A 72,089-nucleotide genomic window follows, 5' to 3' on the forward strand; every position below is an offset into this window, starting at 1 on the left:
CAGTGGAGCATTTAGCAGCTAAGGCATCAATTAACACAGGTTTAAAGAATAATTCTGGTTTACTTTGACTTGGGTCTTATTTTCACAGTTTCGACCATCACTCTTGTCAGTAATAAGATTGTACTCACCAACGTAATGACTGAGATCTGTGACATTAAAAATAAGTTCAACAGGGAAAGAAACACAACACAACAGTCAGACAGATTTTAATCACACCCCCAGGAGAGCCAAACTTATTTGGAAGGGGAAATGAAGGCTAACAGGGGAATTATTGTTAACTGTCTGTTATAAACATTTATCACAGTTTAAATTTCAGTTTTACCTCCAAATAAATATGTTTTAACTGTTGACTTGTTAACAAGTCTGATCGTCTCACCACCGTTTTTTGCCCCGTTTGACAGTTGTAGCGATTTCACCATGTTCCTAGATCTCAGCAATTAATTATGTGAGCACAATGTTATAATAACTGACAAAAATTACAGCCAAATCTACAAAAATGAGACCCAAGTTGTAATAAACTAGAATTATCATTTAACACCTAAGCCAGGTGTCTACGTAGGCATTTCACCACAGGGCAGTAGCATCAGATCCTGCCTGTATTTTGGCGGACACATCTCTCTCCCTATCTGTTTCAGCACTTTGTTATCTGTCTCAAAAAACTCCCAGAGGGTGTATAATATCACCTAACAGACTGAAACCAGGAAGAAATGTATCAATCAATATCATTCTGTGGTTTCGGTAATCCCCGCCTAAGTGTAATAGACTGCTGAGATCCACTTTTTTCTACAAGCTGACTCAATCAGATGAACGGACCCACCAGGCCTTTTTGGCTGCTCCTCCCTGGTTGCTCTGCCCTTGATCAGCCCAGGGTGGTGGATGCACATGGGGACCACCCCTGGATTAAAAGAGCCTATTGCTAAACATACACAAACACACAGAGAACTGCATATGTGCATGATTACATGTACACAGAAACAGGAGGGAACATCATATGGCAGAATAATATGAAGCTAATTTGATGATACACAAGAATACACACAAATTGAAATATCTATCCATCACCGAATGTGTGTACACATTTACTGAGGCATGTGTGCGAATACATTGCCAAATAGTTACACGTGCATGCGTATTTCACAGAGAGACGTCATCAAAACATAACATATGAATCCCCATTCATCCCAAACACACACCAGCACACAAATAAACACAGAAAAGGCCAGAAATTAGAGCAGGAATGACAGACACCAACACACACAGACGCAGAGGGGGTACCCCTCATCAAAACACTCCACAGTGTGATGTGCGATGGTTTCTTAGCCCACTGGTGATGATGAGGCGTAAGCCGACACCTTGATGTCGTGATGCTGCTGTCCAACAGTGGGCTGCAATGTGCAGGCCAGATGAGGCCAGCCATTCGCTCAGCATCACTACCACATACAGTACAACTCCCACAAGACCTTCTGAGACACCTCTTGTCAATCTCCCTCTGTCTTTCTCCTTCTCGCTCCCTCTCTCGGCTGTTGCCATGGGGTGCAGGAGGGCGATGGAGGGCGTTTGAAGGCTGGCGCAGAGAGGGAGGGGCTGGAAGATGGAGAGAAAAGAATGTGGCAGTGGAGAAAGATAGGGATGAAGGAGAGTGAGGAGGGCCAAAAAAATAGATGGGGAATGAGAAAGATGAGAAGAAGAGAAATAAGGGGAAGAAAAACCAAAGAAAGGGGATGGTGGGTGTTTCTCCTTTTATTGTTGTTTCTTTAGAAAATAGCTTTAGACTCTGTGCTTCGCTGATAGCACTGTTACTGGCACACAAACACACATTGTACATGCAGATACACACACACACACGCACGCACTGATTTTGCTTGCTCTACATGGCAATCACCATGGTAACAAAATGTACAGAACACAATCGGGGTGGGATATTTTTAAGTTTCAAAGGCATGGAAACAACAATAGGGATGACAAAGGGAGGAAGAGACGAGAACTGGGGAGAGAGAGAGAGGGAAAGAGTGAGTGAGAGAGAGAGAGAGAGAGAGAGAGAGAGAGAGAGAGAACGAGCGTTACGGCAGTCTAAGTGTAAGCAGATGGACGTGTGAGTGTGTGCGTATGAGTGTGCGTGTCCAAGGTCACAGCCCAGCGCCATCTGTATGGGAAAAGGGGAGGATGAGGGATGGAGGGTAAAAGTAGGAGGACAGGACCTAAAACACATTAAACGGTCGTTTCAGAATCCATGCAGATCGTTTTGGTTTTGTTTGTCCAGGTTTTGAGATGTTTGACTTGAGATTAATGCAATTTAGTCTGAGGTGTGAGCATTGAAAATTTACATAAAAAAAAATAATTCCCCTGCAGCTTTTCTTATCAGAAGCAGTGTTCCTGTGACTCACAGACCGGACTGTGAACAGGAACGATGTTTTACTGAAGAAATAGTCTCTATCAAAGCTGTAGACATTGGGTTCTGTGGAAACACAAGCTGCTGTTGTATTTTTAAATGAAAATGTCCAGTGCTGTGAGAACCACAAACGAAATACCATACATCTTTATATTGGATGCATAAATCTCAGCGACAGATGTCTCAAAAGCTGTCCCAATAAAACCAAAACTGTCTCCATGGCTAAATACTACTGGGGTTGGTGAGAAAATAAGTTTTTGTTTTTGTGTAATTTGGTAAGCTAACCTTTGGAAGGCCCCGAAAACCTATTTTCTCAATCAGCGTCTTGCTACGAGCAATGGGATCCTACATGAGCACACGTTGCCAGAGTTAGAATAGTTCTGGTGATTTCACATGACAGGTTTCAGTATTTGTGCTTTTGTCATTGCTTTTCTCACTGAGTTGAAGTGAGCGGGGCTCATTTGGAAAAAGGTGATTCCACATACTTCTGTGCACCAGTCAGAGTTAAGCGAAATTTGAATCAAAATCTGATGACAGTTGGTGGGTTGTTTGCTTATGTTGCTGTCGCTGTCAATCGAATCTGATGAAACCGCACCCACGCAGTCTTGATTAAGTTTTTAAGTTTTCAACTCTTAATAAATAATGACTGAGAATGTTTTGTTCCAAACTTTAACTTCATTTGGCTTATTTAGTCATGAATATTTAACGTTACAGATAAATACTTAAGGTTTGACACGCAGTTTACGATGTCCATGTGTTGCATTCACATGTGTGGGTGGCTGGGTACATGCACACCCTGTACGTGTGTTTGCCGTGGCCTAAACGCAAGCAAATATGTCTTTGAGTGTTTGTCGGTATGTTTGTACGAGTGTGTTCTCCCCAATAACAGCTACTCCCTGCTGTCTGGGTGTAGATTTAGCAAGGACAGCTGAGTTCATTTCAGAAGATGAAGCGGGTCAGAGGTCAGACACTGGTGTAGGTGGCCTCTTGTACTCAGACCACCGTCTAGCAGTTGCCAAATAAATCAGAGTCTTGCTGAGTGGTTTGGCGAGCATGACATACCTCCCTCCCTTACACTCTTTCTTTCTGCTTTCCATCCCTCTCTCTGTCTGTCTGTCTGTCTCTCTTTCATGCTCTTAATGCTCTCACACAAATATGCAAGCCAACAGCATAAAGCCACATCTGGCCCACTTCTCCCCCTCTGAGCATGAACAACACTGCCACCTTGACAATCTGCGGCACTTTGATATGGTTAGGATAAAGTTTGGCATATCATTAGCTTATTTATTTGTGTGTCTTATACATATCAGCCTGCAAATCAAATCCAGATGTTGTGACTTGTGCAGGAGACATTCATCTAACACTAGCGCTTACCTACACGCACACACGTGCATACGTATACGTTGATAAAGTGCAGATAAAGTGCGCATGCATGCATGCAAATGTGCCCGCACATGCTGTACACACCAGAGCCTGGTGGGGGTCTGCGTCCAACAATTTTTGTAACTCTCTGATACCAATAGTACGACAAGCATGGCAGCAACTGGCCAGGTAAGCGTAGGCCAGGTCACTTTTTTCATTCTACACACAACTACTTTTGCCCCTTTCTTTGTGTACAAACAAGTGGCAGCCTTTTAGGTCCGCTTCCGAGTGCGGCTGTTCAACAGCTACGATGATAAATGCCTTTATATGGGAGTGCTTTGCTCATTCACTCACTCGCATACACATTCACACACCGGTGGCAGCAAGGTGACCATCGGGAGCAATTTGGGTTCACTTAAAGGAGAGGTTTCAACACGTGGACAGCTGGGGCTCAAACCACCAACCCTGTGATTAGTTTGACGACCTGCTCCACAATCCTTTGTACAGGAGGCACCATCTCTACCAAAGTCACTTTTGTATTTAGATGTATTTAAATGACATGTCGTACAAACAAGCTCGATTCAAGCATACTCCTACCTTTGCATAGCCATGACCCTAAGTGCCAGTTGTCTGAGAGCCTATGGACAGCACGCAGTGTCCATACAGAAGTGAACATTCCCATTCAATCATGAGGCCTCATGCTGAGCTCAAAGTGTCGAGCAGAAGCCCTCCCTCTGTAGGTCTGGACTGAGGCACAGAGGTCCCCACAGGTCTCCAGCTTGTTCATAACGCCGAACCTGCGACTTCTACCATCCTCATTTTTTGGAGTAATGATCCAAACTGGAGACGACAGACCGGCGTCGTGTGCAGCTGCAGATAGGGCAGGTTGAGCTCCACATGCGTGCGACTTTCACCGTGACGATATGCCTCAAAAGATAATTTGATGATCTGTGTGTTTTGCTGCCAGGTTAGCCCACCACCTCCACCATCTCCTCCCAACCCCTCCTCCTCCAGTTCCTTCATTGCCGCGGTAACTTATTAATTTCTGTCAGCTGGTTTCCCCTGCCATTTAGAGATACTACCAAATCACATTATGTCTGTCATGGATTATGTGTACAGGCAATGCGTCTCCTTGAAGAAGAAAGGAAAAAAAGATCAAAGATGTTCTTACAATCACCTCTAAGTGAATATGGGAGGTGGACGTGTTTGTGTGTGTATGTGTGAGTGTGTGTGTGTGCGTCCCACATATGTTTTATGGGGGATGCAGATAGCCAACAAAAATGCCTTTATTGACATCATACTCAATTTTCATCCCCATGTTATACACTTATCAGGATTATTAATCATTGAATACTTTTTTGGGGACTCTGCTGAGTGCACTTTGGAACATTTAAAAGCCATCTATTCAGTTCTGTTAGCTGTTGATTGAATGAAATGAGAGATGCACGTCTCAGGTTTTACCTAACTGAGCTCACAGAGCCGTATTCCCATATTTACCCATATTCAGCTGCATGTGTGTGCGTGTGTGTGTGTGTGTGTGTGTGTGTGTGTGTGTGTGTGTGTGTGTGTGTGTGTGTGTGTGTCTTTGTGTGTCAGAGGATTTGAAGCTGTCACTTTGTAATTACCTCAGCAAATACAGGCTTGGAGAGAGTTGACTGAAGTCTTCCAGTTGGACAGCCCTGGGAGAAAATTAGACGTGACAGACCACATAACACAGCGTGGGACGTAAATAACTTTTACCCCTTTTTCGCTCTCTCTCTCTCTCCTCTCTCTCTCTCTCTCTCTCTCTCTCTCTCTCTCTCTCTCTCTCTCTCCCTCTCTCTCTCTCTCTCTCTCTCCCTCTCTCTCCCTCTCTCTCTCTCTTTGTCGTAGAAACATGGATGATACTTCAAGGATTTTCAAAGAGAGAGAGGGAGATGAGCCGAAATGAGAGAATATCCCTCGCTTTCATCTTTAGAAAAAATCTCTGACATCCTCTCTCACTTGCTTTGATGAAAGTCTTTGGTTTTTTGGTGTTTTATCCTCTTACACGAGGTGTATGTATTATGGTGTGTGTGTGTGTGTATATGCGCGCACTCACACGTGTTGTGATGAACACTGGCATGCAGTGATATAGTTTTCTCATCACAATGTGTGGAGGTGGCATGAGGAATCTGTGTGTGTGTGTGTGTGTGTGTGTGTGTGTTTGAGGGACTTTTCTCTGCACCAGTTAGCGTTGGAGGGCCTGAATTTTTCATTCTGCATCCTCGTCAAATACAAAAAGTCCAGGGGTTTGTGTTCTACCCACCGGCCGCTCAGCTTCATTTTGTTGTCCAGGACTTACTTCACCAACCTGTTTTCTTTGAGCTCCGGGCCGGTTGTTACTGAGACAACAACAGGGTTGTTACAGCATGTGTTTGTGTCAGTGTGAGTCCCGCATTGATCACCGAAGAAACACTTCCACATCGGTAGGGACTGATGGTAGGTCTTCGAGCTACCTCAAACAGCGGTGGAAGAAGTACTCAGATCTTTTACTTAAGTAAAGGTAGCAATAATACAGTGTAAAAATGCTCCGTTACAAGTAAGAGTATCGCATTCAATATCTTACTTGAGTAAAAGTACAAAAGTATCAAAATATACTTAAAGTACCAATTATATAATTATAAAGTACTCATTATGGCCCATTTCAGAATCATATATATAATCACTGGATTATAATTAGTGATGCATTAATGTGTAAGCATCACTAATGTTGCAGCTGGTAAAGCTGGGGCTCATTTCAACTACTTTATATACTGCAGGGTATCTTATTCCACAACAATACATCATCATTTATTAGTTGATTTAATTTTGTATTAATAATCTGAATCGGCAAAGTAACTAGTAACAAATGATTTCAAATAAATGTTGGAGAGTAAAAAGTACACTATTGTCTTCCAAAATGTTGTGGAGTACAAGTATAAAGTAGCATAAAATAGAAATATTAAAGTACAAGTACCTCAAAACCGTACTTAAGTACAGCACCTGAGTATATGTACTTAGTTACATTCCACCACTGACTTCAACCCCCATATATGTACATTTATACACACACACACACACACACACACACATATATACAGCACATCCTTTCAAGCTGTACCATCCTGCCTCTGGCTCTATACCACCAGTGTCTTTCTTTCTTTCACTTTTTTCTCCTTTTTCTCTCACTACTCCCGCCTTCCATGCACCTCCACCGCTCTGCCTGGCTCCAGTCCAGCTATAGATCGTTAATTATGGTTTGTACGTGATGCGCGGTCTTGCCTCCAAATTCTACAGCAGTGTTCTTTGGCAGACATCAAAGTGTCGGTGTTTCATTCCATGGGGATTAGTGATGGTAGTGTGTGATAATGCCTCTGCCGGCTCGCTGAATTAAACGCCCATGGCTGGGCGCAGGTACTGGGAGTCTAATGAACACACACTCACACAGGCATTCATACACAGTACATACACTTACACAATGAAGAAAAAGGTGCAGAAACATGACACAGGAAAGATACTTACATGTTACAAACAGAGAAAGAACATGACGCAAAGAAAATGCTCACAGCCTAATTACAGAAAAATAATATTCATCCTCATGATTAAACTGTGGACTAAAGATCCAAGCAAACTCTCATCCCTTTCATCTGTCTTCTCTCAGAAAAAAAAGCTGTATGTTGGTCAATATGTCCACAGAGATCCACAGTACACTGACTGTCCTTCACTCATCTCTCATCTTACACCCCCGTGGCAAATTGGATTTTTAAACGGCTCGTTTTTGATCATTCCCCCATACTCATAATTGACTGTGGTTTTCTCTTTCGCTGTCTGTTTTCCTTTCCCTCTTTCTCTCTGTCTCACCAGCAAACTTAATGAAACAAGAATTGTTGGAGGAAAAAAAGTGAAAAAGAGCAGTCTCTATAGCAACTCTCGCCATGATTTGTACAAAGGACAAATGACAAGTGTTTAAAGGGCTGCGGGGCGTTTTAATGTTCAGTTTGTGCTTTCTCTCGTCGACTGAGAAGGTCTCGGGAGACAGCAGGAAAAACAGCCATGAAAGGAAAATTACAGAGAGAGACAGAGGGAGAGGGAGAGGCTGAGGGAGAGACAGCGATAGAAAATCGTCCTTGGTGATCAATGCATGTGCTATTGTCTGTTCTGTTTCTTTGTCCACAAGGACGAAGGCAGAGGAGAGGAGGAAAGTGATGAATATGAACAGTGTTTAGGCCCCTTATACCAAATGCCTGACCACAAGCTGGGTTTAAAAGTAACTGCACTGCTGCTGGCATGTTGGTGTGTCTGTGTATCATACGTATACACGACATGCTATATACTGTATGTATGAATATGCTGGCAGACTTCAAATTTGGGTGCAAGAAAGATGAGCAGTTAGACAATCAGACCAGTTTTAAACAAACCCAGAGGTTATCCATACATATTTGGAAGAAAAAAATGAAGGTAAACGGTTACATTATTACCCAAACTGTGACACGTGACAACACGTTGTAAACACCATCCAGTTTACAGACCGACCCCAACTCTGACCTGCTGTACTTCTTGTAGTTGTGCACAGTTTTCCTGTGCAATTTGGAATTATTGTCGACATTTCAGATGCACTCAATTTTGGTTTTACTTCCAAATAAAGTAGTTTAGATTCAAGGAGAAATTGCTCAGCTAAAATTAGTATATATATATATATATATATATATATATATATATATATATATATCTATATATATAGATATATATATATATGTACATTTGTATTGCCGTATATATGTATATGTCAGCTGATAACAAGAAATTGCAGGGCAGAAACAAGATGTGCTTCCAGTAATGTAAATTGTAAAATGTCCTGTCACAATTCTTTAAAAACCAAATTTAAGGAATCCTTATAATTTCTTTTTTTCCCTCTATATTATGCGGTTGTGTTCAAAAACAAATATCAGCCGTAATATATCATCAGCGCTTGTTTAACTTTCAAATATTGATATCAGTTTTCACCTCAAATATCCAGTATTGGTGGGGTTTTAGTTTAGATAGTCTGGCTACCTAAAATATCGGTTTGTTTACAGTCTCATAGTTTCTTACCCCACCTGTGACGTTGCCGTGTTCCCGGATCTCAGCAATAACTTTGGTAAGTACAATATTATCATATGCAATAGAAATGATGGCCAAAACTACAAAAAAGGAGACAAGTTGTAATGAGCTTGTAATAATGATCCTTTGAGGTATTAGATAAGCTTGGAATTTTGAGGTGTAAATGTGCAGGGACCCTGAATAAAGGGAACCAGAGCACACATACAGATACAGAGAAAATAATACCAAAATTGTAATAAACCAAAACGATCCTTGAAATCCTAGAGTTTATGCTATTCCCCCATGTATAACTTTGTGTTGGCTGGAGGTGATGACAGCCTAAAAGGCAGCCAAAGGTTGTGACTAGAGTAACGCTCTCCACTCCCGTAACAAAAACTACACCAAACAAGTCATTTAACCCTGTTTTGTGATCCTATATAGCCAGTTGTAAAAGAGTATAGTTATGTTGAGCAAATGCGCTTTGACTAGTGATGTGAAGCAGATTTTTATTCTGAAAAAAATAAAAAACATGTACTGTACACGGAGCCAAACTCTTGCCTGAATAAAAAAAAATGAATAAAAGAAAGAGCCTTGAGCCTGTTAGGCCAAGTTAGAGTTACTGTGGAAGTGTAACCTGCATCATTTATGTGATTATTTCTGCTCTTCACGGGCTTTAACATGTGTCTTGCTTACTGACAACACTGTAATCCCCTCTTCTGTTTGTTGTCATGACATCCTCATCATGCTTCTTCAGTATACTGTCATTCACGGTCGCTTCCTGCTTTGGTGACACAGTTAATGTGTGTATGTATATATATACAGTGTGTGTGTGTGTGTGTGTGTGTGTGTGTGGTGAGTGTTCAAGGCTAGAAAGAGAAAGATGCAGACAGACAGATGGACAGAGACAGACCCACCTCAACTGAGACAAAGAAATGACCTTTATTTGTCCTTGTGAACCGCTTTAACAGCACACGGTGGTAACGGAAAGAAAGGCACAGATAAGGATGGCAACAACAAGAAGAGGGAGAGAGGGAGTCTGAGAGAGATAGTGACAGAGGCTAAGATAAAAAAAAAGGGCATACAGGGAAAAAAAAAGACAACGCCAAAAAATGATAGAGAGTCTTAGCAGCCAGACAAATACCTCGCTCCACCTGTAATCACCTCCAGCAGGTCAGCTTCTGCCTCACTTCGCCTCGCCACAATCCTGCAACTAACACTGAGCCAAGCCATCAAATGGCTATCTCTTCTTCTACCTCCTCTTCCCTCTTTTCTCTTCTTTCTCTTTACACAGACAGAAAAGACCTTGATGTTTTTCCAATAATTGGCAGCAGAGGTTGACAACCCCCACCCCCACCCCTTTTTCTGTTTATCTTTTTCTTTTCTTTTTTTTTTTTTTTTTGCTCTTCCTCTTCCTTTAGAGATGAATACTTGGCCCGGGATCAAAGGCAGACCCCAACTGGCCACTCTGGCCACCACAAAGGGGCGTTGGGCGCTGGCGTGGGGCCAGGTGCTGCACATGGCCACATAGCCAGGGACAAGCCATGCAGATGGGGCCTGCAGAGCCCTTGTCGCCTCCACCCTCACTCCTGTGTACGAGAGGTCAGTGGCTAAAGTATCAGAGCGTGTGCTTCCTGTAAGATGATCTGCCCTTGTGCGACTGACTCCCTTTTTTTTCCCCATCTGTCTTTTCCTTACGCCTGTGTTTCTCTCAGTTTGTTTACTTCCTGCAAAAGCCCTGTCTTTGCTTCTTTCTGCACTCTCTTCTTCTCTGACTTTCCGTGTTCTTCTTTGCCGTTCCAGACTGCAGATCCGAGAGCGACTGGAGGCCTGTGCAGCGGGAAAAGAACCAGCTGAGGTAAACATCTTGCCCCCACGGACAGAACCATGTTTAAATGTTTGAGAAGACCCGACTAGAGTTTAGTCGAACACTTCCCTTTACCCTCAGCAGCCCTTCTTTAAATATATGTGCTACAGCCAAGTCTAATGTCTCTGAGGCCAGTACAAATAAACTGAGGTGGAGGACACAAAAAGTGGGATAGATAAAACAAATGAACAAGCCCTCATAGTCCAAATATATATGCAACACCAGGCTTGCTTTTCAACTCCTTCAACTGACACGTTTGCAGAATTTCTCTGAGGACGGCCAAGATGATGTTACTGAGTCAGAACAGGATTGTTGGACTCCTGAATTACAGACCAATTGTGATTCACTTCATTAAATTGTAACAAGTGATGTGAAAAGACCATAGTGAGAACCTTCTTTGCTCACTGTGCACGTAAAAAAACAAGCCTCCGTCAGAACCTTGCTCATAAATTTTCAATACAGTTTTCACCTGTGTTATAGTTGGGGAAGTTGCAGTGTATTGCCATAAGAACACAAAGTGTACACCCATACAGCCTTGTGAGTCCCTGGATCCGTATTGGTTGGACACACCGGTCTTTCTCTTTATGATGCCTTGGGAATCCACCAAACACTCATTTTTCATTCGTTTTGTCACATAAAATGTGCAGTTTACGTATTGAGCACTCTTACTACCCTGAGCAACTTACAGAAAAGTGCAACAGTGAAATAAGTGAGACAAACTAAAATAATTTTAGTAAAAATGACATGGCACAATCTTCAACTTAAGAAAGGTTTTCGTAACGTCCAAATGTCTGAAACCAGCAAACACATCGTAAAGGAGCAGACGTAAAGTTTTGGGAGAGAAAAAAAGACAACAGCAGTATTTTTCCACACTCTGCATGCTGTCAAGCATGAATCTCCGGCTTCAGCCATATGTTTAAGATTAGATGTACTTTTTTGTTAGACGAGAACACAGTCAACAAAGTTCTGCTGCTTCCCCGCTGGTCATGAATCAACTGGGCTCTGTCCACACCCTTTCCTTGTGGTCTTAATTCTATTAAACACTATGATAACAGCCATCACATGTGTGAAGAATAACACATTTACGGTATGAATGATGGTATGAATCCTAATCTTCTTAATGTTAACTGAAATACAGTATGTGTGTTCATTTCTGGACATGTGCATGTATGGGTTTAATCTGTGGATCACCTGAAAAGAACAGGATGAGGTCAAATTTAATGCCAATATGTGTCATGCACATCTCTCGCTCTCGCTCTCTCTTTTCTTGCATTAACCACTTGTTTAATACTAAAGCAGCACAATGCTAGCTGCCAAACCGCAGTGAGGTTTTCGTTTGATATGAAGCCTCTGGGAATAGTAATTATAAATTATTAAAGTGATACTGAATCATCCCAACTTTAATGCCGCATTCATTGATTCTGATGACCACCAGGGGGCAGCAGATCAAGCTGGAAACACATATTGTCATATCACCTTATAAAGTTGATGGCTAACATATTAGCAAACAATTGCCTATTTACATGTAGCCCAGTGGTAAATTCAGGTACATTTTGTCATAATTAGGGACTTTTATATTGTGTTTTAGGGGAAGTTTTATATTTCATTTGCCAAATCCTTTTGATTCATTAAACAAGGGTTTTACCCATTTATTTTCTAAACTAAAAACCATCTCTGGGTCTCATTATTGTTAAATATTCCTGTCAAAAGGTTTTACAATTGAGTAGAAACTCATTAGGTGCACCTTTGTGGTATCCACCTGAACTACAACGAACCCAAGCACCCTCATTCTCACGTATGTAACATACAGAGTGGTTGTATGGGTGCTACATACACATCCAACAGCCACAGAGCAACATTAGCATTCATTTGAAGCCATGTTTCCGTCCACATGACGAATCAAATATTCACTCTCATGTGGTTTCCAGCAATTTATATTAACAGCAAAATACATCTTGCTCTTATGCTGCTAGATGCTCCACTATGTTCACCAGCTAGTTGCTAACTTTGTCTGTCTGCTGAAGGGTGCTGGGCAGGTAGTGTTCAGTCGGTTTATCAAAAGCTTTTTCGCTGCAACCAGCTGCCTGCTGCTGCTGCAAAATATGGGTCAAAAAACCAAAACAATGACCAACTAAAAGATGCTTAAACAGTCTGTAGAGTTGAGGAGAAGACAGGAATTATGGCAATTATCTGTGGGTTTGTAACTATGAGCGATCCTTTCACATTACATTTAGTCACTTGATCCATTGTTTAGATAAAAATGTTCATTAGTGCAGCTTTAATGTCACATGTTGCCTCAAATCTGTCTTTTAAGTATCAAACACTCACCCTCTGCAGACTTGACGTATGGCTGTGAAAGGTTTGTATTAGTTTCCTCCGTCGTGGAGCGTTTAGGCAGTGGTCAGCTTAGCTTTAAGTCACTTACAATAGATTCCAACAGAGACAGGTTTTCACTGCAGAAAAATGATCAAAACGTCCAAGATTTCACCCCAGCAGCATAATCTACTTCTCCACTGTTATTATTTTTTTATATTTAACCATTTTTTAAAATAATCTGCTCATTACTAGGCTACATAACTGCAACAAATATGCCTCATGTCATGAAGCTAATGTGAAAGACAAAGAACCAATAAGTGATCACAGCATTAGGAGATAGCGAAGATTTGGAAAGATGCCATGTTCCCGATCCTTGATCTGGCTCAAATTAAGGACATGGATTTGAAAATCATTCTAGTTGCTTTCATAGGACTAAATCAAAGTATCACTGTGTTAAAAGCATAGGTTTCTGTATCTACTACTGCATGTAGTTCAGGTAATGCTAACCCCCTGCCGTGGAGAGGTAAATAAAGCCAACTAAATAAAACAAGATGACAAACTTAATGTGACCATTATGGAAAAAAGCTGTTAGTTCCAACTCAGATAATGGCCCACTTAACACAGAAAGCTTACTAATTAAAAGAGCAGAAAAATGATAATGCAGTTACCTAAATAGGGTCAACTGGTTGGTTGTTTAGCTTCAGTGGTAACTTCTTGGCTGTTAGAGAATTATGAGAAAAGAAGTCTTATGTTGTTTTTCTGTAATAATGGGCATTATTTTCACTTTTATGTGTTCCTCCTACAGAGAAAATAGGCCTGATCTCTCCCTTTGTGGTTGCTCCAACTGCTCACTTCCACCACCCACACAACACATTTTCCCAGGCAACAATGTTCCTCCAAAGTTTACACACAATAAATAACGATATGCCCAAAGCAGTTAGCAGTGGCCCCGCTCTCCGTTTCCTGGCTGGAGTTGAAATGAAATGGTAATTTTGACTTGAGGAGGATTTCAAAGGGATGGCCTCTACTTTTCATCTTGGTGCATACCACGAGCTCGCCGACACATTCACGCTGGGATTTGTGAAAAAAAAAAAAAAAAAAAAAGGAGAGGAGAGGAGAGAGGAAAAAAAAGCAGAATTTTAAGTTTTTCTATGAACTTCCTTCTTTCTTTTTTTCTGCCATCTCCCCACAGAAAAAGAGATGTAACGTTGCTGAGATCTCTCCCCCAGATGGACAGCGTTTATATAAACAACCATCCCCGGTTCAGGGAGCATTTCATTGATGTGTCATTGTCTAAAGATTGTTTCCAGGCATTTGAATAGATAATTCAGGGTATTTGATGTAGACATTTTTCTTCAAAGGTCAGTTGTGGGGGTAGAGCAGGGGTGTCCTCTAGCTCTCATGCTATTTTTGCATCGAAGGCTCCAACCAGCCTGTCTGCTTTTCACAGGGGAGATTGACACTTGAATCGTCCTTCTGCTCAAGATTACAAGGTGGTTTCCAAAACTCCATCTGAGATCTGCTCGCTAGCTCTGTTATGCAAAATACCTTTGTCTCAAACAAAAGACCATAACACTGTGTGGATGTGTCCTGTGCCTGTTTGCTGTCTAGGTCAGCCTTCAGTCTTGCAGTGAGATTGGAGCGAGACCAAAGATGCAGCGGAAGGATTGGCCAGGAACTCCATTATCTCGGCAACAAGGAATGAGAAATGGAATTAAAACACCCAAAACAAGGTCTGTCACACATCAGCAGCACCGGCTCCTGTCTTCCCATGTGTATAACATCTTAGGCTGCACAAAACCCACTCTGAAAGTCAAAACAGCCTCCCACTTTGTACAGTATCTTATTTCCTACATCACAGCCTTACGGCACTGACCCAGCAGCCGCAGCAATATCGAGGGTCCTCTTTCCCCGAGTCGGCCGATCACATTCCGTTGTCAGTCAGCCATGAGGGAAGCGTCCGGGTGACAAAAGCAGGGTGTGAAAAAAACAACACAGCGGTGTCTTCATTATCTCCCAGCTCCGCGGCCCGTGAACGAGGCCAGGGTTAATTGCTCTTGATTAGACGTCAGTACGCATGGCTGAGTGAGCTCACAGATCTCACTGAGGGGGCCGCAGAGGGAAAAGAGGAAAGGATGAGGTCGCTCACAGACAATGATGTGAAATCAGTGTCAAGTGTTCCTCCTCGGCGGGTTTAGCTGCTTGGGAAGCAGATAAGGAATGTAGATGAAGCAACATCCAGATGTATTTTATCTGCGTAAATGAGGAGTTGCGCTCATCATTTACCACGAAGAAAAGAAGGTAACCACGGTGATACAATAATACTCGAACAGGCTGGATTATTTTTGTTGTGTGCTGTATCTCAGTTAATCATTTATTTATAGACCAATAGCTTTTTAGGGGTGTTGGTCTGCGGCTCTCCCGTGTAGTCCACCACTTTGGTCCACCAGCTCAAAGTTTTCGGTTAACCTGTGAAATATCTTAACATCTACCAAATGGATTGGCACAAAACTGAGCACGGTCATTCATGGTTCCCACGGGATGAATCCCAGACTTTGGTGTTCCCCTGACTTCTCCTCCAGCGCCACCATGATCACATTTGTGGTTTTTAGTGACATGTCTAAACAATTATTGGATGGATTGTCATTGAATGTGGTACAAACATTCACAGTCCTCCTCAAGATGAATTGTAGTTACTTTGGTGATCCCCCGACAATTTTAGTGGCATCATCACGTCACAATTTTAATTAGTATAACTCTTGGGTTTCTGACTAAAAACCTACCTAACTAAAGACATTCCCATCGCCTTCAGATGCACTTTGTGTTTAGTGCTAATTAGCAAATGTATCATTGTGAGCATGTTAATGCATGCATTTTGTTAAAGCACTGCTGTGCCTAAATATAGCCTCCTAAAGCTGCTAGCATGGCTGTTGATTAGTCTTGTTAGATGGTTGTATTGCAAGCACGTATAAGTCCAACCTCACCCACCCAAGAATATATATATAACTATCTTCAGTCAGCTGATGCATTGATGTTGAGAAATGACTTACAGAGCCAAAAGTTCCTCCTGTGAAATGTAAACCACAGACTTTTAGACAGTTGCTGGTATGTCACCATAATGATGTCTGTCTCCATTTGTGGGTAACAGATAAACAAGCCCCTTGGTCAACCCTGGGTTATGTTTGTCTTTAATGCGTGATTTCTATCGCTCTGTTGCTTTTGTAGCCAAAATAATAACGACAATAGAGGTGATTCAGACGGAAGCAGATATGACAGGCAGACAAGGGAGGGCAGGACACTGTAACCTTCACGCTCTTCGCAGGGTGAGGGCTCGCTTTGTTTAAATCTCCCAGATCAAAGGGTGCAATGCAAATTCCTGCAGCTTCCACACCGTCATTTGATGTTTCGGGGGTGGGGTGGGGGGTGGGGGCAAATTATTGTGGTGATTACAGTAGCTGTACACAACCGGTGGAGCAGGCCAAACAAGGGTCCTTGTTGTGACTCTCAATTAGTGGTGTGACATCTCAGCACCCAACGTCTGAGAGGCATCCCACAATAAGAGAGGCTGTTTGGGCTGATAAAGTGATTTGGCTTGGTGGGGTCCTTTCATCTGCACCGACAGTGGGGTATTTGAGGTTTCTGGGTATTCTCTCTGCACAGCCTCACACCTCCCCTTATTGTGACAATAGTGCCACTGTGTTCAGCGTTTCAAGGAGGCTACGGGCCTACTGCGCTGTGAACAACTTCAGCTCAGTCGATTGTCATATTATTGGATGCTTCTGTGAGGTGAAATTAACAAGGATATACTAAAAATACAGGTCTGCAGGGACGCAGAAACACAACCACATACATTATTTTATCGGCTTCTGTTTTTCTTTTCCCTTAACAGCTTTACTCAGAAGAGATATTTGATATCACACCATTAGCAGTGTTCGGATGTTGTCTGAATATTCAAACACCCAGCCATCTCTGAAGTTGACGACGCCGGCGTTATTTTTTTTTTTGTTTGTGTGTTATTGAAAGCCACAGTAAGTTGAAAGGATAACTTTGCCTGTGGGAAGGACAGAGCACCAGAGGATCAGGTTCGGTTGTATTTCTGATAACACTTTGCATTCTGCAGGCACCGGTGACAGCTCTGATGCCTCGCGTTTGATTGTCTCTTTCATGTTTTCCTCCTGCCCTCAGCATAAGCAGCGAGGCTGAGGTGAACCGATGGCGAGCGGGCTACCGCAGCGGAGAGAGATTGAGATGTGATGCGTTTCTGCCAAGGTGATGGTCAGAGGCACTGGAAGGGTGTTGGTTTTCAGACACTTCAGGCTGTCTCTTATATGTAACAGAGAGTTGCAATAGGCCCTGGTGGTAAAACTACATCAAGTACAATTAGCATCATGGCAGGAATCTTTCGCTGTGAAGTGATAGTGTATGTGCTAGAAAAGAGCCGGCTCAATGTGAGTAGCTTTAAACCATTAACCTATTATTAGCCAGTTTCTCATTTTCATGATGTTTCAGACATGAGGTTACTGCTGAAAGAATGGAATAATCAGATGAATTAAAGGATAAGTGTGGTGATAGTCTATATACTAACAAGTATTGTTCCAAAACCAAATATCTACCCAAAGCAGGTGTGTCACAGAGCTCCATTGTTGTCCAAAAACTATTAAAAACATATAAACGAGCCACATTGTTGCGCTGGCTGACATGTTCCCTTCATTAACATGAACTGTAGTTTATTCTGAGTCAGTCTCATATACACTGCTTTGGTGCTTTAAATGCTCATAGTGTACCAAATCCAGCTGAAAATAGTCCCCAACAAATGTTTGAGTAACATTTGCTAAAAACTACAGTGACCAGCTGTTTTAGGAACTTATTTAGCCTTTTTTTTAATGAATTTGTGACCCATTTCTAAAGATTTAAGTCTTCTTACACATTGGTTTAAGTGTTATCGTGGGATTTATTGACAGTAAGAAAGTATATAATATTGTCAGCTTTACAATTTAAGTGCATGTTAATGCTGTGATTGTAAGCTCAGGCAATTGAAGCTCAAAGCCACGGTAAAGTCCTTTTCCTATAGCTTTATTCCTCTCTGAGCAGGGCATTGTGCTGACCTGGAAACAGCTATTCAGTGCTGTGAGAAAGAGGCCCCTGAAACGCTCCTTCTCACTAAGAGAAACATATAACAGTATTAGATCTAGTTTAATTACACAGGGGCTTGCGGATGGGCCCCTCTTTTCTCTCGGCGGTGAAAATGCTTAGTGTTTGTTGTCGGTTCAAGGCTCTCTAAAGGATGTGCTGGCATGTGTAGGGTTCTGGCAGAGAGGAAACTTGCGGTGTGTGTGTGTCTGTGTGTATGTGTGTGTGTGTGTGTGTGGGGGGGTGAACTGTTATTGTTTGAAAAGCGTGTAAGCGGCCTTCACAACACCGCATCCACGGAAATGAAGCAAAGACAGAGAGAGAGAGAGAGAGCCATAGAGAGAGAGAGAGAGAGAGAGAGCAAGAAAGAAAGAAAAAAAAACTCTTGCGCAGCTTTGACTGACGACTTAACAGGCAAAACCGAATTTGTCTTTTGCCGGGAGATGTCAGATGCCTTGCCAGAGAGAGAGAGAGAGATGGAAAGAGGGAGAGAGAGAGACAGAAAGCACACCACAGAATCTCTCCTGCGTCTTTTTCGCCCTCTCTTTTCTCCTCCGGTTTAAGACGGCTCGGTGAATGCAACAACATCAAAGGCCAAGCACTCAGAATGTACATTGTTGTTCCAGTAACCACATGAAACAGAGAGGGAGAGATGGAGAAAGGCTGGGAGAGATGGAGCAAGTTTTTTTTTTTTTCCTTTCTTTCCTTGTACATAAATCGGGAGCTATGGAGGGAATTGGTTTAGAAACGGTAGAAGATTAACTCTTTTATCTCTTCATTTCAAACGTCCTCCATATCCACATCCTCCACATGCTAACCACTGTCAGGATCTTCATGCCTGACCAACACCACTACAAAGCAGAGGTGTCTCCTGTATTAATTTAGGACACATGTAACTCCTCCACAAACGGAGCTGATGAGAGTAGAAATAGAGCTGAGGAGGAGGTTTATATAGCTTCAGTCCTGACTCATTGTCACGAAGAAAGCCCCCCTGTAATCGGAGCTAAACTTAGAAAGGAACGAGCGCTTACTCTGCCACAGACATTCCTCATGTGTATAAAAGAGGAACATAACGAAACAGTCCCAAACTTGTGCCTCAACGTAACCAACAGGCTTTATTCCTGCCCGCGCTTATCTTTACACAGAGACCACCCAGGAGCAACAAGTCAGTCCTCACCTTTAGTCTGACTGTGTGTGCGCGCCAGCTTTGTACTTTATAAGCACCAGTGTACGCCTGTGTCTGTATACAGTCCTGTGTGTGTGTGTGTGTGTGCGTCTGTGAATGAATGTGTTTTCTGTGTTATGTGTGTGCTTCTACCTCCCACCATCTGTGCCCTGTTTGGAGAGATTTTCTGTAAAAATCACAGTCACGCCGTGGCAGGATTACCACTGTGAAAAGCAGCACCTGGAAGAAACTCGGTGCTCCAGCTCCTTTCCCTCAGATGCTCAAAGAAGTTTCTGGCTTCCCAGCTTGAGGCGCAGGATTTGTTTTTGACCTACATGGGCGTCGTAGGCCTCATGTTCCCTTCCAAAAGCAAAAAAGCAAAGAACACATCTCAAATTCACACTAGGGTACATCCAGCAAGGTTACAGTATCACCGCATTACAGTAGATAAACAAAGTGCATGTGTGAGTGTGCATGTGGGGGTGCACACCAGCATGTGTGTTTACACCATACATATCATATTTCCATGTTTTTTAATGGCAAGCCAAGACACTAAAGGCTGATTATCCACACTGAGATATAAGCCTGTGAATGAAAGAGTTCAATAATCCCAGATGGAAATTGAGTCGGAGCATCTCCGCTGAAGATTTCCCATTAGAAATAATCTTAGTCCAGGATTAGCCACAATAAAAATGGTTTTGATGTTCCCACACATACACACAAGTGATGTCTCCATAGCTGCAATACCCTGTGCAGCATAGCAACTATGTCGTATTTTTGCTTTTATATGTATGCAACTTCTTCAGCTGCTAAAGGTGACTAGGAAAGCGCTCATAATCGCTCCTGTAACTTTGAGAAAGACATCCAAAATGTTATTGTTATTGTTAAAATGTTAACGATTTTAGGTCAGTAGCTTCACTGCCCCTCAAAATTACAGCTAAAGTACAGTTAAATGCCACTAGGGAGCCCACATCTGAGGCTAGGCCCCTAATAGACTGATTTAAAATGCTTTTTGTGGCCCTCGCGAGTATCTCACACTTTCATTTTACCCCTGCTCTTGGTTGAAATCTCCAAAACTATGAAATTAAACTCTCAAAATCCCAATTGAATTGTGTTATCTGAGACTGACTGAGCACTGTGCACTGAGAGAATGTGTTCATCAGCCGCATGATCACTGCAGTAGATCAAAAGCTCACCTTTTGTCTCTCTGGTCTGGATCACCTTCATTCCTTCTCTTTCTGTGCATGACTGTATATGTTTTTCTGAGAGTGTTTTTTTCTTTCAGCTGTACCTTGAACACACACACACACACACACACACACACACACACACACACGTCCCCCCGGCCCCGCCACCCTACAGCCCCCGTGTCACTGTTGCCATTTCGCCGTCCGCCCTCACTCTTGACCAGCTGACCCTCTGCTTGGCGCCCGGCAGTGTCAGGTTCTGCTGCTGGTGACATCATCCTTCACAATGAGTCCACTGCCACCTCCAGCTCTACTGTCCATTGTCCGCCCGACAGTGAGCGGCCTTGTTCCCGCAGAGGACGGCGCTGGCGCGGCACGCTCCCTCTGTAAATGATGAAAGAGAGCGAGAGAGTTGTGCTGAAAGCACAGGCCTTGTGTGGCCGACCGCGCTGGACGCTGAGCTGATCGGAAGGCGTCTTTCTCCGCTGACAGTAACTTCTGTGATCTGTGGAGATAAAAAAAAAAGAAGAAAGAATGTGTTTGATGTCTGGATTTGAATAAATACCCTGATGTTAATCGTTTTACAGCGTTAATCACATTTGGTGATAACATAGCTCCTTGTGTGTGTGTGTGTGTGTGTCTGTTTGTGTCTGTCTGTGTGTGTGCCAACAGGAACACATCTCCTCTGTATGTGTAAATATGAGTCAGCCATTGTATACATGAGCATGATTGGTAATACGTGAGGATTTATTAAGGCCCAAGCGCTAACTGGCCCTGTTGAAATGCAAGGAATTATTATTCTTTTTCTTTATGATTCCAACTTTTTACGAATGAATCATATTTTATTGGGCCTAAAGGTGCACGAAAAGTTGTGAAACTTGCACACTCATCAGGACCGGCGAAAAATTTGTTATTTTATGGGGTTTGGAAATGGGTGAGGCAAAATGGCTCTATAGAGCCCCCTTGAAATTTTCAAAAATTCAGCCCCTCCTTGCAGTTTCACCCACATGTACGAGATTTGGGAGGCACACGAAAGATGCCAAGATGAACACAAAAGTGACATGACCTTAACCCCACAGGAAGTCGGCCACTTTGAATTCATTTTCATATTTCTTGCCATTTATAGGGGTCGTTAATCTGATCCACTTGAAATTTGGAACGTATTTAAAAGACCAATGTATAAAAAGAAGTGGTTTGTAACACGACTGTACATGGTCCAATCTCAACCAAACTTCTTATTTATGATAAGGGTCCCGGCCTGAACACATCTATATGACAATATTTTGTTATTGTCATAGCGCCACCTACTGGCAACAGGATGTCAGCCTTCTGTGACAAACATCTTTATCGATTTACATCAAATTAACATGGTGTGGTTTACACGTGATATCCAGCAAGCGTTATTAGTGTGTGTTCTCTAGTGCCACTTAGTGGACACAAACAGTAATTTTTAAACAGGAAGTTGTTGTCCAATCTGCCTCTAATTTAACATGTTTGATAAGAGTCCCACCCTGATCACTTCTACGGGCCAATAATGCCCCAAAGTCATAGCGCCACCTAGTGGCAACAGGAAGTATGCCTTCCATGGCAAAGATGATCAAATTTGCATGAAGGTTTCGTGGTTTGGTCTACGCATGAAATCCTTCAACATGACGCATAAAGTGTGTTGTCTAGCGCCTCGCAGTGGACACAGGAAGTGATATTTAACTCCCACGTGCGGTGACCAAAACACATCACAAGCCAGAGGCGTGTCGAACAGCCCGCAGCACTACCCATCGTGCGTGGAGGCGAGAGGGCCCGATCATCGCTGCTTGCAGCTTTAATCGTTCTAACGTTGAGTTCGGAAGCGAGTTAGTGGCTCTGACGTTCAACAAAAAAGGCAAGTGTGCCTCCTGAATCTCCTTAGGCTTCAAATTTTTAAGACACTCCCATGTTTGTTTTGTCTTAATGATGTGGGTCTCTTCTGGTTAACACAGAGGCGCATGATTAAATCTTCGCATGTAGCGGCTTAACAACATGCAATTAAGACCCAGTCGAGCCCAGAAATACTTTGATAAATCCACATTTAAGAGATGAAACGAGAAAAAAGTCAAGAGTGGCGTGTCTTCGCCTTTATTCGCTGATGATTGAATTTGCTGTCTCAGTCATTTTGCTGTTTTTGACACATATGAGACATACATGTAGATGAACAGATAGTGTGTGTTTCCTGGTGTTTCCTGGAATTCCACAGGGATCCACATCTGGAATGGATTTCTTACTGCATTATGAAAGCTCCGGCTGCTGAGTTGAACGTTAAAATGAACAGCAGCAGCTCAGATGTTGTTGTTTTTACCCAAATTCAGTCAGAGTCAGGTAGCCCAGAGAGCAGCCTCACGGTGGTAAACTTGTAAGCATCTGGCTCTGATATTACCAAGCTTTTAAACAACTCTGATAAACTGTAGCAAAATAATATTTTTAGCCTCAACTGAGGGTTTTTTAAAGCAGATGTCTTATCCATCTTTCACAGTCGATTCTATTAGATATTGATGTTTGATCATCTGTTTTACCTTTACTTACTGAGACAGTTCAGGGTCTTATACGATGGAAATTCAACATCCTATGGCCTGTGTACTTTGAAAGATTGAAGAGGCTCAGACAGACCTAGACAGAGAATTTTCACCGTAGGTGTCACAGAGACAAAGCTTGCCCCCCTCCCTTGTCAAAAAAAAAAGAGAAGAATCTTTCTTGCTGCCACAGCATATGGAGAATTGTCCCAATTTCTTTTCCTTTATATCAAATGCAAAGTGTTTCAAGTCAAACCTTTTGTAGCATACACCACATGCGATTTGGGCTCTTGTGTGGCGACGCAAACTTTGTGACTTTTTGATATCTCGGTGAGTGCTGTCTGACAAGTTTCTGTCACTCACACTCTTTCCTTTTTCTCTCTCCACCAGCAAGAATATTTTCTACCCCATCGATTGATTAGCATACATCAAGCCCCTGTCGTCATGGCAAAACTTCATTTGAATCTTCAGTACTTTCCCCGTGTCTTTCAACCAGCAGCTGTCAGCCACATCAACACTAGACACGCTCTGCGCCAGACGAAGTTAAATTGAAGCACACTCTAACACTATATATAGATAAAATGTCACTTCTTTCAAGAGACAAGGCACCTTCGAAGTCGTCAATACAGAGCGCTTTATCACGGGCAAAATAACTTTGAAACTGGAGAAGAGAGTAAAGATGAAACGATTATTCTTTCTTCCCACTTTGTGCTTGAAAGAGGGAAAAGGCGAGATTATTCTAAAGTGGGAAGAAGCGTTTAAGGGGCTTGTTTTTTGATCTGCCTGTCCGTCAACGAAAATGAAGAACACCTCCTGATGCTTCTCATCGTTAGGTGTCCTCAAAGTGTCTCAAAGTCTCTTTGTTATCGCTGAGTGCGTCGATTAAAGGGGGGAATATCATTTATTCATTTTGCCATTGAGTGAAAGAAAGAAAGGATTCAAGAGCTTAGCGTTCATTTTCGTCAAACTCTCGAGGTGCGGTGATGAAGTCAGCTTTCTTTTGAGAGACGAGTAGAGTTGAGGCAAAAAGATGTAGAGTGAAAGTTTTTGCTCTGCAAATTTTGAAAGGCCCCACTGATCTTTGAGATAAAATAACTGGTGATCAAACTTTATTAAACTTTTCTTTTAACAGCACATCGCAGGACGACAGTTCTGAGAAGAATTCTGTCTAACAAAGTGTTGCTGATGGGTGTAGCTAATACATAAACATATGCACATCACCACACACACACACACACACACACAATCTCTCTCTTTCTATTACATCTATGTCTGTCTCGTACACACACACACACACACACACACAGGCACATTCAGATTGAGAATATATAGAAAGCTTAAGTATATGTTTATCGGGATATGTCAAATAGATTTTAGGGATGTGGGCACACAAAGCAAGCCAGAATCAACGCACTCTGTACGTGCCTGGTTGCTCTTTTCACCAGAGGACAATGCCATATTCATCTCCGCTTCATTTTCCAAACGCAGTATGTGATTCTTTAACATGCCTCTCAGTCTGGAAGTCCCTTCCATTCCTACTGTTTCAGATTTTTTTCTTTTTCTTTTTTCAAATACTCAGTCCTGTTGCGAGGTGTCTCTTAGAAGTTGAAAAGTTCTTTTCAAGCCCGAAGTTTTTGCCGTCTTCACTTTTCAACTGGCAAGATGAATATCGGTGGGACAAAGCATAGAAAGGAAAGGCTTTTGACAAGACTTCTGAAGGCCCAAGAGCTCGTCCTGTCTCTCCCTTTTGCAGTTTTCCCATAACTGGCTTTCTCGCGTGGCTGCTAAAAAGACACGGTATCAAATGCAAACTGAGGAGTCACAGTCTTTCAAGATACATCAGTGGGGGCCCTTGTAGAGATGCTGCTCTGCTTAGGTTTTTCACAACTTTTGAAAAATGAGAAATTGGTGCATTCTCTCTTGTGCTATCAGAGCTGCTGACAGTAAGTTCATGTTCTGTATGTGCAGAAAGACGATGCCATGAATACATGACCCAGAGCAACGTCGAGTTTTAAAGTGCAACTTGTCAGACTTTCTATCTCACGCAGTATGTGATTTATATGTCATCTCCTTTATGAGAAACAATATATTGCTGTCACGAAATCACAGAAGTGGTACTTAACCTTTATATATTAAGCAGACCTCTCTCATTCATAAAAATCAGAAATGTGTGAAATGCTGGCATATTAGAGGAATGGGCGAGGGCATTTATGGTAAAAAAAAAAAAAATACAACAACATAAAGGCCTAAATAGTTTATTTTCTTTTCATACAGGCATGAGTTGCTCTTTGTAGCTTGTGCTGTCTGGACAATCTGTGTTGGATATTTGAAGTCTAAACAGTCAGTGTTTTGTGTTCACCAAGGCTGGGGGGGCCAGTGGTTTAACACTTTCAAGAATCACTTTGTGGGGCGGCATCGTGGGGCAACCTCAAGAAAACCTGAAATAGCTGAAACTAGACCTCTGTGCAAATAATCACCCTGGGCCTCTGTAAACCATCATGTTTATGCATTGTAAATTGTGAAAAGGAATGCTTTAACATTGTGTGGCATATGTATTTCAAGGCTTTGAACATTGGATGGTATCCGAATTTCACCCACACAACCACAGGCTTTTGCTCTCGCCTTTTGACTGAAATATCATTCAGATTCCAAAGGGACTAAAAAAAGGCTGCCTAAAGAATGTGTCTGAAACCATTCCCAAGCTGCTTCCATGCATTTAGCTATCACTGCTTCAGGGTCAAAAACCTTCCACCAACTTTCTCACTATTCTAAGTTTTGCTTTGGTGACCATGCATTTTTGAAATTACACAACAGGCTTTGAAAGGTTTTTCTGACTCTTGACTTCAAAAATGTTCTAAATCCATAGAAGACATATTATAATCCTTCAATCCTCCACTAAAACTGGACATACAAGGTAACAACAGAGCTGCTTATATAAACACACAGTGGAACATATTTAGATGTTGCGTCAACCTCTCTTCCACCTTTGAAGGAGTTTATAAGAAAGCTTTTTGGCAGGAGTGCAGTCGCCACACCGGTTATCTCTTTCCTACACTGTAATTCACCTGATTTGTAACACACCTCCTCCTTTGATCTACGGTTTTGAAACCTTGTCTCACAACCTGTTTACCCACTGAGTCCTCGAAAAAGACTGGGAACAGACTGGGTGATGCCATGACACACAGAGACAAAGACGCACCCACTCCTTGTATCCTCAACTGGTTGTATTACCTTCAGTATGTCACAGGCTCAAACAGACAGACACAAATGGCTCAGAGATTTGTTGTTTTTTCCTTTGTAACTTCTCTCCCCGAGCGTACTTTACTTATTAGTTCTGTTGAAATACACAAACATTAAACATTTTCCAAGTGACTCCCAAATGGCCCGTGCAGTATAACCAAATGAGGATGGATATAAGTTCATATTTGAAATCTGATACAGTCCCTGTTAAATAAAAGTTTAGCTGATATTTAAATTCTCCTTACTTTTTGTGTAAGGTGAGAAAAAACTATAATGACGCTGCAGCTATTGCCGCATATTTTCCCATTTTTAAGAAGGATGAAACTGGAAACAGCGTCTGAGCTAGGTGAGCATTCCCCTTGACTGGCATCTGAGGGCCGGCACTGCTCGGAGACGACTGGTCTTTTTAATATGCCCAAAGATAAACTGATTTTCTAAAATTAATTTTAATTACAGTTCGACTTTAAGCATTTGTTGCAGCTGATTTGTTCAATATTCAGTTCAGTATCACCGGTTTTTCTGACCCGAGCGGAACATAAATTTAATATTGCTGCTGTGGAAATATGATCACCTCCAATGAGGATTGTGTCATTACTGTATCAACATAGCTCAAATAGCAGGGCAGTTACTTGGCTCTCTCCTTTACCATTCACATTTTGAGTTTTTCAGTGGGAACACATGCGATTTTACCTTTTCTGTTTTCTGCTCTGGCTAACAAAATGTGAGAAACCAGCCCATGTGCTCTCATGTGCTGTATATGAACGGTCACCGTTCTAGCAGCACCAGGGGGAAGCACTGGACTTCTATTCGTGGTTTGTACTTGACAAAGACAATCATTGTGTTTAATAAACATACCATAAATGTCAAGCACAGAGCCTAAATCGATCTTCTTAGAACGAGGGACGGTCCGGACAGGCCTCCCAGACAAAAACTGTCAACACGGCAGGTACAACAGGTATGTTAAGATCTTAAAACTCTGCAGTCATGCCTCTCCTGCAGCCTCGATCTTGCTGCCTCGACATATGCACACACATGCATGCACTTCCACACACTCCTCTCCCCTTTGTGAAGCAGAGAGGTGATTTATATCGGGCAGAAAAGCAAGTAGGGTGACATTTTGGAACTTTGGCGCTCGGACGGGGCTTTGAAAGGAAATATGATAAGTTATGTCTGTGGAATGTCTTGGCAAGAATGTGCAAGGATTTTGAGCTCTCACCTCATCTGCGTAGCTGCTGAGCTCTGGTTGCAGTAGCTTGTGCATTCCTGTTCATTTGACAACATGCAGCTAGTATTTTTTATTTTTTTTTTAAACACTCCATTCCGTGCCATATCACAAATTATCCCACAGCTCACTGGGTTACAGAGCCAGCAACAGATGAGCTTCAGTGTGGGAACAGCCTGTGCTGGCACAAGTACATGATGCAACTCGCTAAAAGTTATAAAACAGGCGAGGATTTGTGATTTATTGTTTGTTTTCTTGGAAATAATTGAGCTTTTGTGTTTGTTTCTTACAGGTGGCGGCTAATGTTTTGGAGGAAACATAATAAGAATAGAGCTTACATGCAGCAGTGGGTAAGTACATGTTTATGGCTTTAAAATGCACTGAAATGAACATTTTGATGTTTGGGCTGAGTTTGTAGTCACTTGAATGTAATATTCGTCATTCCAGCTTGCAGACAATTCGTCTGCATTGTGATTCCCTTGAAAAGCTTGAACAATCCATTTCTCTTTCCCGCTTCTCACTCAATTGCGCTGAATTGTTAAACCCCTATTTCAAGTTTGGAAATATAGTCATTCTTTCTTTTGCCTTCATTAGATAGCGCACAGTAGAGAGATGACACGAGTTGATTGGAGAGAGAGATGGAGGATAGTCTTTAGCCAGACTCAAACCTGGGACGCTGTGATTACATAGTCATATTTGCTGTTGTGAAGAATAATCCCCTTTTAGTGTTGTAGTCCTGTTGTCAAGCCACTATCTTCAAACATCATACGGAATCAAATGAAAGGATAATTCAATTTATTTCCACTTGGGTCATAGTTTTGGTCATCATTTCTATCACTTATAGCAACGTTGTACTCACCAAGTTCATTGCTGGGATCTGGGAGCGTGACAACATGGCAGAGCAATAACCACAAACTGTCAGATGATCAGCTTTGACCTAAAGCTGCAACAATTTGTCTACCTGATCATCGTATTTCTTGACTCTTCTGGATCTGTCGTAGCGATGTTTCCATGTTCCCAGATCTCAGCAATTGCTTTGGTAAGTACAACGTTATCATAACTGATAGGAATGATGGCCAAAACTACGAATGTAAGACCCAAGTTGTAATAAACTGGAATTATCCTTTAAAGTATAGGATAGGCAAGGAATTTAGAGATGGAAAATGTGCAGGGACCTTGATTAAAAGGGTTCAAAACACACACACACACACACACACACACACACACGCCATTAGTCCCCAGAGCTCCAGCTGCCCAGGGCTCTAAAGTCATGTTGTCCCAGTGTGATTGAAGGTCCAGCTGGTAGACCAGCCCTTTTGATCCCTTTCCCTTTTATGAGAAAGACAAACAGCTCCTCGTCGTCACCCACACTAAAGTGATTGATACACACATACACACACACACACACACACACACACACACACACACATTGTGATCACAGTTAGGCACACACATGCATGCACACATTCACATGGTGATCACAAACGGGCACATGTGCACATGCACACACACTCGCATTTTCTTAATGGATGGATGCCCTCTCTCCGACTGTAATCACTTGGCTAATGACCTGTTTGAACTCTCAATGAAACCCAGAGGGTGAGAACAAAAGGTCGAGAGAGAGAGAGAGAGAGAGCGAGAGAGAGAGAGAGATACAGTTGAAACCATGATTTTGGCACACTGTTATTACCCTGATACATAGATTATAATGTGCTGAGGTTATTAGTAATAGTAAGAAGCTTCATAACCGATTTAAATTGTATTTATTGTATTCGTTTGGGGGTTATCACTGCCAGTTTTCTCTTAAAGAAACAGATTCCACCCTAAAACTAAATTCACAATGAATAGCATGATATTTGTCGGTTCAGTTGATATTCGGGAGAATTCCCAAAGCAAAACCAGACAGGGAAAAAAAGTTTTATTTGTAAAATATTTGTGTTACTTCCTTGCAATGCGATAGTCAAGAACCAGGAAATGTAGCATATCATTGCAGAATCACTCTGACCACTGTCCATTAAATCCGTTTTTCCTGTTCACTGAACATGACGCAGCTTCAGAACATCACTGACACAGTCTTGGCTCTCTTTTAACCAGCTTTAGGAAATTCATGTACGCTTCATGTTCACATTTCTAGCCCTAAAGTCCAGGAATACAATGTTCTTCCTTTAGCTGGTAGTACTTGCATCCAACGTGCTACACATCTGCCTCCAAGTTTCGTCATGGTTGTCGTGTCTGGCTGGCGACGAGCTGCTCTTGTTGTGACTCTTTCACTTCCCTATTATTTATTTTCTATGTTGCTGATGTCTTTTGTCTTGGAAAATTGAGCTTTGTTTTGTATTTTAATGTTTAAGGAATTTCTCTGTGCATGAGAAATAAACCACTGCCTCAACAAGTCATCTATTGCTATTACATTACTACTTTAAATTGTGTTACTGAGTTCTAAAGTGATTGTTCTCTTAAAGAAAGTAAAGAAAATCAGATTATTAACCCTGCTTTCAGCACTCATGGGGGGTTTTCTTGCTGTGCTCTGCCTTATCCAGTCTTGCTCCTAGGTATGGATGCTCATTTATAGACATTTTTCTAAAACAAGCAAAACTGCATTGATTCAGAGACATGCACAGATATAGATTAGAGGCAGTGTGTCTCAATTAAAAGAGATAAAGTGTGCAACAGCTGGCTGCGAGATGTTTAGAGGGCACTATCACTGTAATCGACGTGCAGCCTTCAAACTGAAGCTACATTTATAAAGATACACTAACCTTATGCTCAGAAGCGTTTTTGACAGTGCTAACAACCTAATACAAAATGATGTACATTATGCTCATAAATGGACAAATGGTTGAAAATGAAGCATAACTGTTACGACAGACAGAAGACTAAAACTGCGGATGAAAAGGGTTTAGACGTGTGTTAGAATAACACGACACTAAAACTAGCAATAATTACACAATAAGTGTTATTTATTTTTCGGTCCAGAGGGGCACTTTGAGCCAAAAAGGGCAAAGTGGCAGCAGCATGAGCCACTTTTGCCACTTTCACAGTGTTAACAAACTTTTTCCTTGTTTTTAGACAAATTAGCCATGAAAGCTAAATGACTTGTTGGGATCATTTTCAGCGTCGTGCTCCAAGTGAAACACTTATATGGATCTGCAGCAGTCGGTTGCTCGTGGTGGGATTTGTCGCGTCTCTGTAAATAATAATATTAAAGAGTACGGTCTAGACCTGCTCTGTAGGAAAAGTGCAATGAGATAACTTCTGTTATGAATTGGCGCTATGTAAATAAAACTGAATTGGTCTTCATATAAACACAGTAATATCCAACCTGAATGTTTGAAGTGGGGTTTCCCGGTGATTTGCTTTTTGTTCCCTGCACCCCTCTCCCCCTTTGGCAAACTGAGAGAACAATAGAGGGGCAATAGTACGGAGAAAGGAGGGGAAGAAGGGAATGTGCTGCCGGGTCTGCACTTCCTGGGTCTCCGCTGCCCCAGAGGCATTTCAGGGCCTCCTCACATGGGCACCATCCGTACATGCGATTTGCATCAAACAGACTTTGATGGGATCTCCCTGCAGCTACAGTGCTGGGACACAGCGCGTGTTCATATTCACAACTGGGCACTGCAGAGTGGATGAGAAAGAGCTTCCGCTCAGAAAAGGGTGTCATCTTACTCGTTTTTGCACCACGGGGCGTCAGGATGTCTGGGTTTGTTTTGTGTGTGTGTGTGTGTGTGTGTGTGTGTGCGAGTGTGACAGAGCAAAGAAGAGTCTCATACATATACCTAATATGCCGTAAATGGTTATTTCATAGTGGATATATAGAACGAGCAAAAGAGGCAGGGGGGGAAAGGATGGACAGGATGAAGGACACATGCAGACAGAAACAGACTACAAATAAAGATGGAAAAAGATAAAGAGTTGGAAATCCACTAAGGCAGACAGACGGAGAAACAAAAGAACATTGACAGTAAGATATGGGAGAGAGGAGAAGGACATATGAAGTAAAAAGGACAGAGATAGAAACAAAAAGATGAAATGAATGAATTTAGATACTATGAGTTCTAGGGGTCAGCTCCTTTTTCTCTTTCCCCTCCTCTCCCTCTTTCTCTTACGGTAATCCCTCCAGTAGCAGTGAGCTGTTAGGCTCCTCCATAAATCAGCGTTTGTGTGAAATACCAGCGGGAGCCAAAGGTCAAAGGAGAAAATTAGCAGCTGTCTTTTCCTCTCCTTTCATGTTAGCCGCGGGGCTAATCGCCAAGTGCGCCATCAGCCTCATTTCCACTTTAAAACAAACTCCCCGACAAGCTGGGGAGGAGCTGTTTGCCCGCTCTTACATTTTATGGCACCAGATTTTATTCAGAGAGGGAGGAGGAGTGGTGGGAGGGTGGGTGGGGGTGGGTGGGGGGGCTCCCACTCCTGCTTTATGTCACCCCTCTCCTTCTACGCTCTTTTTCTTTTCTTCCACCTATCCCATCATCTTCAGGTGTGGGAGGGCAAACAGTGGAGCACGCTCCTCTCACACTGCTTTGTCTACACATTTCAGCGGCGCTGGCGGAGAGGCGATGATTGGCGGCCTTTCCCTCTGCTCCGCTCCACGGCGGCGCTACTGATTAATACGAGGCCTGGTGAACTATGCTGACCTCTTCACTCCCACAGTCTGTTATTCTCCTGCCCCACTGTTAGGACTTCCCAATAGTTGAAACACTCGCATCTTTGGACTAGATGTGGCATTATTGGCTGATAGTAGTAGAAGGAAGGTTTTAGTAGAGTTTCCAAATGTGCTGAACAGGGAACAAGTCCATGAATTTATTTTGTTTTTCAAGAATTGGACCGAAAATGATTCCTTCCTCTTTTCTGTCAGAGGTTTTGGGTAATTTTTTTTTTCTGGTGTGGTTACAGGAATAGGACAAAATAATGGAAACAGCAGTACAGTATAATTCAGTCCCTTACTTTTATGTTCACAAATACAGATACAAACAGGAGGGGGCGGTGTCATGTCTCGCATAAAGGTATAGTCACATTTGGTTTACGTTCAGCAAAATGTACCCACACTGGGCCCAGAAAAAGGAAGTGGTATCACATATCTGATGTGGTAATAAAAAAAACATTTATCCGAGCGATCACAAAGTGTAAACAGTGTTTGGGAGCTACGCTACATTTTGTAGTCTAGTAGTGTGAAAATCAACTAAAAATGGTTAAGAAACACGCTAGAATAACAACTTCTCCATGCATCAGCGTTTCTATTGGCCGGCCGAGCACGTCCACTCAAAGTTGAACAAATGTACATGCTCACCTTTGATTGGGCAGTTATTTACTCACATTGCCACTACCGTCGCAGCATGAAGTAGTTAATTTACTGAGCGATGTATTTCCAAGCATCATTTTTTTTATTCAAGTCCTGGTAGCTCATTTCAGCGATATTGTAAAGAATTATGAAGCCACTGACTACGACGATCAGCATTTTCCTCCATTTTGTTTGTTTTTCTTCTGTGAGTGGAGTAGAAAACAACAAACCTTCTTTCGTTCCTTCAAGCGTGATTGGTTGCATCCAGGTTGTCGCTCCTGCGTTTCAGCAAACATTTGCAAAAAGGTTGAACCCTTCTCAACTCCCCAAGTCCCACTGCTGGATGACCTTTGATTCTTTGAGCAGTGTGTTGCACTTGCATGCTTTGCGAGGTTCAATTCACAATAAATGAGATCCTGTCACCAGTTTTGGATACCTTATTTGTGAACAGGGCATCACAGCAACCGTGCAACAAATACTACCTTTGTAGATTGCAAAAGTTTCAAGTTAATTTTCACTTCAAGTGTGTCAGAGGTGTTGATTCACCTCTACAGAAATGTTTGAGGCCATCGATCGTGGTGTTTTTGTATTTGAAGGCCATGAAAACCTATTTCAGCAGTCAGCCTCTAGCTGTGAGTGATGGGGTGCTACATGAACACAACGAACACAACGTTAGAACAGGTTTCATCATTTCACTTGTGAGATTGCTGTGTTTCTTTTTGTCTCTGTCCTCTTCTCACTGCTTTGAAGTGGGCAGGGCTCGGTTGGAAGAATGTGATGTCACGCTCTTCTGAGCACCAATCAGGATTTAGCAGCATTTGAATCAGAATCTGATAAGAGTTGGCGTGTTGTTCGGTCACTGTCAATAAAATATGATCAAAACCACACCCACACTGTCCTGATGAGGCAGATTAGAGTTTTTGAGCGTTAAACTCTTAATAAATACCTAAAGATGTTTGATTAACTTTGATGTTTCTTTCTTAGTCATGAATATTTAATGTTACAAAGAAATACTTAAAGGTTCTGTATACAAGAATTTAATATAGCAGCAAACAACTATTTGCTTTGTAAAGATATAGTGGAGGAATGGCGTCCTGAGCAGAGAATGACTTCACACTCCCTCCGCTGCTGTTGTCATCCAAGCTTCTCTGTTCTTTGTTTTGGTAGCCAATCCGGCCGCGCATGCATGTTAGTGCATGTGAGTCTCTCCGTGTGAAACTGTTAACTTGAGGAGAGCGATATAACGGCTGGTTCTTTTCTCATCTAACGCGCTGAATAAAGTATTTATTTCGACCAAGACTAACAAAGACGGTTTTGGTGAGTTTTATTTTCTTTCCGTCCAGCTCGAATGAAGTGTGTGTTTTAAGATGAGCAGAGCGGTAAAATTCTTGTTTTTATCAGTGGAGTCTGGTGGCGAGCGAGAGTGATATAACGGCTATTTCTGGTTAAACAAAAAGGATCTTACGGTTTAACAGAAAGGTCTAGCTCTTTAGCAATCCTTTCTATAATGTTGTCAGACACTTAGAATAACAATCTGAGCCTGTCAGTGGCAAAAACAAGCACGTTTAGTGTACTTTGTCGGGCACATCTAACTCTGAATTAAGGGCCAAACCAGAGTTGGTGATTTTCGGAACAGTGAAAAGACTAAGAAAGGTGAGTTATATTTTGTTTCGGACCAGTTAGAATGAAGTGTGTTTTACGATGATCTGCGAGATAAAATTACTGTTTTTCTCAGTGGGGTCTGGTGAGCCGTAGCACCCTTTTGTTTTGGTCTGAGACGCTGGTGCTCTAGTGCGCCATTTAGTGGCAGCGAATGTCGCATACAGCTCCTTTAATATTTGAAGCAAAGTTTTCAGGGGCTTTAAGTTGTATTACTGTAATGAGTAATCAGTGAGTACACTTACAGTACGAGGCGATCCAAATGAAAAGCGCAAACTGCTGCATCAAAAGTTGTCAAGTTAAGCTAAATCAACACGTCTGACACAGGCTTAGCAAAAACGGAACACACAGGCTTCACAAATGTAGTGTTTGTTGTACGGCTGCTGTACCTGATAACAATAGATTGTACCTGTGTTTCCATTATTGTTCCACCCCTTGTCTTTGTGTCTGTGCCGGTATTTCTCCTCCCTTTCTCTGCTGTTCCCTTCTTACGAAACCTCAAATTTCACTTGTCTTGTTTCAGGCATGACATGTAAATTGTGATCGTAGATTCAGTGTTGTTAAAGCATATAGACAAGAAATAATACACGAATAAAAGAAGTAGATATGGTTCTTCTTTCTCGTTCTCATCCATCTTCCTCTCTCTTCTTTGACCCTCTCCTTTGTCTGTCTTTCACTTTGCATCTCTCTTCTCTTTCACTACGCTCTCTCTCCATCTTTTATTTTTTTTCTCTCTGTGTGAATGTTTTCCCCGTCGGTTGTCAGAGCAGTCAGTGAGGTGCATAGCAGCATTACTTTGTTGATGTTCCTCTTTGCCTATCTGCTGTGCAGTGTGTTTTGAAACTCACCCTCCCTCTGCACACCTGCTGAGTCGCTGCATGACACTGGGAAACATCTCACCATAGGGTCAAAACACTTTTATCTTAGTTTTAGTTATGGATTTAGAAACTCTCTCAGGAATAAACGGACGATATGCAGCTGGTCAGAGCTGAGGGTGATTGCTCTCTTTTGCTGTATCCGGGACTTCCTTTATTCATAGTAGGTGGGTTTAACTCTTCATCTAGTAAAAAATATCAGAACCTCACCGAATAAATTCAAGAACACACACACACACACATATATGTTTTGAACTTCATAAAAGCAAACAGAAATAGGTTATATGCGTTTTTTTAGACGTGCACATGTTACTTTCATGCACTTACGCCTACAGACGTACACTCAGCAAAAGCATCGGGAAACAATGAGAACGAGTGTATGTGTAATGTGTATGAACAAGCATGTTTATGTAAGTGAAGCATGCGTTAAACAATCAATAGGAGAGCCGTTCTCAAATCTAATCAATTAGGAGCTGGTGGAGCGGAGCGAGTCATACACTGTAAAATTTAGGATAAATTAACACAATCCACCATCACCACACATGATTGGCAGGTAATCATCTGATATCCAAAACATGCAGTTGACAGCTATAATTATTATGGATTTTTATGACAAGCATATTTGTTCCCTCTTGTTTCATTGAGGCAATTTGCATTTGTATGTATGATAATTAGAGACTCGTGTTTCTACACATCAGAGCTCTGATACGGCAATTTTATTTTTCAGATTTTCTTTTTTTTATCCCGAAGAACTTTACTGAACACACACACAAAAATACTCTTTTGTACAGCAATACACAAAGTGGAATTTGCCCAGTAAACTACAGACGTCTGCCATTGATCTAATTAATTGAAAGAATTAGGGAATTAATTCCTTGCTCAAGGGCTCGACAGCAGCTGTTGGGGGATATAAGATTATTACTCATTCCCATGTTTCCTGCTTTATCAGCCCTGAAATCAGGCGGTGTAGAACATACCAAGAACACTTCTTTTAACTTTGGAAAAGTTTCAGTTCGAAGTTTTGGTGTTTCAGCAAGCATCCCCAGAAATCCATTCTTATTAGGTGATTCTGCACCTCACGATTTATGTCCAATGCCATGTTTAGTGCCACTGCAGGAAGCAGTCTGCCCTTTGGTAAGAGTTGTGCAGGTTGGATTGGTGGATGGCGTGTAGCGAGTCCAGCTTTCATGTGGGACACCAGAGTTCGCGTTCTGTCACAGAACTGCAACTGATGTTCCTTTTTTAACCATAACCACAATCCTATCCTGATCTTAACTAAGTGTTTCAGTTACCTAACCTTAACAATGACTTATTTGCCCTAACCACGATTTTTCCCTAACCTCAAACATAGGTTACTGTAGTTGCCATGCCTTCGCATTAGATGTTGAAAACACTGTTGCTCAACATAATCATCCAATGTCAACACTGTTGTCTGGCGATAGGGTTGCATAGTACTACCTCCTTAAGTTTCTGTCACTGAGACTTGTGACCACTGTCCCTCAAAGAAGCAGTTTGTCTAATTTTGGAATATTTTGGCAATACAGTTGAGACTCTTTCAGCCTCTTTCTTTTTATTTTGTACATTTCTACTGCTTTAACAGTTGCAGGCCAACTATTTTCCCCGTTGGAACTGATAGCTGCTTTAAAAATTCACATGTAAGAGTGTCAGTCCTCTTTTAAAGCTAACACATACTGCTAACTGGCATTCAGCTTAATTTGCCTGTGTAGCTGCCTCTGTGATTGCGGTCCACATACTTCAAAGTTGGCGTCCCTTTTCATGCGCTATTTGCATTATTTTGTCCGCCCTTTGGTATTTATGCTCCCATCGACCTCAAATCCTATGACTGTCCGTTTTGTTATTGTGCCCTGTGAAATGCTTTGTGACAAACAGTTGGAAGCAGCTCCGGGCGAGCAGGGCTACATACGGCTAGAAAACAGGGTTTACAATGACAATGACAACAAATCCTGTGTATCAATTCACACAGGTGATGAAATACTTTATCACTGCCACAGAATATGACACCGTGTGTGTGTGTGTGTGTGGACATAGCAATCACCCACATTTTTTGTGTCTGAAATCGCAGGATGTGGATATGTTGATATCACAACGGCTGGCTGTAAAGATTGCAACAATGAGCCGTTGTCACGTCCGTCTGTTGGTCTTATGTCAATGTTGTCTCTTGCTGCCGTCTTGTCCAGAAGTCAAACAGCCGAACACTGGATCATTTGATCAATAGGGCCATTTCATTTGCCTTATCAGTGCATGGATTTGCTGTCAGGCTGAGCCTCGGCCAGTCAGCCGTTGTCAGTTTAAACCGGCACCGGTCTATAACAAGTTTTGTTCAGCCTCTAATAGGCCTGACTGTTGCGTCGTTTCGAGCATTTTTCTACATCATTTGTCTGATGCTCATTAAGGAGCACTAACTGAGCTCGCAGCGAACACACACATTTCTCCTGCTTTCACAATCAGAAGAAGAATCACTTGATAAATTGACAAACATAATTAATACACATGAAATGGTTTTACTGCAGGAACGACTGACACTGTTATACAGAGCATTCAGTGCAGGAGGACAGTGTACATTAGAGTATGTATAGTGTGCTAACAACAGTCATTACACTATAAATATTATTATCATATAAAGTTTTCTATTGTTCTGTGCATTCATGCAATGAGGTAGTGTGATGTGCAGAAGGTTGTTTTATATTCAGCTCCAAATATTATCTTGCACTGAGGAAATGCAGACACACACACACACACACACACACACGCTGTCTGTACATGCTAGCTTGGCAAACATTTGCTCACATCAGATAAGGTTTCGGTTACCACAAAGGCTTGCCAAGCCAAAACGGATTAGGCCAAGCATCGCAGGCATTGTTTCTATACATTATTAAACTTTTAAGCCAGCGAAAAAAAAGAGGATTGTAAGAAAAAAGAGGGAGAGTGGGAAGAGAAAGTAATTATTCATCCTTGGTGCTCACATGCACCCCCACACCTTCTTTAGCAAATCCCTCACTCAAGTTTCAAAAGATGACCATTCAGGGGGTTTTATTTTTTATTTTTTAACCTTGTTGAAAACCATACCTGCTTGTTGTCACTCTTGATTTATTTAGACTTTCCCCAAAGTTGAAATTAAAGTTTATTTTCTCAAATTGGGCCTTTTAAAAGGAATGGTCTTAACAAGCCATAACAAGCGGATGAATGGCTGGCTTCTTAAACTTTAAGGGTGTTATGCACCATGTCCAACTTCAAAGCCCGTCTTAACTCCACACTTTAATTGTATCTTCTTCAAGCCTGTCTGCCTGACCGCCATCTGATTCTGCTGACAACTGCACTCCTCTCTCTTCTTCATGCTCATCCTTCTATCTCTCCATTCCTCCCTCTTTCTCCATCTGTCATGACAGATTCCCCCCCTTCTTTCCTTTAGCTCTTCTAGTCACTTTGCTACAAGTGTCAACTCAGGCACGAGGCCTAAATTACTTTTTTGGATGAATGTTGACATCTACCACTCACCCTTCAGCTCATGCAAACAGAATGATGCTGTTTGCCCCTCTTTCCCCCTCTCTCTCTCTCTCTCTCTCTCTCTCTCTCTCTCTCTCCCCACTCTATTTATTTCTCTAACGCTCCCTTTTTTTCTATTTCTCTCTGAGCCTACAAACAGACATTCACGCTTCTCTCCATATGGGCTTTAATTTGCCATTGTCCCCCAAGATATTCCTCGCTCAGGCTTGAGATAAAGGGATAATCACTTCAAAGGGAAGCTAGGGGGGAGACTGCCCCCTCCCTCCCAGCTGAAAGGACAAGTGGACAATACGCTAATTGAGAGGGGGAACTGATCACAGGGTCTGTTCAAAGGGACGCCTGGCCACGCCCCCTCCTCCCTCCGACGCACTTAATTTGTTTATGGTGATGCTTCAGCCAAAATTATCACTCAAACCCACCACAGCCTTTGAACTCCAAAATATTGGGTTATTTGCAATTAGCCACCCTCTCCTCTGTTTTTCTGTGCTATTTTAGCCCAAGTGGAGGATTTGAGCGGAGGGAAGGGCGATAAAACGGGCTGTACAGAGTTTATTGTTCACATTGTGGGAACATATACTGTGGGCTGCGATATGATGCAAATCCAAAAGTTCTTATGAAAAAAACGACAAAAAAGGGAGAACACAGGCCTACTGTTTGACTGATGCAACTAATGATACACCATCAAAGACTTCTGCAGTACAGTACTAACAGAAAAAAAAAGAAAGAAAAGAAAGCTGTTTTTTTTTCTAACAAACCATTCCTACAGACTACTATAATTAAAGTCCTGTGTCTATTTCCATGTATCCCGATGCGACACCTGTACTGACAGCAGTGAAATGCATACTTTCGCTGTGCCTTTAATGCAGGCTCTAATTAAAGAGGAGCTTAATTTCCAACCTGTGGTGATACACCAGATGCCTTTAATTTCTTCTCAACCACGAGCTCTCAATTAGCCTCCAGGTCACCCTGTTTTATTGGGGCTTCATAGCAAGTCAGTGGCGGCACTCTCGTCCCGTATTGTGCTTTTAAAGCGTTTGGGTCTTCCTGTGAAATGGTTAGGGCCCCAACAAAGGGGTCAGGGCAGGGTCAACATCAAAAAGGGGCTTCTTGTGGCTACTTTACAGCACCCTCTCTCTTTTGTCACTGTTAAACACAAGAATGGGCATTCAAGGGTCAACAGGTGTGGTCTCGTGGGTTTAGCGTCTCATGACACTTCCCGAATGAATTTAAAAAGACGGCAACTTGGCATTTTGGCTGCATCTCTGGTGACGCACAGCGGTTTTGTTTGTAGAAATGCATGGAAAACAAACACATCCTGAACTTTACATGTCATTAACTGAGCAAAGCATGAACGAAGCTTCCTGTCTGTCAGCAAAAATTCAACTGTCTGTGGACTCTCTCTTTTTTTTCTTTTGCAGTGATATGTGCAGCCTAATTTAATTTGAGTGAAGATAACATCTTATCCCAAATGTGAAATATCCCACTTTTAAGATTGTCCTACACTTCAAAAATTACATTTTATAACCCCTCCATATCTCAATTCTCCTTTCAAAGCGGACTTTAAAGAAGTTCGTGCATAGATAACAGTATGGCTACATATTTCATGGCTTTAATTTGGGATTCGCTGAACAGCAAAGTGCCCCTCGGACGTCACGGTGCCAACGCTGCTGACCCATTTTGTGATTTCGTGTTCCACCTCGCAGACAGCGGGCACTTCCCACTGCGGCGTGTTGGAAGCTTTTTGTGCATTTTGGGTGCTGGATTGTTTGGATTTGTGGCAGCGATGTTTGTTTTACAGAGCCCTCCAGTATAAACAGCGGCTATGAATGACCTCTTCATATTCACACTGTCACACGCACACATTTGCACACAAACAGGGACAGACAAACAGAGAAAGAGACCGTACTGTCTGCTATCATACGGCTTTGTGATAACACCTTAGCAGTAAAAATTTCTTAAAAAGATTACATTTGAAAGAAGCTGGACTCAATCATCCGACAAGCTCACAGCGTGCGGAAGCGGCTGGCAGGATGTCAGTGTAATCTACTGGACTCCTCTGCTTTACCAAGAAAACAAGAAAGGCTCGCTATTGCACACATTTGTAAAAAAAAAAAAAAAAAAAAAAGCTGGGTTATGTTTAAATTACTCAGAAGCATATGTTAGTACTGAAATGTACAAGTTGGAAACTTGTATCCGGTGTGGCTGCAGGATGCAGTGAGAAAATACTGTGCATCTAAATTGAAAATAATAAGGGTCTGTGGTCCCTGAATATTCTTACTCCATGCTGGATCCAGACCGCACGAGATGACATGTCAACCTAAACCATGTGGCCGAGTGTAAAGATTTGGACAAACGGACAAAGATACTGACACAACTAAAAATCCACATGGGAACTGCTGCACAGCATGCTTATTTATCTATGCATAACTCAACATGAATTAGTCACAACTTGGGGACCTCGGAGAAGTTGGATTTCATTAGCTCCCTTGTCCTGTACATGAGAGTTTTGTGAATTTGAATCCTCTGACTTATAAAATTATATTCTCCTTTAAAGTTGATTTTCAACATCAAAGGGACAATATAGCCTTTGAAGTACCATGGGATTGGATCACTGTCTAACCCACTCTTTAAGATTCTGTCACAATGACATTAGGGAAGTCATGTGAATTAAAAGACTAGAGAACAGCTCTTGCCTTTGCTCTCTGTCCAATTTCAATCAAAATGTCATGCTGTGCCATTTCCCCTGAATGTGGAACTGGCAAGTGTGTTAGGTTGACATCTTTGTGGCTAAAAGCCTGTGACTAATATATAAATTATTTGACAGTTACACTCTATAGGATTATCAAATCAGGGCAATAACTTAAAGAGCATGTTCTAAATCATTGTGGACAAAAATATTTAATTATTTATTTTTTTAAAAATTCTATTTAACCACAAATGATTTACTGTCACTCCCCTTTCTCTGGAAATTCTGTAATTATCAGAATCAGAAATACTTTATTGATCCCCGAGGGGGAACTCTTTGTTACAGCTGCTCACTGTCACGTCAGTGCACACAGGGATAGACGGAACAGAAGTACTAAGCAAATCAAAATACAATACGCTATAATACAGGCAAGATAAATTAAGTACAAAGTGGATATAAGTATAAAAGCTAAAATAAGTGTAAGTACCAAGTAGTAAGTAATAAGTAATAGTGCAATAATGAGTACTGTCAAGTTAAGTGTAGCTTATTAAGATGATTATGAAAAGGTGGATATTACACAGCAGTAACAGAAGTATGAATAAATATCAATAAAAAGGGAGTTTTAAACTGAAAAGAGTATATTGCACAGCAGTATTAAACAGAGAATATTGCACAATTATGTCAAGTATCGCAGTGATGTTAATTATGTCCAGTTTAATGACTTAGGGTCATACAGACTGACACTTAGAAGGAGGAGTTTGATGGCCACAGGCAGGAATGACTTCCTGTGGCGCTCTGTGGTGCATTTTGGGGGGATGAGTCTATATAAGGTAATATTACTGGAATTACATGAGGATAATGCGCCCAAACTCCCAGCACATTGTAAACCAACACAGAAATGATGAAGATATAATATAGCTTTCTGTACAACAGGGGATACATAACCACCATTAACTGTAAAAGTATTGTAACCCCTATCATAATGGCTTCTTTTCAGCTAGGGGAACACAGTAAAGTCACTCCGGTCACTTGAAGTTGAAACTTTGTGTAGTAACAGACGAACTTCATATAATAGAGCTATTGGCGCGGCAGATCACTTACTTCTGACGCTCCGAAGCCTCTGGGAGTTGGCTCTAGATTGCCTGTCTTTGATAAGGTCCTGGCATACATGTAAATCCTTTCCCTGTCTAGAAAAGTTTATTAAACGTTAACGAACGCCAAAACGCAATGGTTTGCCAACGAGAAACAGTTGAACGGAAGATAATTCGGTGATTTGTAGCCGTTTCTATTATTTTATCTTTATTCTAGTTGATTTTAGTTTGTTTTATTTCATCGGTTGTTGCGAAGATGAGCCGCTGTGTTTTTATGTATCTTCCGGGACCAGGCCGGCGGTTCCTTACTTTGAAGTCCGCAGTTAAACCTACAGCCCAGTTGGTTTAGACACAGCCCGGAGGAGTTCTGCCGCCTGCTATGGCTCCTTGAAACACTACTTGGGGAGAAAAGTCGAGGGGAAAACACGTCTCTCTTGTATTCGCGGCTGCATTAAAATTGTCAAATGTGATAGGACATTACAGGACAGAGAGCAGCGCCGGAGCGGTTGTAGGCACAGCCTGTTGTTGGACTACTTTACTTTCACGTTTTCAAAAAAGGGAGGCTACTCGGGTACATGGATGGTAAGTTGTAGGAAAGCTGTTCCACAGGCCCCCTCTCTTGGTCGCTTTGATGTGCTGCTGCTGAGCTTTGAAGTTGAGAAAAGCGGGCTATGTTTCTTGTTTGTGGGCGAGAAATACGGTGAGATAGATAAGAAGCTTATGTGTGTGTGTGTGTGTGTGTGTGTGTGTGTGTGTGTGTGTGTGTGCGTGCGTATGAATGTGTAGCCCAGATAAAAGCCGAATATTTGTCGGGTGGTGCGTCTTCTAGCTGGGAAAAAGTGGGATGTATTCTTCAATCAGAGCCCCCCCCCTCCCCTCCCCTTTTACCTCCTCCAGATTTTGACACCCCCAGTGATCTACATAGGGACTGAGCCTGCCTACTCTGAGGTCAGTTGTTGAATGGGACAGGGTACAGCAAACTACAGCAGTTGTTTTACAGCGAGATATAACACATGTGGCACGACACAGGCTTTAAATAGTCCGTCGTCGCTTTTTGTTCTGGATTACTGTTTGGAGAGTTTTGGACTGTATCCAGCTCTACTATAAATGGAGTAATTCATCAACTTTTTTTTTTTTAACGGGTTTCACTCTGGTTGGATCTGCTCTGCGATGGTATGTTTTACGCACGTTTATTCAGCCTTCATGCGCTGGCTTTTAGAATCGGCTGTGTTATGCTGTAGAGTTGCACTGCCTGCCTGTTGAGACTGTATGGATTATTATGTAGCACTTGTAACCACACAGTCATTTTAACTGCGTGCCGTTTAAGGTAACGCGTCTCTCTAGATTTGGCGCTGAGGCTCCGATTGAAGTCACTCAGCGTCTGAATGAGGTTTTACTCCAAATATATCAAGTGTTGGTAGTTCCGACACGTTGCCGGGGCTGTGGCTCTAATAATGTGCTGTAATAGCCTTCTCGGGCAGATATTAAGGGGATTGATCGCTTCCATTTACGCATGAGCGACTGGCTTTTCCCGCGAGGCTTTTCCCCCCCTCGTCCATTACAACGTTTAAGGTCATTGTGGTGCAGATTAGATGCGTATCCACTCGTCTGTACCTTTCTGGGATGGTGAGGACAAGTGTGCGATCCGAGTGGATGCGAGTGTGTGTGTGTGTGTGTGTGTGTGCGTGCGATGCAGACAGGGGAAGGGAACGGTCGTCCGAAACAGATTGGGAATTAATTGGAGTTGAAGCCTGTGACACGGACTCGTTAGGAGAACACGTGTAAGCCACAGTTGTGAGAATACGGTTTTGGTGAAGAGTGAGGCGGTGTGATATGATTATTCTCGTAAAACGGTTTTTGATGTGACAGATCAATGCACGTTGAGAATGTAGGCTGCAGTTGATCTCTCATTTAGATTATAAATAGATAAATGAAACGAAAAAAATAGCCTTTCATATTTCCTTTCTCTGTGAACCCGGCCAGGGTTTTTTTTTTTGAAAGGGACTGTTTACTTGATGTCTTTCTTTGAAGTTCAGCAGGATCTGGCTTTGATTAGATCAATACTTTGTGTTTCAGAGTGAAGAGGAGCTGAGAAGCTCCCCCGCTGCTTTTAGAGAGTGAGGAGGATTAGGCTGGAGCTCAGTGGAGGCACGACGGCACTCTCACACGGCAACCGGAGCTGGAGCCATGAGCAGGGCGCTTACGGAGCACATCAGCAGTAGCTTCCGAGAAGATGCTCCTCGTCCTCCGGTACCGGGGGAGGAGGGAGAGGCGTCATGCTGCAACCCCAGCCGATCTGCCAAAATGAGAGCCCAGAGCAAGGTTAAAGATACCGTCGCCGCGCCTCCCGGCTCCACACCGCGGAGGAACGAGGATGGTCTCGGGGAGCCAGAGGGCAGCGCGTCCCCGGACTCGCCCCTAGTCCGGTGGACAAAGTCTCTGCATTTTCTCCTGGGCGACCAAGACGGCGCTCACCTCTTCAGGACCTTTTTGGAGCGGGAGAATTGCGTGGACACTTTGGACTTTTGGTTCGCCTGCAACGGCTTCAGGCAAATGGACTTAAAGGATACCAAAACGCTGCGAGTTGCCAAAGTTATTTTCAAGCGGTACATCGAGAACAACAGCATTGTCGCCAAGCAGCTGAAACCCGCCACCAAGACCTTCATAAGGGATAGTATTAAGAAACAACAAATAGACTCTGCCATGTTTGACCAGGCACAGACGGAAATTCAGTCCAACATGGAAGAGAACGCATACCAGATGTTTTTGACCTCTGACATATACCTCGAATACGTGCGCACCGGCTGCGAGAACGCGGCGTACATGAGCCACGGCGGTCTCGGCAGCCTCAAGCTGATGTGCGGATACCTTCCTCCTCTCATGGAGGAAGAGGAGTGGAGTTGTAATGACCTGAAGGCAAAAACGTTAGGGTCTGTGGTTGGACTGTCTGCGAAAACCCTGAGGGCTACTGCTACCATCCGGACAGCAGCTGAAGTGCTAGAGAACAGCTGCAGGTAAGAGCTGCGCTCACCTAGAGCACGCACGCCTGTGTTAGTCCATCTTAGTGCATGTGGATTCTTTTTAGTATTGCTTACTCTCCCGCCATTCTTTCATTAGTTAAACTACAGTGAATATGTGGCAGTTGGCAGTTTTTTTCCCCACAAATGCCTGAGAGAGAGATAAAGGCACTTGATCAAAGGGTCTCAGAGGAACATGCCTGTATATTTGTGCCCTCCTGCCTTGCAGTTAGTCAAGGGGTTGGAGGGGTGGGGTGGGTAGAAAACATCAATGGATCTGAGCCTTCCTTTTAAGTAAATGGTGTCTTGCAGGCAGCCCTCTGCTGGCTTGCTCAAGTTTCCTGTGCTTTGAAACCCTTCCTCCGGTTCAGGCACAAATTCAGACACCAAGCCTTATGACAGTTACAACTACATGAAACAGTATGATCCTATTGTAAAGTTATGCTGTATTTTCTCTCTTTTTTTTCTTTCTTCTCACTAAGCCATATAGTTATTGTATACTGTCACAAAATCTCCCTAACCCCAAGAAATGCTAACACAGAGTTAAAAGAACTTGTGCAATCAGTCGTATGCCAAGCGGAGATATTGTTCTCTTGGTCAGAGATGAAAGCAGAAGTGTTAGTGGAAAACATTTGAGCCTTTATCTTAAGAGCTCATCCCACACATTGTCCAACAGCTGAAATCTTTTCAAGCCAGGAACATTTTCAAAAACTGGATTTTATGCATGAGCCTGCATCAAAGGGCATTTAAAAAGTTTTTCACTCAACTACTTTGTCCTCACATCTGGATGAAATTGTTACTCAGAGGTTTGACAATATCTTGATACTTTGGTTTGGCAGGAAACATGCAATTTATAGATAATCCGTACTTTCCCTGTCAAGTTAACTAAACGTTTAGTGAGACTAGCAATTAGAAATTGTCTCCAGCATGATTTTTAATAACAGTAATAACTAATTGATTAAGTCTAATAACTCAACTTAAACACTCCCTTGAGGATTTTATCCTTCATGTTAGCACATGTCAGATAGCATCACAGAACAGTTACTCATTTGCTTGAAAGTGGCCATGCTGAGTTAGGAACCAATAAGCACAGGGTTTGTTGACATGTGGGCATCTCCTGGTTTCCTGGTGCGATCCCCTGCATTCTTGTTTTTCTCTAAAAGAAAAGCGGGAGGGAGAGAGCCCCCTCTTTCTCGCTTCCGTCACCCGCGCTCTCCCCCTTTCCCCCTGCCCCTCACCATCTCTTTAGGTCAACCAATTTCCATCTCAAACATGTGGAACTAATTTTGCCACTGCACAGATCTCCCCCCCCCTTTTCAGAAACCTCCAATACTCAACTCCAAAGTCATAGAAACACACAACAACAAAACATCCTCAGCTCAGTTCCGCAGCTTCAACCACCGATCCCACTTTGCCATAGATTGTGTGTCTCAGTCTTTTCCTTCCTCTTTCTTTTCTATCCAGCACTTTTATCTCTCCTTTTTGACAGAGACTAAGCATGCTTTGGAGGGAGACAGGGAGAGACAAGAGGAGGGGAAGGGGGAAAGACAGGAAGGGGGGATCATGAGAGAAAGAAAAGAGATGGAGAAAGAGAGGGGGGTGCAGAGAGCCCAGCTGTGCTAAATACCTGACTCTTTGCGCGGACCTTCCAAAGGTCAGGTTTGTGCTTGGGGCTTTAGTCATGCTGGGGTTCTCCTCTCAGCACTCCCGGCAGAAGGCATTCTCATAAAGAAAGGGGCCCTCCTTCCCCCTTTCCCTCTCACCCTCTCCCTCTCTCTCTAAAGCTCAAGTTCCCCCTTCCTCTTTTTCCCTCCCCCTTCCTTGTCCACCCCCTTCACTACTGAAACAGGAATGCAACACAGCAGGAGAGAGTAGAAAGACAGAGAGAGACTTTAGAAAGGAAAACCGGGGAGAGCGGGTAAAGGAGGGGCCCCAGACTGAATGATAGAGAGCGGGAGAGATAGAAGTGGGAGAGCACTCCAAGGAAAGAGAGAGTGCAGTTTCAGAGTGAAAAAGTGGAGGAGTGTGGGCCTGGCTCAAACAAAAGGGTGGAGAGATAGCAGAAGAGAGAAAAAGATGGGAAATGCTGTTGTTCATTCACACACAGCAAGGCTGCTCACTTCACCCACTCCAAACATCACCCCCAAACACACACCCCCTGTATGTTAGGGAGGAGGGACATGAAAAAGAGAACCCATACCTCCATCTCTAACATTGTTGTCACATTCCTCAGGCCCCAAAGTCTCATGAAAGTGACTCTAATTGCAGAAAACTGCAGAGAACATCCACAAACAAACTCCAAGCTGTCACGTTTGCTTTTAACATCTGATAAAATAAACAGAAGGAAACGCAGAGCAAATAAACTTTACCAAAACTGTGTCACATTCTCCACTGTCTTCACTTCACACCACAGCATGAAGAGACATCACATTAAAAGTCGGAAAATGTTTCCCTGGGTCTTTCGCAGGTCCCACCGTCGAGGAGAGCCTGCCAGCCCCTACTTTGTCAACTCCGGCTACATTTTTGCCCCTGCCACCAGTGCCAACGACAGCGAGATCTCCAGTGATGCCACAACAGACGATTCCATGTCCATGACGGACAGTAGCGTGTAAGTGGTTTGAGTTTTTATTGAAATTAAAAAGTTGGTTTGGTCATTTTCATTTCAACCCAGCTTGCTCTGGAGATAATGTAGCAACTTCAAAAGGCTCATTTCCATTTATCTGACCCTGGCCAAAGCTCTGTGAATTTTATTGTTTCCCTAGTATGTAAACGTGCCTGGTCCGGAGTTCAGTCAACACCTTTCCAGGAAAAAAGTCTTGGGGTGTGAAGAAAAATATTTGGCCTTGTAGTTCAACAGACTCAGCTTTTCTTGGGGCCAGGGGACTGCACTGTTGCGAAATAATGGTCCGTAATGTATTTTAATTATCCTCTATGATTGACTCCAGGTAATTCTATTAACGTGTAGTTGTTACCGTGGCCTCCAGGGAGATAACTCTGGGAAAGTCATTATGTCTGAAGACCTTTTGAAGTTTATTCTGATGCGTTACAGGCTGGAGAGAAGGGAGAAAAAAAATGAGAACGTCTTGATGTGGGTGGGGGCGTTGCCTCATTTTCCTCAAAGTTGAAATGTATCCATCCCACCCACCCTTCTGCCACAACAGACTTGTTTTTTTTATATTATCTAATCGCTTTTTCCCTTTGAAGAGCTGGAGGAGAGGGGGAGGGAAATGGCCATTCGGGCCTCAAGACAAACTCATTGAAAAATGTTGGCACCAAATGAAAGGAGGCTTACTCACATGGTGGGTCGGTTTCCTGCCACTGGCCTCTGCGGCGTGCTGAGATCATGTGTCTGTGAGGCTTTCACAGGGGTTACTCATTTCTAGACCTTGGGACGAGGCATGAGGAACTCCCCCTGGCCAGACTAGGGCACCCCCAAAAAATCACCTCCACCCACCCAACCCTCCACAGCTCCTTTCTTCCACCCTCCAGAGCCAATAGCAGGAGTGGTTAGGCACGAAGTGCAGGGGAGTGAGAAAATAAAGTGCATGGAGTATAAAGGGCTTAACTGAATCGCTTTCAGCCTATTGTTAGGTGAGGGGAGCTTAGGGGGATAAGAGGGTGGCTGGCTGCTTTGAAAATGACTTGCACAACTGAATAGGAGATCCCCATAAAGTAAAGGCCCATGAAACCATGAAAGAGTCCACCGCTGTTTTCTCTTCCCCAACCTGGACAAAGCGCCCAGCCGTCACATGGTTCACCAGGGTGAGGACAGTTTAGATTGATAAAAACATAGTTAGTCATAGGGAGGTTGGCGAGCTTTATGTGAGAATGATGTTTTGCCACAAAGTTTGGGGTTCTTGTTAGCGCACATGTTCCTCTGGGCTGTTGGGTTTTACTTTTGAAGAGTTTCCTGTGTTTCTTCCTGCGCCTTGAGGGATGATGGCTTGTAGTCTCAAGGGTACAGTTTGTGAAGCATTGATTTTGGTAGAAGGCCCCACTTGCAAGAAGCTTGCTGCAACACGGGTGATATCGGCAGCTTGGCTCAATTGTCAGATTTTTCTTGACAATGTCGCTCTGAAATGTGACTTGCAGAACTTGTTGCGATGAATAAAAAAATAACAAAACAGATTAATTGTTGAACAGCATCATGTGTCAAAGTCATATTCTTTTAATTGTTCTCACCAAGGTCTTTGACACAGAGATCTCTCCTGTCCCTGTCCCCAGCTCTCGTCTCTCTCCACCCCTAACTGATTTTAATAAAAAACTCAGCTTCTTCCTCTCTCATTCGAGGGAACAATTTGATTAGTGTGTCTTTCTACAGTGGTTAAAAGGCACACTGCAAATTTGAATCTCATTTCCCAGATAAAGAACAAGAAGAGGAGGATTTGGGAAGGGGGGGTGGAAGAAAGGGTGGGGGGATTTTTTTCTCTTTTTGCTTATATCTTATTTATGGATTTACTTGGACGCTGGGGAATGCTGCTGCACCAACTTCAAACATTACCTTATCTTACAAACCAGCCTTTTGATGTTGCTGAGATCAGAGGCTCACAGCACAGCGCTTGCCAAACGAAGATGGCAGCGGGTGCATATGTGCATGAGTGTGAGATTTCAAAGAGGCAGCAGAAAAAGTAGCGTTTGGGCTAGGTCATACACTTCTGAGCAGCCAAAACGGCCAAGATAATTGGCCCAGCTTAAGTGGCAGCTGACTGGAAAAGCTAGCAGACACAGAATGAAAAATGGAGAATAGGATTCCCAGAATAAATGCTTAATTGTCCAGAGACTACTGGTATTCCTAGCTAAAGCTCTATTTTCATATTAAAATATCAGAGCTACAAACCGGCAGCACTTAAGCAGCATTTGCTAGCCTACTTTAGCCTGTTGCAGTCGACGACTCTGACCAGCTACTGAGGTTAGCGCTCATTCTTCTGCTTTTTAAACAACCACTGTCAGAGTTGACAAGGACTGATGTAATCTTATCAGTGGGGCTCTTCTTTTGAAGCCCACAGTGGGATGTTTAGCATATCTCTCCCATTGTCCTGGTGTGTTTTGTTATGTGTGTTTTTGTTGCCTTGGCTTCAAGGGCTCCCCGGCCTTTTGATTTAGCTGTAATGTGCCTAGTGGGTGGTTACTGGGTGGTGTTGTGTCGGTCACTTCAATGATGAACTGCCTCCTAAGGGCTCTTTCTCCACAAAGACTGGCTAATGGCGCTAATGCACCAACAGTTGAGTGACCTGCATGATGAGTAGCATCAAAAGTAACATCCACTGGATAGTTGGTTATAACAGGCCAAATCAATTGTAAATAAGTGGTCTCTGTTTTTTTTTTTACAAAATGTAAATGTGTAATATCTTTGTTTTTTTACAGAGATGGAATCCCTCCATACAAGCTGGGCACCAAGAAGCAGCTCCAGCGAGAGATGCATCGCAGTGTCAAGATCAATGGCCAGATAACACTACCCCACTTTCCTGTAAGTCCTACTTCCTTAAGTTCTACTTCCTGTCTCAGTGTTTCCTTTTTTGTAATCTGCTAAACTCAAACTTTTACACGCTGACAGACAACTGGGTCCTGATTCCCTCGAGGAGTCGTGCTTTATTTTATTTTATTTTTTCAGAGCTCATGTTGTGACAGAATACTATATTTCATTCCCCCGCTCGTTTTCATATAAAAGTCGGGGTAAATGAAAGGCAGGATTTGCATACCACTTCACTTCTTCTGCTGTTTCAAACCCCCCTCGTTCCCCCATCCCAGTAGCTTCAGTAGGGCTGTAAATATAAACTTGTGTTCATCTTTGTATTTCTATCTCAGTAACTGTAGTATGTCTCAAAGCGTCATAGCTTCATGTGTCTTATGCATCAATGATAGCTGTGGTTATAGCATAGGTAATATACATCACAACAGTGTTAATGGTAATGATGAAATTCAACATTAACAGCAAAACTACAGTTTACATCCCAGCAGATGAATAGGAGCCACATCACTATTCAATTCCACTTTCCTCTACTCCCACCCTGATATCAGGTCCCCTTAATATTTGGGTTATACGTGTATGTGCTTTGAATTCAAGATTTTGTTGACCTGCTTAAGCTGTAGTAGTAAGGTTAAAGGAAGTGGGTTAGAACAGATTGACACAGGTTAGGAGGTGTGTGTGAGGCAAGAAAAGAGAATTTTTTTGTCTTCATATCCAAACACAAGTATGTGTTTGTGGAAGAGTTGTGTGTGTGTGTGTGTGTTTGTGCATGCATTTGACAGTGTTCCCCCCCCCCTTTTCTCTCTTCCTCTCTGTCTTTTCTCTCTCTCAATCTCTCTCTCTCTCTCTCTTTTCCTTTCCCACTTGCACTCCTTTAATGTCTCCCTCCTGATTTGGAGATGGCTCTGTCTCCCATGATGCACCAGCCCCAGGCAGCGGGGGCCCCGTGCAGGGCTGGCGCTCCTTTGCCAGCAGCTCTGCTTGCCTTTCTTCTTCCTCCCTTCATCGTGTCTACAAAGAGATGAGAGGAACAACAAAAAAAGAGTCAAAATCAAGAAAGCCAGTGTGCCAAATAACAAAAAAGTAAGAAAGGGAGAGAGAAAAGCCGGCGCATATAGTTAAAGAAAAAGGAGGATAATGTGACTAGAGTACCTCTGAGCTGCCCTGCATGCAGCCGGGAAATAAATTACTACTTCCCCTCAGATCTTCCCAGTATTTGACTCCTCTATCCTCTCCCTCCCTCTTTTCCCTCCTTCTCTGTCTCGCTCTCACTCTGCCACCATTGCCACTTCACTAACGCACATCTCAATCCTCTTCCTCTTTTTTCATGCTGTTAATTTTGTCCCCCTCTCCCTTTTTTCTTCCCCTCTCCTCTCCTCACTCTCTCTTCTCTGTCGATATCTGGCTTTTATTCGGAGATTTAAAGCTGCGTGTCCCTCCCACCCCTAGTGTGCGTTTGATGTTTGACAAGGGCCCTTTGAAGTGTGCTGACTTCAGAGGCTGCCTAGCTGATGGCTTGGTCGGGCTACAGAGGGTGCAGGCAGGGGGCCTCCCCTCCGAGCGAGACCAACTGCTACCCCGCCATTGCTACCCCCTTCTCTCCCCCTTGCCCAGCAGCCTGGCACTGCCAAGGGCACTGGGCATGAGAAAATCTGGGAAGGGATGGGCAGCGGAGAAGGTTCAGGTTAGCTCGAGGGCAAGGGCATCTGGATTAGGCATTTTGGAATAGTAGCCGGCTTTTTGGAACAAGATAGGATTAGGGCAAGGGCAGTGGATTAATGCAACATATTGCATCCGTCAGAAACACTACGCAGTTACACTCGCACACACACTGAAGTGTCCTTCTCCCCTGTGTTGATTATCTTGTAGAGGACACACCGGCTGCCTAAGGAGATGACCCCTGTTGAGCCCTCAGCCTTTGCTGCCCAACTCATAGCCCGGCTGGAGAAGCTGAAGCGAGAGCAGGACACCATGAGCTCATTGGAGGAGAGGCTGCAGCAGATCCAGGAGGTACGACTGCACACAAACCTGTTCTAAACAGTCTGACACTTTCACCAACATCAGGCATGGCTGCCAGGTTAACTCGGGACGATGGTTCCCTATTGCTGTACAAAAGCCTTTATGTCAGCTTTAGCATGTCGAAGAACAGGGAAAAGACCAAGGGATTTGAAAGTCTGTCTTGGTTTAGCGTCTACTTTTCCTCTGTCCTCCACTACTTCATCTGGAGGAACTTTCAAACTTATGTTTCTAGGCACACTTGAAGTTCCTTCAAATAGTTAGCACTTAGCTACTCTCCAGTGGCACGTTTGCTGAGTATGTGTAGTGCCAGTCTCTTTGTGAAGCACAGGCACACTCTGCATTATAGATGAAGCGCACCCAAAGCCTGTTAGCGAAGATAACAGTGCGGCAAAAAGGAAACTCAAATCAAGTTATCCAGGCATTTGCTCTCACTGACTTCAGAGGACGATAGATATAAGTTGGTGTAAGTTCCTCTGCTTGCTGCTTTTCCCACATGTGACTGTATGAATGTTTTGTCAATTGCCTTAAGTTTTTTTTTTCTTTGTCCAGGAAGAGGAAAGGGAGGAGAGTGGCGACCTTGTCAGCAGCACCTCCCTCCATCACCCTCTGCTCCCGTCTGGCAGCCAATGCGAGGAAGACCCCCAAGCTATCCTGGACGAGCACCTATCTCGTGTCCTGAAGACACCGGGCTGCCAGTCACCAGGTGTGGTTCGGCACTCACCGCGCTCAAGCTCCCCAGATCGGACAGGTGCAATGGTGTCCTCTGGCCACGGGCCCTTTTTTGGTGCTTATCCTGGGGCCGCCAAGGTTCTGATGACAGGCAGGCAGTCCACAAAGCACATCCACCACCACTACATCCACCATCACCACGCTGGGCCCAAGACCAAGGAGCAGATCGAGGCCGAGGCGGCTCAGCGCGTGCAGTGCCTCTGCCCTCCAGGGGGCGCCAATTATTCCGACTTCACCCCTGCGTAAGTGTGACTTCTGAGCTGTGCTGAAACCAGTCATCAGTCAGCATTGTACATTAGCCCTTAGTACCTGATTTCTTCAGTTTTGCCAGTGGTAAAGCTGCTGTTTCTGGTCCTAACTTGCCTCTCCTTCTGACTCCAGTCGCTGCAGCACTTTGTCCAGACGGCCAGTCAAGGCCACCGATGAGGGTGTGTCTTCACCGCGCCTTCCCCTAGATGCCACCGACCGCTCTCAGAATGTTTGGCAGTGGATCCTAGAGAGTGAGAGGCAGGGCAAGCACAAGCCACACAGGTAAGTGTCAGTCAGGGATTGCCACAACATCGTCTGTACCACAGAACGCTTGTGTCTCGAGTTCCCAGCTCATGTTATATATTGACCCATTTTATCCTAACAGCACTCAAGGCCTAAAGAAGTCCAACCCACTTGACACCAAGACTCTGCCCAGTCGGACTCACTCCTCTTGGGGTGGAGGCGGCATTGGCAGTGGGGCTCACCTCCGTGGCCATCACCCAGGCCACCCGTTCATCCAGGACCCGGCCATGCCACCCATGCCCCCGCCCAACACCCTGGCACAGCTAGAGGAGGCCTGCCGCCGACTAGAAGAGGTCTCCAAGCCGCCGAAACAGAGGTAGGCAACCTCAGACACACTTAGGACACACATTCAGCTTTACACATGAAACCAAAACCAATTATAGCCAATTATACATATTCCCAATCTTCCACATTTGATTGACCACATCAGAATACAATGTAAATGGTGTCCAGTGGTTTCTCTTCATATTAATGTAAGTATTAATTGGTCATTGATCTCTGTGATTTTGACAGGCATTCAACAGCAGCCAGCAGCCTTCAGAGAGACAGGAGCCACCCAGCAGCTGCCTTCCCCACTGGAGGCAGCCCTGTAGCCAGCCCCGGACTCCAAGCAGACGAGTACGTTTGAATCTAAGACACGATCTTGTCTTTGTTTCTATAGCAAATGTTTTCTGAATTTCTTTCTTAATTGCTTTCTAGCTTTCTAGTTTTCCAGATTTCATTTCTCATACACGCTTTTTCGAGCATTCCCTTCTCTCCAAGCTTGTATTTTCACCCTCTTCCTCACAGATTTTCTCGCTCTTCCCTTCAAAGAGAGATGTTGTGAGTCAGCATAGCTATGTCTTTGAACTCCTCTTCTCTCGCTTTTTAATCATTTAAGATTAAACATGCTTTAATACAGAATCCTAACTACCCACCCGTCTCCCAACACACACAGACACACACACTCACCACTGGAACCCAACAAAGATGTGTTAAGTAGCCCCTGGTAACTCCAATTTATCGCCCCCCCTTCATACATTTGTTGTTGAATGGGTTGGGTGATGTTAAGCTACAGCTTGACTGTGAGGCCTCTTTTCATTTTAATTGGTCAGTGAGCCAGCTGTCTATTGGCATACTTAATTAATAATACTCTAAAGATTCTTTGTCTACATTCAACAATGCGACCGCTTCTCCTACAAGTGCAGCTGTTTAAAACCAGTTTTCATTTTGCATTTTCAGGTCAAAGGAGCTAGTGGTCACCTACTTTTTCTGTGGTGAGGAGATTCCTTATCGCAGCATGATGAAGACCCACTGCCTCACCCTGGGACACTTCAAGGAACAGCTTAGCAAGAAAGGCAACTACCGGTAAATATGAACCACTGACAACAGCACACAGATCACAGTAAACTTGCGCGTAGATGTGTATTCACACCTGTTTGGATGGGGTTGGTGCTGTAGCAAGGTTAGTTATTTGTGTATGTATGTGCATTTGTTATTGTACTTGTATATGCTTGCCTGCTGAGTGGGAGTGTGAAATACTGGAGCCCGATAGTTGAAAAGAAACTGGGCTGATCCACTGTATTCAGGGCTTACAGAGAGAGGGGGGGGGTTCTGGAGCGAATTTTTTCTCACATCTGGTACTGATTTCCATGGTAAGGCAGCCTTAATAAATATGGCTTTGAAGCCTGGGACATTTTATTTTGCGCACAAAGACCATTGCAAGGCCTTCAAATTCCTCCTCCACACTATTGCATCAGGCTTTAAAATCAAGTGCCGCAAGCACCTTCTTCTGTCAATGACTGATAGCAGTTAACGCAGCAAAAATACCTCCTGTCAATGTCAGATGATGAGGGGAATTCCTAAACAATGTGAGGACTTATTAAGCAATTTGAAATATATTGGCCAATCAGTTTTAAGACATTTAAGTCAGGAAGTCCAGGCTTGCTTTATCAAGTAACTGTTCCAGTACTGCGTAGGTTGTATGCCACTGAAAAGACACAAAGCCTGCATGCCCATGACATCAACAGTAGGTTACCGCCACATCTGCTTGTTAGGCAAGAGAGAAGAAGGCCTGCAAACAAGTCACTGCACCCCTGCTATCCCATAACTCTTCAGCGAGCGAAAGAGAAGGGGGAGGTAGGGATGAAGCGTCTGGCTTCAATGGCAGCAGAATGTGTGGAGTTGGTTAATTTGGACATGGCAGCGGTACAGTGGAGAACAGTACGCCGTGGCTCTGCCAGACGATATTGGTGCCAGATGTTGCGAAGAGAGAAAAATCCTGCCACATAAAACATGTTCCAGTGGAAAGACTCCTTCTGTCTCTCCCTGTCTCACTCTCTGAAACAAAGTGACGACTTTGAACTATTTGTGAGTGAAAATGTAGCTCTTTTTTTTTTTCTGAATTAAAAAAAAAAATCCAGCCAATTAAATTGAGGTTAATGCATTTATTTGGTTTCTACTAATGAAGATGAAAAGGCTAAATCCTGCCCAGCAAAGCTTAGACAACAGAGGGAAACTTTGCTGAAATGCCATATCATTAAACAAAGCCATCACCCCCGTGTCACATCCCTGCACACTCGAGTAGAAAGTCTTGCAGCTGTGGTAACACAACGTCCTCCTCCTAAAACTGTATGTGTACATTTTTTACGCCCCTCCTTACATGTGTTGTTTGAATGACTCTAAGCTGAGCGATTGCTCATAAAACACAGAGCTTTCCCCCCCTTTTTTTCTTCTTTTTTTTTGTATTCTGAACGCAGGCACACATGGGCAAAATGAGGCATTTTTCCATTACAAAGCTTATCATTAAATCCCCTCCCGCTGATCTTTTGCCGGGTTTAAAGTAGAGAGGAGAAATCATTAGGAGCTCCAGGAGACTTCACAGTCACTGGGACCAAGCTAACCCTGGGAGTTATCTCTGCTTGAGAGAAGAAGAAGAGTGGGCTAGGCAGGTGACCTGTGACCTCCAGGAGACCGTCTGAGCGGTCGCCCCCTCTCCCCCCTCCCAGGGTAAAGCCCCTCAGGCTCGGCTCGCATCCGACCTATCACACCCACTCACCGAGCCAGGGAAGGCCTGCTCTCCGCTCCCCCCATGCTTTCTTCCCTTCCTGCTCCCTCTTTTTTCCTCTGTTCTCCGCTGGTGATCGGAAAGCTGCCCAAAGTGTGTGTGTGTGTGTGTGTGTGTGTGTCTGTGACAGCAAGTGTGTGTAAGAGAGGAACATACGGCATGTGCGTGTTTATGTGCAAGCAGTGAAGTGTGCTCTCGCAGTCATAGGCAGACTCTCAGGCACCTGAAATGTCAACCTGTGTGACAGAAAGGCCCTTCATTTGACAGCCAGCCCAATTAGAAGTCATGGAGACACAGAGAGAGGGGGGGGCACTGCTGAAGAGAGAGAGAGGAGGGGGGGGGGGGTGCCTTAAGACAGCCTCTAATTAACCCTTCAACTTTAATAAGACCTTGCAGGACAGATAGGCATCTGTAGAATGGCCAGCAGTCAAGATGAACAAGTGGATGAGGAGACAAGCACACATGGATGAACACACACACAAACAGGCTGTTTCTAGCAGCTTGAATTATCACAGGGAGTGTTTAAACGGAGGGTTCAGCTCTGTTTGTGCAGCAGTGTGATGTGGAGTCAGGCTCTGCCTTTGAAGTGTGCAGGGATGGCATTGAAGGCTATGACTAAGTTGTTTTGAGCAGGATCCATTTCTGGCTCTCAGAGTGTGTGTGTGTGTGTTTGTGTTTGATTTGGACTAAAGGGAGTTGTGCGCGAGCCTGTATATGGAAGTAGTCGTGTAGGTGCCTCAAAGCGATTTAAAACACGATGAAATGTATCAGATGCACTCCAGCTGCCACTCTGTCAGTTTTCGTTTGAGTTCAATTTTTGTTTTCTTGACGTACACCTACGCTCAACATTTTCTAATCACAGTCTGTCTCTTTGTTTTTCCTCCTCAGGTACTACTTCAAGAAAGCCAGTGATGAGTTTGAGTGTGGAGCTGTGTTCGAGGAGGTGTGGGAGGATGCCACCGTGTTGCCCATGTATGAGGGCAAGGTCCTGGGCAAGGTGGAGAGGATGGACTAAAAGCCACTTTGTTGCCAACCAACCAATGCCCTTCCCCGCCCAACCAAAAGCTAAACTGTCCCTAAAAAACTTGAGCAAGAGACTCTTTGTAATTAACGAAAAACACTCTGGACTCCTTTTTTGTTTTTTGTTTTTTTTATATTTCTTAATATTAAGCTAAACAGAGTTAATATATCCAGCACAAGAGGAGTGATTGAAGGAAGACGAGCCAATGAAGTATGCCGAACCCAGAGGAGGTGCCGCCCCTCCCTGACTTTATCAACCAATCAGCCTTAGAAACACAAGGGAATGACACAAGAGACTTTAAAAGACCAATACAAGGATGAGGATGATGATTGGAGGCCAGTGGGGGGGGAGACCCCGCCTCTTCTTGAATATAACCACTGAAGATGTAGATGACTGTTTTGTTGTGATGTAATGAGAGACTGATGGTGCGTTCACACCGGCTTCCCGGCCGAGTGCAACGGACTAGCAGGCGCTGAAGACACAGTGCCACCAACCTGCTCTTAACGTTCCACTCCAACATCGTTACAAAAACGTCTGTACATGTGCATATACATACATGCATATATGTATATATACATGTATTATATATATAGATGCTTTTTGTCATGAGTTGAAAGTTTTTATTAAGTATTTATTGAAAAAACAACCCACTCCTTTCCCCGTTCTCCCTTCCTAATTCTTCTTAAACCTGTGTCCCTCCCCCTCCCTATTTCCAGCCAATGGGCAAGCTGCTTTGAATGTTGGGAGAATACTGTGGTGATATTGTTTCGTGTTTGTTTTTGTTTGTTTTTACTTTACACAAAAGGACGTGGCACTAGCCTAGCACCTCCCATAGCCTTGTAGCCCCGTCTGACCCAAACTAACAACCTTAGCAGTGGTCTTGTCCGAGGCGCACTATGCTGCTGATAGTTTGTAATGTTAAGTTTGTCACACTAGTATTTCCTCTCCCTCGTTCGCCCCCTTCCTCTCTTCTTCTCTCAGTCCGGCGACAGAGCTCAATCTTTTTTGTTGTGCCTTTGTTTGTAAACCAGGCATTGCACCGGGGTAGGGGGTGAAAACAGTTGCAGATACACTCAGAGAGGAGACCTGGAGCACAAGTTGTACCATCTAATAATGGCAGTGTTTACAGCCCGCGCACCAAAATAACTTGTGCTAACAAGAACCAGTTTGGGTCACTGAGAACGACTTCTCGAGGAAGTCAGCTAGCGTGTCAAAAGACAAAAAAGGAAACAAGTGAACATAGAAGAATTATGGCTCCGATATCCTTTGAATGTTGTTACAGTAACATCGTATATAGCAGAGCTCCTGTATACATTGTAATTATGCATTCTGAACTATGGATACTGACACATGTGCTGCACACATAAAGTATACACACACACATAAACAATACACACACACACTATCGCTGGTGTTTTACAGCACCTGTGCCTACATGGATGCCATACCATGTGCTACCCTGTTTCAGGGTTTTAATATATATCCCTTGGTTTTCAGAAGGGTTTTATGTTGAAAAGATATTTTTATGCTTTTAATAATATCCTGTAATCATGTTTGTTTTGTTTTGTTTTTACACCACAGCCTTTTTTTTTTTGGTTTTGTTTCATTCTATCTAAACTGTAAAATATACATTATATAAAGAGTTTCATTTAAAGATTTACATGGACCTATAATTATTGTAATTATTGAGAGATGTAGCCTTTATTAAAGTTTTATATTTTTCAAATGAAAGATGTTGTGCCTGGATTTGCTTCTTTCATGACTAACATGTTAACTTGCTTTCACTGCATCTCTAATGTCAGCACGATATCTTTTCATATTGCAACCGGTTCATTTTTCCCCCCTGACAGTTATTTGAGGTGACAAGAGTGGACTTGTGGTTTTGTGCTTACAAAGCTAAGTTAAAGCAAAGTTGGCCTGGGACACCTGCTAATGTATAAACACATGTATATGTTAGATACAGGGGGTTCTTGCAGTCGTGCAAATCCAGAAAAGCAAAAATTATGGATTCAGCACCTCGGGTATTATTTAACCAGTCAAGTGTTTAACACCAAGCCTCAGGAGCCTCTCGGCGTGGCCTAGTGGTTCAAGACACGTACCATATAATTGGAACGTCCCCGGTATGGTTCTGGCCAGAGACCTTTGTTGCATGTCATACCCCCTCATGCTGGGCAAAAAGCCCCCAAAAATATCGGGCTTGGCCTGGTAATATTCCATTTTTAAGGAATGCTGTAAAAGCAATGCAAGCGAATATAATGCTAAACCCCACTCCACACCATGCTATAGTGAAAGGATATATACTGAAAATGACAGAATTTGCAAAGTAGGACAGGTCTATGGAACATGTTAAAGACTCGCAAGAATTATTCTTGACGGGTACCTGCCTTCTGTATTACCCTCATGTCTCTCTCAGTAATGAAGAACATAAAATATTGTTCTAGTCACCATTAAAGAGACTCAGTAGCGTAGTGCTGTGATCACATCACAATGCAGGTTGAAGGTGGAGAGGTGACCCTTCATTTGAACCAAATGATTAATAAAATCCATTCTTCCAGTCACGTCATTATTGCCAGGAGTTTCACAGACAGCTGGACTGAAAACCCGAAAAACGCAGATGATCACTGCTGAAAAAATAGCAGAAGTTTAAAATCATGAATGCAAGCTGTTAATTCATCGCGTAAACAGGAATCACTAAAGCCTGTAACCTTTTGATGCGTTATAGCCCCTCAGCGGATGAATGTGCACGTTCTGTATTCAGCACTTAAATGGGAGACATTAAGCGTGGAAATGGGGGCATGGGCTAATTGGTCCTATTAAAGAGCAATGAGGACCAGCGCTACTCTCTGACAGTCAACACAAACATTAATGAAGCACCCTGCATCCCCTATCAGAGAGCCTAGCCATGTTTGCCCAATTATCTGGCTTTATTTCAGCAGTGGGGGGGGGGGATCGTTTAATACAAGGAAATAATTCAGTGGTGGGGGAGCGCGTGCTGTCTGCTGCAGTCGTGCAGACTCGCTCACTTGTACGGCTCAATTCAAATTGTTGACATAAAGAGACTTGCAACTGGCAAAAAGCAGAGGTAGCCACGTAACAAAGATAACAACAGTCATTACTGACAAGCTTTCACTTCCCACAAAATGATTTTCTCATTTCTTTCTCCCCTGGTAGCTGTTCCTGGCAATATGGCAAAAAAAAAAAAAAAAAAAAAAAAAAAAAAAAAAAAGAAGGAAGAAAAACAGACAAGCCGCCAATGCTTGTCACATCTGTGAGATACAGTAGGTTTTTCTCTTTCTTACGGCACATACACACTCTTTTTTGCCTTAAAAAATTATTCTAGCCATCCCTGAACAGTTTGTATTTTCAACACCACAAATAGCAGATTAATTTCCCAGACTCCTTTCATCAAAGGCACAGTGCGGTGAAACTTCAACACATAATCAATCCATTACATACTCTCCAAACCCTAAAATCAATTCCTCCATGGTTTTAACTTTACAATGAGGAGGGTTTAATCAGGCTGAACCAGCTAGTTTCTGTTGAACTGTCTGGAACGGGGCAGGTGTAACCCTCCACCCTTCTACCCCCACCCTCCCCGCCTCTCCCCAACTCTATTTTTACAGCCTCTTGGGGCTCCGGCTTTGAAGGGAAACCTATCCAGGAAAATTGCTTGCATTTTTCCCCACTGAAGCGTTGATAGACGGACATTGACTGTCGCATTCCCTCTCTTGCACATCAGGAGCTCGGACTTCTTCCCCCCACCCCCCACCCCCCCACTATCTTCTCTCAGCCTTTCTGTGGCATTCCAGTCCTAATAGGTGCTTTGTTGAAGTGCAACGCAGGTTATACACAGGTTCTGAAGTTCCTGCTTTCACGGAAACTTAACTTTTGACTCCTTAAACTTCAGTTTTAATTTGAAGCACATTGTTCTTTCACAGTGTCTTTTCATCAAGGGTGAACGTTTCTGTGGTGTAACTTTGATTTCATTGGCAGCTTATGCTTTTCTTTCCCGCCGCCCTGTACATGTGTCTCATATGCCGCCACCTTCATCCCTGTCTTTTCTCCAAACACTGGCATTCATTTCTCCTTGCATTGTGGTAATTGGCATAGCATGGTTGGGGCTATTGTAAACATGGCTGTGTGAGACTGGTATAAAGAGGCACCAGTCACTCCCCAGGCTAAGCTAGTGTGCAAGGCAGGCAGGGGCTGCTGCCTATTGTGCTGGTGAAGCCTTTGTAGATTTGCAGTGGGCCCCTTTTTAATCGCCTTCTCATACACCGCTTGCCGACTCGCTTTGCATATTTAATTGCCAGGTAAAATCATTTTGTCGACAATCCGTTTAATTATTTGATTGTACAGTAACCGTAAAGAGTGAGTGAAGGGAAGAGGAAGGGATAAAGGGGGATAGAGAGAAGAAGAGAGACAGAGAGAGAGCAGCAGGCAGCAGAGAAAGAAAGAGGTCTGTTGCCAGAATAGACATCAAAGCTGTGCCTTGATGTTGATGTTGAATGGGCATTAATGGTTTCTGAAGGCAAGAGATTGCACAGGAAAAAAAAGAGAGAAAAAAAAAAAAATAAACCCTCCTTTTTCTCTGACAATCCCGCCAGCAATCTCAGTAAATGCATAAACATTGGAACCCGGTGCCAGACAGAGGGCTTGAACAGAGAAAGAAAGTGAGAGTGAGAGGAGCTAGTTGGATTGTTCACTTTCATTTCCCGTAATGACCGAAGGGTGAGTAACAGAGAGGAGAGGGGTCAAATGGCCTGATTGGAGGCTGGCAGTGATTAGGAGGCTGTCGCCATGTTAAACATTTAGGTTAGAAGACCAGAAGATTCCAGCCAATGTCTGTTAACTCACCTGAAGTCACAAAGACATCAAAGAACAGTACACCAGGTTGTAGGTCATCCTCACACCTATGAGCATGTCCTGATTTTGCAACTCTGTACATGCAGGGAATCTTCTGAGGAAGCACTGAGCAGAATTTTAACTTCTTTTTATCCAAATATTGGATCATTGAGGTTACACTGCATCCTAATGCAATCAGTAATTTAAAGCATAAGCAAAGTCCAGGCTTGATGTTACTCATAGCATCCCATAATGCTTAGTAAAATTATACAAACGTGAGATAGTGCTAAAATGACTCAAGTGATTCAATTCAGATGTCTTATCAAAATAGTTTAGCAGGTGTAGTGTACCTAAACCTGAATTAATTGGTTTTTTTGACCACTTGGGGGCAGCGCAACAAGCTGTAAACATAACAGTGATCTTAAGAAGTTGATTGCGAACGTGGCAGCAAACAGTTGCCTATTCAAACATCCGGCAAACACAGAGCAACAATAGCATTCATTTTGAGTCTTGTTTCTGTTCACCTGATGAATGTAAGTCCAATATTTACTCTGTTTCAACCTCTCTTTTGGCCAATTGTTGGTTCATTAGCTGCTAAATGCTCCGCAATGTTTACCAGCTAGTCGCTAAATTGCCACCTGCTGTTTGGTGCTGGGCAGGTAGCGTACAGTTGATTTATCAGAGCTCTTCCACAAAAAAAAACAGCTGCCTGTTGCTGCTGAAACAAAACAGTAAAGTTGTGGGCCGTGAAACCAAAAAAATGAGCTGAAAGACGATAAAATGCTGCGTAGACCTGAAGGGAACTTGAGAGTTGGGGGATAATTCTCAGTGGGTTCATCATTACGAGCAACACCTTTCACATTACACAAGTCATTTGATCCATCGTTAATGTAAAAGTATTGATTATAGCAGCTATAAGGGTGTTTATATACATTTTCACCAAAGAATTATCAGAACAGATAAGTTGAAACAAAAGTTTTCACTGCTGGAAAACTACTGCTCAAATGGATTTTGTGTTATAATTTTTTTCATCCATTATTCATTCAATCATTCACATACAATTCCTAAATAAATAACATTTTTAACCTTAGCATATCCAGTGCAAATAATAGCATGTCTCTTTATACATCTAACCATTATGTTCTTCATATAGGAGCATTTTGTCACCACAGGCAACTCATTGGAAATCATCTGTTAACATGCACATGAGTTATTTTGTAGTTTCATGATGGAAAGACACGAAGTACAATATGAGAATACTGAGGATGGAAGGATACTGCATATGATACGGCATTTGCATTCTTGAAACGAACCCCGAACGGTGGATGCTGTCCTCTCTCCTGTCACCAAACACCTGAATGCTGTCTCGTGTTTCATGATGTGTGCGATGGGGCTCGGCATTTGCGTGTGAACGGTCCAAGCTAGGGGCTTTAACTGCAGCTTACCTCTGAAACTCATCCAAAACCACCTTGATCCTCTTTCGGCTGCACTGCTGGAGATCTCTCGCTCTCTCTCTGTCTCTCTCATCCACTCTCCCCTTCTCTTGTGTTGTCAAGTTTACTTATCTTTCCAGATTCCCTGAACTATCTTGTTACTCTGTCATTCCGTTGTGAGGGTGATGTGTATGTGGGTGTGAGGGTGTCGTGGGGGTACCTGTAATCTGGAGGGAACATCTAGATTCAACATAGTAGCATGGCATGCCTGTTGAGCAAGTACATAACTCTGCTCCTCTGACTGACTTTCCCCGAAAACAAATCCGGCATTGTAAAATTATGTGCACAAGATATGAGGTTAAAAGATAAGGGCCTTGTCTGCGCTGTCTATAAAAGTCCATTTTCCATCACCTTGTTATTGGGAACTGCTTATTTTTCCATTATGTATGCATGGTAAATTGATAGCCAAATGACACTGGGATATTGGGTGATTAACCATTATGCAACTGCAAATATACACATTTCCAGGAAAATGCAGAGGGCTTAAAGAAGGCGGAGATGCCAGATCTCAGTTTCACAGGGCTGTTGTGTTGCACGTCTGTATAACCTGTTCTACCTGTCCGAACTGTTGGTCTGTGGCGATGACAAAATATGGAAGAAATGTGTTGTTCAGAAAAGACTCACCTTCTGATCTAAGAAAATAAAATGCATCTTCAAGACAACCAGAAGACAGCAAATTATGAGCAATTTGACAAATAAATAAAAAACTAAAACTCTAGGTCTACTTATCAGCTTTTTTTGGAGCTTTGAACCGCATCTGACATTCTTCAGTAGCCTTCAGTGCCTCAGTTGTCATCACGCGACATATGTATGGAATCATAATCCCCGTCGGTTTATTAAAGATGGTCTTTTGCATCTCCAGAAAGCTCTCAAAAGATCTAGTAAGTGAACCCTGGTTTTATTTAATTTTTTGTCGAGGTCAAGCATGAACTCTTCCACTTAAATTGTGAGCAGATTTCTTGAGAACTTGTGGATAACACTGATTCTCTCGTGGATAGTAGCTCCATGCCTATGGGAATCACAAACTATACGACTGTCCACTCAGAGGAGAAGAAGCATATAGTAGCTTTCTGGCCCTCTCTGCTCTGATTTAAGAGCACTCTCTTTGGACAACTTTTGTTCATTTATTTTGGGAGTATCCATCCGTCTCTTTCCCTTTCTCTCTACCTCTGCCAACTCTGTGTCAGCAGTGGATAGGCATTATCTATTTTGTCTAACTACCCCCTGTCGGGTCTCAAACCACCCCCGAGGGAAGCCTGTGTTCTTTGGGCAAGATAGAGCTTTGGGCCCAAACCACTGTCAACAAGGGGAACAATTTGGCTGGCAAGGGCCATATTTACAGATCGGTGAACCACAGCTCCATTTAGCAGTGTTCTTTCGTCAGTAAACACCGCAGGACGGTATCTGTCTCAGATCTCAAGAAGAGGAACAGAGATAGAATTATGCCATGCGGCCCAAAGTTGGTCTATGCCGACCACCGCTCGGACCGCCTTTGTTTAGAACTTCAGAACGGCCAAATGATCCGATAACACAAGTTTGTCGTGGCACGCAACTTCGTCCACATTCCTCAGTGGCCCAACGGAATGCAGTCCCTCGAAAGGCTTCGCCTGTGGCCTCAGTTTAGATGGTGTGTGGTGTATTTTGAATCCATCAGAGTCTTGTCTTTTCTTGTACGATCCTGAATATTGGGAGCGGCATTTCTAAAAATACAATGATTAAGGCGTTGTGGTTTTTCACATGAATGCTCAAACCAAACTCCATTCAGGCCATTGTACACATACAAAGTATGTTAATGTGTCGAGATATGGCAACCTTGAGTCTTGTTAACACGTTGGCCCACATTACGTTGTGGGCAGCTTGGTATGCAAACAGAGAACTGGTTTGGAGTTTGGGGTCAGAAAAGGCTTTGAAGCTAAACATACTCCTGTCATAAAATTATATCTGGGACAGATGAGACCATTTAACCAGCACCACACTGAAGCTCTGGAAGTCCAGTCATGAGTTGGTGGCATAGACAAGTGGGAAAACGAACATCCACTTCAGATAAGGCTGCTTCTACAATGTTGGTAGCCTTTTTGGCTACAAGCAGTTCCTTTAAAAAAATATTACTTCGCTGTCAGTAGTGTAAAAGCTAACTGGGATTAAGGTAGAACACAATTCTCATTCAGGCGTCAACAAGAGGAAGCCATTATAATCAAGGAGCAGTCAGATTGTGTTTTGCTAGAACAAGATTTGTTACATTTCTGCTGTTGTGGTTGTTCTTTCTGTTGTTGGGTGCGGATGTATAATATGGAGCTGGCTATCCAATCTATGATTTAGTTTTATTATTTTCATATTATCACTTCAGTTTATCTCGACTCAACCCAAATTGCAAAAGTGCACAATGAAATTGTTTCAGTATTGCTCTTGCTGTGCATATGTACACCTACATGTTCTGGTGCTGCAAATGACCCTATGTATGTTTTGTTTAGCAGTTTAAGATGACCAGAATGTAATGATAAGCAGCACAGTACAAACTGAGCATTGATAAAGTAACATTTTTTATGTATACAATATATGTCCCAAATTACAGCTCAACCCGATACAAAAAGCAGTTTATGCTCCAAGACCCCAACCTGAACCACAAAGAACCTGTAGCAGCGACCAGTCATTGTCATCCATACATGTCTTGCTTGGGTGTGGCTGCCACAGACAATATTGAACTGAGCTCTTTTTTAGAAACTGGGGAATTTCTCTGCACTTTTATCCTAAGACAGCCTTATTGCTTCAGTGTTGTGCCTCACACATACCTTCAGGTCCGCAGTCCATTCCCCAGGCGGCTGTGGGAAATGTGGTGAGGCCACTCTGGGTTTGGAGGCCTCCCAGGCACCACAGGGATAAAAACTAGCCTCTGTCATGTGACACGGTCATGTGACTCTCGCGGCACAGGAGTCCTATGAAGAGGAGAGATTTTCATCAACTCGGTCAATATGACGATATACGAGAAATTTTACTGTGCATATGTCATATATCTTGTTTAATGATTCCATAATGCTACCATCTTCTTTCTCATGTCTTTTGCCTGGCAGCTAAGATGGAAACCAGATCATTTAGTGGCTAAAATGATCTAAACCTTCCTTTTATTTTTTTTCACAGATTTTCACCATCCAAAACAAGTTAAACCACACCGAGACTTACACACTTACACATGCCTAAATGAACCTCTGAACACCACCTGGGTTGTGGGTGGGTGAGCCCTCGAGCCTGACTGTTTCCCATCGTAGTCACTCTGCCTGGCAAAGCTCGCGGCTTAGCCGCCATTGTTTACTCTTTACCCACAGAGCCCAGCACCTGTTAGAGATTGAGCTGTACACAACCCAGCTGCAAGCCATTTTCATCTAACACCCAAGAAGATAACTACCCCTGAAGCACAAACGATTAGGCTAATCGGCCTTGATGATGGGAAGGGACTAAGTTGGATGAGAAGGTAGAAAGTTGCTGGTGCAAAATGGCAGCCTTCCGAGGTAATCTGTCCGTCTCCAAACAAGCTAATGGACAACCGCACAATTCAGTCCTGTCTTAATGAGGACTGTAGTGGCCCTGTCTTTCCATGTTTGTGTTCTTCATCTCACATGCCACTTACTGATGGGCCAACATGGCCCCCCTGGCACAACAAGAGGCCACTATTGTGAGGAAATGGCTTTGCAGTCTGCAGGAGCCCACAGCAGCTCTGTCGGGGTTTTTTCTACTGGCTCCCTGTCGCCAGCTTGTCCCTCTTCTCATTTGCTTTTCACACACAGGCAATTAAGTCAGTTTCCCAATGCTGTGATCCCCTCCAACATTCTTTGTTCTTGTTTTTTGTTGTTTTCCTGTTCCTTAGTTTTTCTCCCTCCTTCTTGCGGGTTTGTTTCTCGGGTAGGAGGTCGAGGCTGGGGGCGGAACAGAGAGAAGAAGAAAAACCAGGGAGGGGGGTTCCATTTGCAGCTTTATGACTAACCACATGTGTTTCTGGGTCTTTGTATTTACATGTTTCTCATGGAAAAGAGGGTGGTGGAAGCGAATGACGGGAGAGGAAAGACAAGCATATGGTCCTTGTTTGTTAAGTTAAATTCAGAGTTGGACTGTTTGTTTCCTGCGATGAGCAGAGGGAAATATGTTCTCGTAATCATCTTCAAATTTGACTCCTCCCCAGGCAGTGGTTAGGTTAGGCTTTTCCTTGAAATGAGATATTTACATAAATATATACACAATACATCGTTTTCATGTACACAAATATACAGTACATAAAAACTAAAAAGAACTATTTTCTCTCGTTTGAAGCAGAGAAGTTGTAGTTTTGGTCTTCTGAATTACATTCACTAAGTTTGATTGAAGGTTTTGTAAAGTGAAAATCTTATTTTAATTCAAACTTTCCCTATTTCACATTCTCTGTTTCTCTCTCTTGCAGAGGCTCAACGGTGCACACTCCCCTGCTGTAACTCTTTCACTCTGTACGCCTTGGGCACCTCAACTGCTGGCACTGGCCTCGCCATTATAAAGCCTTCATGAGAACCAGAACCAGGTACTTTGCTCCCCCTTCTTCCTCTTCTGTCTCTGAGCCCCTACCCACATGAGTCAGTGGTTGTCCAATTGCCTTGTAGGGGTGGGAGTGGGAATTGGGGGGGGGCAATTCCATTTTCCTTTGTACACCTTTGGCTTGTAATCTGCTCAAGACCAGACTTTACATACACTGTGGGAAGTATTATTGTCTGAGATCCTTGTAATTTCTTCAGATTGTGGGAGGTAAAGGTTTTGTGTTAATTTATTGGACTTGTTGGCCTGGACTCTTCCACTGTAAAATATCATCAATCAGTAATTCCAGGTGTTATTTTGTGATGCAACAGCAGTTTGAAGTTTGTGTGATTTACTTTTTTTTTTGGTGTAGTCACTTTCCCTTCACCTACTGTACTTCATTTGCAGTACTTTGGTTAATGATTTAAGGGTCAAGACCCTTAAACCAAACCAGACCTCTTAATTAAAATGTTACCTGTCTTGTAGCTGTTTTGAAATTGATTTCTCCCTGTGTGATTGTTAAACATCAAAGCACAAAGCAGAAGGTCAAAAAGAAGCACTTGTTCTCCAAATAATTTTACTGCAGAAGGTTGTGATGTCTGAAAAGCTTTCAGTTGTCCAAGTTGCTTGTAGATGAAGTGGAAATATCTCAGCAGGTCTGTCATGTTTTTGGATGCACGCAAACAAGTGTTTAGAATGAACAAATCATTCATATATGTGGAACATGTGTTGTTTCTGGACACTGTTGATTGGCTTGTCCTGGTGTGTCAGGTTGCACTTGTCCTTCTTGACAGTGTCAGTAAAGACCGTTAAAAAAGAGAGCTAGTACACTTACAAGTGATGCATTTCACTATGTGTGTATTTTCACATACTGAAATGAAGGATAAGCCATTATAAGTTTTGCATTGCACTGAAATAAATGACAGCCTTTCCACACAAGGGTATACATTGTGTATGACAGTGTCTCTGTCACACTGTGTCTTCCTGGTCACTACTCAACATTCCTTCAGTGAAATGGTTGTTTTTTGATTCAGAAATGTATCAGTGTTATTGTAAAGCTTTATTTGAAAATCAGTACACAAATTACCTGTTTCTCTTATCAATGAATGTGCCAGGTGTTGCTGGTGTAGGATCAGTGGGTCAGTGCTGATTAGCAATATATTGTTGCCAGGTGTACCATAATTACAGCATTTCTACAATCAACAATTCTAAAATCCTCAAAATGTACAATAGTTTCGACTTGTTTTTCTATAACAGTGAAATGGTATGAAACAGATTTGGAACCAGCCTGGGGCCCATTTCACCAAATTTGCAACATGAGATCATTTCCTGTCGCTCACTTTGACACATTTCACAAATCGAAACAAACGCTGCACTTGTGAGCCTAAGCCCTGTAGGACTCACAAATATATCTGCAATCTGCACGCAACAATCACTTGTGGAACATGATGCTGCCACAATTTGCCTATGTGCCCCTGACTGACTAGAGTTTTTGTATGAATATTTGGTTTGGGCATCTTGACAATGCTAAATACATAGCAAGTGGAGCAGGAGGGATGCTAGCTAGGAGAAAGTGACCACCGTGAGTGATGACAGACGAACGTATCTCGTGCTAACAGGTGTGGTACCAACAGTTGTGAAAAGTCTGGCTCTTGAACTTCCCACTGACAATATGTGACCTCACCAATACTCCTTAAATCATTGTTGCCTTTGTTTGGATTAAATGTGTTCAAATTCATGTCAAAGAGCAATTTCATTTTCATTATGTTGTGTGAATTTTGAAGTAAAGATTTTGTGGCGATATATTGGCTTGGTGATAAATGCAATGAAAATGCGATTTTTACACTTAAAGTTCCCCTCCAGACACGTATGTAAAAAATACTCTGCTATGATTAATCATTTTTTAACATGGTAAAAAACAAACAAAACTCAATTTTTTAGTGGAGGGGTACTTTAACAACAAGATACAGGCAACTGTGGTGGCCTAACAAACCTTTTCTCCAACTTCATAACTTTCACTTGGATTGCTCTTTAAAAATCACTCACTTAAGGAGGAGGCCTCTGCACAACCTTCCACAACAACTCCTCCATCAGAGGGCAGAGGGCAATAATGTGTGGAAAGTTACTGATTTTAACACAAACTAATTATTGCAATATGTAATATTCAAGCAGTTTGATCAAGATGTTTCCTTGCATGATATTTGATTTTTATTGTTTAAGAGACTCCAATCAGGGAGAAATTCTAAAACAATAGAACTATAAAGACATGTCAAACCTCAGCCAAACATCAAAGAGACGTGTTCGCTCAAAACGCTTCAGCACTAAATGAGTCACAGACATCTTTCAGGAAGGATGGCTTGTGGTTTGTCGAAATGGGACACCGAAAATGCAAACAGATTATTTATTCATGTGTTGATTTGGTGGTTGTTTTTGTCCCTCTTGTAACACTTCCATATTAAATGTCAAAGGACCTCATTTGAGCTGTGTCAAAATGCACCACGTTGAGACAGAGACGAAGTCCTCACTGCTCCCACAAGCTGAGAGTTTCGGAGGATCCAAGTTTAGTGTTAGCTTTAGCTGTAAACTCTTTGGAATCACTTCATGAATATGGACCAAGTTAGGGAAAGGAATGGGTTTCTTCATCCTGTCATCCACCTGGGAGTGTTTAAAGGAGAAAAAAAGCAGAGCATGTGCCGTGAACAGAGGTGGGAGGTCATGTGTGATGGCGGCCGAGCGAAAGCCAGGAAAGAGAAAGATAG

At 43.0% G+C, this 72,089-nt stretch overlaps 1 protein-coding gene and 1 long non-coding RNA gene across 5 annotated transcripts in view; both read left to right on the plus strand.

Moving 5' to 3' along the window:
• The window catches only part of LOC122873319, a 16,330-nt gene extending 14,686 nt beyond the window's left edge, over positions 1 to 1,644 (plus strand). The window contains exon 3 of the long non-coding RNA XR_006377396.1: positions 1 to 1,644. This exon is cut by the window's left edge and continues 1,117 nt beyond it. This is a non-coding gene — a long non-coding RNA (uncharacterized LOC122873319).
• An 8,554-nt stretch (positions 1,645 to 10,198) lies between these two features.
• On the plus strand, positions 10,199 to 60,030 carry LOC122873318 (axin-2-like). Of its 4 annotated transcripts, XM_044189901.1 has the most exons (14): positions 10,199 to 10,429; positions 10,631 to 10,685; positions 14,622 to 14,743; positions 27,790 to 27,847; positions 44,688 to 45,625; positions 48,096 to 48,236; positions 50,993 to 51,095; positions 52,965 to 53,105; positions 53,664 to 54,085; positions 54,225 to 54,374; positions 54,478 to 54,711; positions 54,909 to 55,013; positions 55,617 to 55,742; positions 58,330 to 60,030. In XM_044189901.1, exons 5-14 carry the CDS (start codon positions 44,799 to 44,801, stop codon positions 58,454 to 58,456), a joined length of 2,376 nt encoding a protein of 791 aa, XP_044045836.1. In that variant the 5' UTR covers positions 10,199 to 10,429; positions 10,631 to 10,685; positions 14,622 to 14,743; positions 27,790 to 27,847; positions 44,688 to 44,798; the 3' UTR covers positions 58,457 to 60,030. The 4 variants fall into 4 exon arrangements, with proteins under 4 accessions (XP_044045836.1, XP_044045834.1, XP_044045835.1 ...); XM_044189899.1 differs by lacking the exons at positions 10,199 to 10,429; positions 10,631 to 10,685; positions 14,622 to 14,743; positions 27,790 to 27,847 and adding an exon at positions 42,941 to 43,193; XM_044189900.1 differs by lacking the exons at positions 10,199 to 10,429; positions 10,631 to 10,685; positions 14,622 to 14,743; positions 27,790 to 27,847 and adding an exon at positions 43,548 to 43,784.
• The last annotated feature ends 12,059 nt before the right edge of the window (positions 60,031 to 72,089 follow it).

The sequence above is a fragment of the Siniperca chuatsi genome, linkage group LG3, assembly GCF_020085105.1.
Source record: "Siniperca chuatsi isolate FFG_IHB_CAS linkage group LG3, ASM2008510v1, whole genome shotgun sequence".
Lineage (NCBI taxonomy): Eukaryota > Metazoa > Chordata > Actinopteri > Centrarchiformes > Sinipercidae > Siniperca > Siniperca chuatsi.

Bases quoted from the DNA above. Each gene is read 5' to 3' on its own strand.
- LOC122873318 (XM_044189901.1), top strand. From the start codon at position 44,799: ATGAGCAGGGCGCTTACGGAGCACATCAGCAGTAGCTTCCGAGAAGAT. The intron at 48,237-50,992 runs GTAAGTGGTTTG...GTTTTTTTACAG, and splicing joins TCCATGACGGACAGTAGCGT to AGATGGAATCCCTCCATACA. The intron at 55,743-58,329 runs GTAAATATGAAC...TTTCCTCCTCAG, and splicing joins AGCAAGAAAGGCAACTACCG to GTACTACTTCAAGAAAGCCA.